Source organism: Apus apus, chromosome 2 (assembly GCF_020740795.1).
Source record: "Apus apus isolate bApuApu2 chromosome 2, bApuApu2.pri.cur, whole genome shotgun sequence".
In the NCBI taxonomy this organism is placed as follows: domain Eukaryota; kingdom Metazoa; phylum Chordata; class Aves; order Apodiformes; family Apodidae; genus Apus; species Apus apus.
This window is the reverse complement of record NC_067283.1, coordinates 138617182-138689270: the sequence shown is the minus strand read 5'-3', so window position 1 is coordinate 138689270 and position 72089 is coordinate 138617182. Positions and strand designations below refer to the sequence as shown.

Sequence of the window (72089 nt, the reverse complement as noted above, 5' to 3'; positions counted from 1 at the left end):
TTTCATTTAATTTAATTTTTTTCTTTGGGGAAAAACAAAGTATGCTTTACCATACAGTCAAAGAGACCACATGACAGACAGTCAAATAAATGTCATCCACACATTTATTTGCATGATTAAGCCATCAGACAGTCAAGTAAATGGAATGGAGTGCATTTATTTGAATAACCTCCAAGGTATTTTGGGGCACATAAATAACATGGGGACATCAGGCCATAGCCCTTAATTTTCTCATTGTTTAAAACAGTGAAACTCTAGAGTAACTCCTCTGAAACAAATGTAAAATCATTGTAAGAAAAAGTGATGCACATCTGAAAACTTCTTTGCTTTCCCTATCATCATCCAACACAAAAAAGCTGAGTTTAGTTCTTTATGAAGTACAAGAAACATTATGTGTCTAGACAAAGATCAGTGCCTCAGTGATTAATCAGATACCTAACACAAGATGGTGTTGTGCCCATTCATTCTTGCTCTGTAAGGAGATCAGGAAGCAAAAGCAACTTCCAAAGAGATAAAGAAGAAACACGGACAAGTGATTCTACTGTTCTCACAACACCAAAATATTATCTTCTTCAGAAGCATGTACCATCTGCATTGTGTGCTGTGGTTTCAGAAGACCAAGAAGACAGAATTGGTAGAGGAGAACACTCAGTGTGGAAGACCTGACATCCACAGTACACACATTTTAAGGATTTTTTCTTTTAATTTGATCTTCATTTTCTTTAGATAATTCTGGGCTAACTCCAAACTGGCCCCATAGACTAAACACCCTATTGTGCCTGGAGTGCAATTAGGTGTGCTCTGGGAGTCTATACTCCAATTTCCTTTCATCCAAAGGAATCTAGCCCTTATGCTCCAAAACTATCCCACAATGAGAAGCAAAGCACAGTCAATAAGAACAATTGGGAATTTTGTTTCAAAAGCGCACTCCTAATTTGTATGAAAATGTTGCCATAGGCATGCACTGTGAAGGAGAGGAAAGATGACTTCAGCTGATTAAACTATGGTTTCAACATTTTTCTCAAAGTAAAAGAATGAACCTTAGCTGAAGTACCCAGTTCTCCCTTGTCCCATGGTGTGGACAGATCTATGCACCCACATCTGGGAAATCTTCAAGACTTAAATCGTGGAAATGCTTCCGAAGAAGCACATATGAATTCAGACATTACTTCAAGTTCTTTCTGACTCAGGCCTTAGTATGATGCTGAGTCATGAGTCCTGTCTTGGGGGAGCGATGACAAAAAATGTTTAAATACCCAGAAGCATCCAAATACCAATATCTTATTTTTACCATCTGAAATAATAGTTTCATTCAACAATGGTGAGAAACAATGAACTGAGTTTTGTGTTTAATAAATAGTGAAGGCAATTCAGTACAATATTACAAATCACAAAAGTGGAAAAAGTGTGAAAGTTACTCAAAGTGTTAATTGTATGCAAAAATATGTTATTAAAAAAAAAAAGTTGCATCAAGTTAAGCAAAATGTTCTTTCACTTTCTTGTGCTGCCTTAAACCATGAAGTATGTTACTTTTGGATAGGCTCATTATGAAAGGCAATGAAATCAGCAAAGTTCGTAACTTCCAGACCTGGTGAAATCTGGTGATTTATAGTGGAAGCACCAACCACTCCAGAAAACTGCTCCAGGAGCTGGATATTCTGCTTCATATCATAGTTTATATCAGCAATAGAGTGCCCAGCAGGACTAGGGAAGTGATTGTCCTCCTCTACTCCTCACTGGTGAGGCTGCACCTTGAATATTGTGTTCAGTTTTGGGCCCCTCACAACATGAAGGACACTGAGGAGCTGAAGTGCATCCAAAGAAGAGCAATAAAGCCAGTGAAGGGTCTAGAGCACAGTTCTTATGAGGAGCAGCTGAGGGAACTGGGGTTGTATAGTCTGGAGAAAAGGATGAGGGGAGACCTTATTCCTCTGTACAGCTACCTGAAAGCAATCACAGAATCATAGAGGTTGGAAGGGACCTGTGAAGATCATCTAGTCCAACCCCCTGCTATAGCAGGATCACCGACAGTAGATCACACAGGAACATGTCTAGATCAGAAGGTTGTAGCAAGGTGGGTGTTAGTTTCTTCTCCCAAGTAACAAGTGATAGGACAAGACAAAATGGTCTCAGGTTGCACCAGGGAGGTTTAGATGGCATATTAGGAGAAATTTCTTCAATGAAAGGGTTGTCAAGCATTGGAAGAGGCTGTTCAGGGAAGTGGTTGAGTTGCAGTCCCTGGAGGCATTTAAAAGACATGTAGATGTGGTGCTTAGGGACATGGTTTAGTGGTGGACTTGGCATGGGAGGTTGCACATGATGATTTTAACAGTCTTTTCCAACCAAAATGATTCTATGATTCTATGATTCTATGATTCTAGTCTATAGACATTCTTCTCTGTCATGCCCCAGCACATATTCTAAGATTCTTATCATGAAATCACCACTTTAGACAACTGAAGTACAGCCCACACATTACAGTTTGATCAGAAAAACATGTATGAGGCTCAGAATAATAAAACACTATGGACATGACCAGTCTGTTTCAGAGTGCAATAGTCCTGAAAAACATGAGTGTGACGATCTGGTAAGAGATGGTCTAGGCACCAGGCATCACAGTCTGCAGCAGACACATTTAACAGCATAAATGTACTAAGAGCAATCTTAGTTTCTTTACAGGAAAGTCCTGGATACCTAAGCAGTTAGTTATCTGAGGAGAGCTAGACAGAATAAGGTCCTTCTTGGACCTGTAAACTCAGTGGAGGAAAGTGAAAGGTATTTGATGGTTATGTCACCAGGCACAGAAGTATGAAGGAGGGACACCTGAGTTACTTCCAGAAAAGCACAGCTTCCTAGAGAAGCAATAAATTACTGTCAATGGACCGCTTACGTAACCCCTTGAACCTGCAGTACTCAAGAGGTCTCCTATGGAGAGGTATCCTATGGAGAGGTATCCTATGGAGAGGAACATCAACCATACGGTGATGTGTCAAAGTCTAGCAAGCTAAGCTACATGGCAGGGCAGTGATTCTGGTACCAGGTAGTTGTCATCTCTGGCACCAGAGTACTAGCATGGAAGCCTGTGAATACAGAGTGAGGAATATCACTTTCCCATAGTGCTTGGATGTGCTGTTGGTGGATATGGTTTAAGGGGATGTTTGGACTCTACTTGTAGAGTAGGGATGATGGTTGGACTTGGTGATCCCAAAGGTCTTTTCCAACCTGAATGGTTCTGTGATCCTATGATTCTATAGTAGGTGGGACAGCATGCATCCATTGGGTTCACTGGTACCTTTGTGGTGACAATGTGTTGTATGTTTCAGCTCTGACAGAGCAAACGGTTTAATAAAGGGATTTATTCAAATATTTGTATTCCCACTGAGGAGTGAGATTCAAATCATTATAATAAACAATAAAAGTTTAATCCTGAAATGAGTGGAACTTTTGCCTGAGAAAGGATGGACTCCAAGCTACACTAACATGTACTTTTACAGATAAAAATGGCAGCTGCTGTGAAAATACAAGTGTTTTTTTGCAAGAAATGAAATTAAACCACATTGAAAATATTTAAACCAATCCATATTACCATAATAACAAACCTTAATTATTCTGTCACATTACCAGGAGCAATTTCATTTACTCCCTCTGAAACAAATTGTATCAGTCACTCAATAAAAGTTTTAATGATTGCTCTAAAATGAAAGTGAACCACGCTGTAACTTTTCCAGATTCCTCGTAACTACCTACAGAATATGATCTGTTACTCCTGAGCTTAACATGTAGGTTGCTACTTTGAAATTGTCTGAAATTCAGTGGACACCTATTCCAGTGCAGTTTTAAAACACCCTTTGCAGCTTCTTGCTGAAAAAGCAAAAATTCAGTTGCCAAGAAGATAAGCCAAGGGAGGGGCAAATGCAAAGGGAACAATAAAAACCTTCCTCGCAAAAACTTTTAAAAAAACAACTTTGTTGTTCAGTACAAAATTAAGGCTTTACCTAGCCAGTACTTATATTTGTTTGACTTCACTAGCGTGAATTTGCAATCAGTTAAGCTAATTCCCTGTGGCAAGCTGTGACTGAGCTTTAATCAGCGGGATGCTGACTTGAGTCTCTCTCTTTTAGTATCAATTTTCATTAAAAATGTAAGACCTTAATAGTTCTGAGACCTCTAATCCTCAGTCAAATTTGGTTAAAATTGGCTACCAGGTTCAGAAATTACTAGAGGAACATTAGGCAAGCAGCTGGATAGATGAAGGAACAGAAGAGCTGGATAATCGGGTAATTTGTCTGTCCTTATAAAAACAGTTTAAAAGAAAAGGGGCACATTGAAAGTAGCCTGTGAATCAAGAAAAAAGTTTCAACTGAAGTTCGTATTTGATTATCAAGAGTCTTCTTAAGAAGATGTTGAAATATCATCCCTCAAAACCTTCAGAACATCACTTGACAAAGAATCTGTGAATATATAATAAATTATTCTGTAGTCAAAGTGCTTTCATACTGAATAATTCAGTATTTTCAGTAGAATTGGTAGAATATATACAGAGATGGTTCCTTGTCATACCTCTCTTCATGTGAGCAAATACATATGCATGCATATATACAGAAATGTATAAAGGTATGAAGCAGTTTTTAAATGACAATCTCCTTCAGTAAGTCTTCTTAAAATATGAAAAAAATGTCACTGTATCAGAAATGAATCCCATCAGGCTTAACAAGGACACTGTAGGTGTTAGACTGAAAATCTGTCCTGTGTGGCTCTTTATTAAATCACCATTTCAAAGAAGTACAATGAAAATAATTTGGTTTACTCAATATTTTTATCTGAATGACTCACCCTCGAAGTTAACCCGAGTGTCTGGTTCTATGTCCTTTGCCATTAATCATGCTGAGGAAATACAATCTTAACCACCTCCTCAAAGCATATATGGAAAGCTTTATAGGAAAGAATGCACCCTGGCAGTTAAAAAAAATCTCTTTACTTGCACAGCTATCTGCCAGTGTTCACTGTGTGCACATGGATAATAGAAGACTACCCTTTACTTAGTCTCTCTGTCAGTATTGAGCAAACTTATGTCCTTATAAAGAACCCAGTTCTAATTAGTTTCTTCTCAGCATCTTTATTGTTTAATAGCATTTTTGCCAAAATTCTTCACCTAACATGTGAGTTGTGTTTCATCCTATACCACAGACATAACTACAGCAGCCTCAGCTGCTCTAAGCCCCACAGGGCACGTGGACATATGGTGAGGAGAACTGGTTATGTAAGTGCAACATTCATCACCGGGTCACTGGCTGGAAAGTGGTGTTAAGATTCTGGAGTGACAAAAGCTAAAAGTATGATCATGTAATTTAATGCAAGAAGACTCAGAAACTGTCACTGATGTGTACAGCCACAGAGCCATAATACATATGAGTTATATTAAATAAATATTACCACTCTTTAAAACAAACAAACAAAAAAACAACACAAAAAACCCAAGAACCTCTTGAATTCTTTAATGCTGTTTTCATAGACCAGTTCTGATTTTCATTGGTTTAATTTTATATTCAGCTTCTTATTAACAACAAGGGCAAAGAGAGAAAGCAGGGAATAACATGGCACATACAAAAGGAAATTGTACTCCCAAGTAAGCAAGGGAGAACATTTACGGTTTTAGGAAATGTTTAGATTGTGATACAATGTGGTGGGGTTTCCAGCTGCTCCCCTTAGTAGTTGCTACAGGTAGAACAGGTACTACTACTTTCCTTAATTTAACACCATACCTGAAATATCAAGTTTAAAAGCCTAAAACTGTTCTTAAATTCTTATTTAAGTTAGCAAATAAAAAAAAGTTTCTCTTTTAAAATGTGAACATCCAGTTAAGGTCCTACAGAAGTCAAAGGGCCCTGCACATTTTCAGTGTCTTTAAAAAGAACTGGAAGCTTTGAATTACAAGCCAAGTATAAGCCCACAAGGAAAATGTCTAATCCTGCTCAAGTCAATGGTAAACTCCTACCTTCTAACCTGCCTGTTGATTGCAAAATCATCAAGATTTCACTGGCAGATTAAAAAAGATGATTCATGAGTTCCTGAAGCCGTATCCTTCTGAGTTCAGTGAGGTCTCAACTCCAAGTTGATTTCAAAGCTTTACAGAAAGCTGCATGAAAACACAGAACTGAGCAGAAGCTGAAGGAGCTCTACCCAAGCAACTCCATCACCCTGTACAGAAGTACTTCTCCCACGTCTGCCTGTGTGGGCCAGGTGCCAGGGCCAATGTGCTTTTGTACAGACTTCAAGTAATTTCTTCTCTCCTGGCAGCACCTCATAAGAGCAAGCAAGTGATGAGTGGACGACAGAAGGAATCCTGCTTGTGAACCATGCCAGACTTCTTACAACAATGTTTAAATACTCATGTAAAGAAAAATGTACGGGGTACAGAGACTCAGTTATAGTGTATTGCAATTAACCTTCCCATCCATGTTGCCTACAGGACCATTAAAATAGTTTCTTTTTCCAGTGCAGCCAGTGAAAATTCACCAATGTTTCAAAGTTTTGCTATGTAAGTCTGGCTAACTGTTTTGTGGGACTTGCAGCCTAAAAACTGAGAGAACTGCTTGAGTTGGCCATCTTTTCCCTTAGGGAAAAGTCACAGCATCATTCAGGTTTTTCTCATTCTGTTCACAATCCTGCACATTTGTACTGACACCAGGAACTTTCAAAAGAATTAAGATCTGCATCCCCAGGCCACAGAGGACACAGGGATAACAACAGAATAACTGGAAAAAATAATGATGACTCCTCAGAATGACACAATGTAAAATGCAATGTAGATTAAAAGAAAGGGGAAAATGAGGCAATTTTACTTGCAAAGTGAATGGAAAGCTGTAATTTCAGCCAGCTATCCTGCATGCTGTCTTCGTTTCTAGTTACCCAATAATGGCTAGAATAATTTTTACCTGCATTCTCTGCACTTTATTGAATTAAGTTACTCAACGTACTATTTATTACAGAAGTTTTACCATTCTGAGCCATGAATAATTTTAAACATAAGCTGCTAAGAACTAGTTCTTTCAGTTTAAAGGCATAATTCTTATTGATGTCTAGAAAGATCTGAAGGACTAGCGAAAGTTGCTTTAACACAAATATGCCTGGAGCAAAATGTTTCTCATCCTGGCTGAATGGAAAGGTCAGAAAAACCATGTCTAAAACATCTCTCTCTCTCTCTCGAGAGAGAGAAATTAGATTTAAGATGGTGTGGCATATTAAATTGAGTTTCAGAGCCAGCCACTACTTTGCATGTTCAGGTTCTGAAGCCTTGTTGGAATTCAGTCATTTGGTGTTTTTCTCTGCTAAAAAATCCCATGGTGATAGTGTCAACAACCTTGATAATGGCTAAGGTGATTAGAGAACTTAAAACTCAGGAAGGATGGCCAAGATGAAACCTGACCCAGGATCACTCTCCTTTATTTCTGCACATTAATTGCATATAAATTGTACTTGAAGCATGTAGGAGTTATTTTGCAATTTGTTCTAAGTTCAAAGTCACATTCCCACAATCACTGAGGAGAGAACAGGTATTAATGCTGTTTTGGAAAAGGTTAACCTATTCTAGGATACAAACTGGACTGAAACTGAGAAATATGCCACCTCCAAACATGTGACAAGCAAAGACAAAGAGTTTCCAAAATTAGAGGTGAAATGAATCTGTAAGATGCTTCTTTCTACTTTTCCACTTTGGGCAGACTCAGTAGATGCTACAGAGCTGGTATCTTCTAGGAGATGAGATGCAGTGTTTTACAGGCTGTTAGATCTACTGCATTGCTCTGAGCACTGAAAGGCTTTGTCAAATACTGGCAAGTGCCTCCTATGCAAATATTTCTGCTTTTTTACATGAAGAGCTTTGGATTTCTAAATCAACAGTTGGGATTGCTGAAATAAATCTGTATTTGTCACACTGCAATTCTATTTAATGTTTGCTTTCAATGGAAAAATCCTATATAAGGAACCTAAAAGCAAAAGGTGACCAATCACATAAAATATCAAAAATTCTTGCAAAAGTTTAGTCATAGACTTATAGCTTCCAGCAGTACCAGAGCTGCTTACATATATATGCTGTTAGCTCAAAATATAAAATAATAGTCAAAAAGTACTTTTGGAGGGAGTTTTTTTGGTGTGTGCTCTCTTCTCTCAACTTACTAGACAATTCTTTTTTACATGACTTGAAACACATCAGGAACACTTTAATCCTAAATTAGCACCCTGAAGTTTGTTATTCCTCTTTTGCAACACTGTTATAAAGATCTGCAGAACGGGAAGTATTTTCCTTGGTTTAATATTTTGTCAATAAAAATTACCACACCTGAGCTTATGGATTTAAGTGAACAGGAATCAATCTTGTTCACACTTGTTTAGTGAGTAGCTCCATTAAAATGGATGAACCCCGTATTGTTTCAGCAGCATTTTGATCCAGAGCCTAAAAATGTCTCCATCTCATTATAGCATATAAATAGAAAAACATACCATGCTATGAGCAGTGAAAACTGAAATATAAATACATTGAACTGTATTCCAAGCTAATTTGAACTCTGTATGTTTAAAAACTGGAAAAGTGAATTTCATTTTAGTGAACTGAGGTGGCATGCTGCTATTTATAACCAGCATGTGGAATCATCCATTGCTTCCAAATCCTCAGTTTTAGTAGAGGCCCAAGCAGTACTTCATTACAGTTGTGTTAGCAAACCTTAAGAGTCCAATAAATTATGAACAGATGGAATATACTAGTAATATGCTTGCAAATATGAAGACACCTTGTAAGACAGCCCACTGGTGTTTTGCAGTTTGCAAACTAAGGTGTATTGTATACTCTGGAACCCTATTATCTGCAAAATTATCTGCTTTGGGCTGTTTCATATGAGCTTCGGTATAAAGACAGGCAGCCAGTCATCTTGTTGACTTATCCATGAATAATGAGATATTCTATCTATTTATATCAGCATTACGCATATCAGCTTAAACATTTTCATTAGGGGATATTATTAAATTTTGTACCTACATACATAGTTGAATGTTTCAAAATCTGCATCCTGTTATCCTCAGACAGGGTAGAGCAAAACACAGATTAAAAGAAATTTTAACTCCTACAACAGCAACAGCTAGAGCCAGTCAGTTTTTGAGCTCCAAGTATAGAGCTATTTAAGACATTTTCAGTATTTGTAGTAACAGCTGTGATTCCTACACATATTTTGCCAATGGGAGGACAAGCATTTTCCTCTGAGTAACTAATCATGCCTCTGAGAGGCTCCATTAGCATCATACGCATCCTTTTAAGGGAGCAGAGAAGACCATTTTTGCTATGATCTTGAACTGAGCCCATAAGAACAAGACCCTTAGGGTTTTGATTTCAAACAGCACTACGCACACCTTTCCCCTCAGTCATGCATTAGATCTTCACCACTATGGGAAAAGAAACATGAATGAGTTAATTTCTGCTTTTACATTTCTGATGGTTTCAGCCATCCTGAAGTCTGACACATAGAAAGTCTTGTTAGAGACTGAGTATAGGTTGGTTGCCAGAAAGATCAAAAAAGGTATGTCAAGCTTCATCAACCATATGGAAGTGCCTTGTCTTTTTAGAGGCTGTATCTTTCCCTGAGGATTTCCAGCATTTTAAAGTTCTACTGTATCAAGTAGAAATTATAATAATTTCAGATAAATTTAGGATGAATGTGAGACTCAGCACAGGCCAGAAAACTGGTAATTGTCCAAAGGTGCTACATTCTTTGATGATGAATTTATTTAACTTGTGTGATTATATTTTCAACTGTAGCTACATCAGATAGCAATATTAATAAAATAGACCTCAAGGTTTGTAGCGTACTTGATTAGCTGCAATCAAATATTTCTTGAAAAAGCTGGTATTATCTTCCTCTTCATGGCCGAACTGGAACACCAACAGCCCCTTCCCTCCCGTGTCTAAACACACACACACACATTGTGTAACCGTATCTTCAAGTTTTTCTTATCTACTTGTATTTATTTTCTAGTGAACAAGAGACATACAGCTCTACATCTTGCAGCTAGATACATATCTGACTGGCTGACTCACATGTAAATGTTGATTTATTTGGCTTCCAGGAAATCCAGCTGAAAATCAAGTCTCTCATCTTCTGGCAGATGAACAAATAGGTTCAGGGGCTGTCTTTGTTCCTGAACTGCTAGAGAAGATTTTCCCTTCTGGGGTCTCTATCCTGCTTTTAAACTGGCCTGAATAGGCCTGCAGATTAAACAAGTGTTACAAAGGGAACAACAGAGGTACCTGTGGCCTGATTGCAGAAGCCAGAGCTCCTGAGTGAACAGGGTTAAAAACTGACTTGCACCTGATCTCAGAAATGACTACATATGAAGTAATGGCTGTTGAATGAAAGGATAAACTATTCATCTGAGCAGTTAAACTAAGGTTTTACACTCACAGGAGGCAAAGGAGGGCTCTAAGTTTTAACAATCCACCTATCTAACCAAATCACAGTTTCCACTAGTTGAAATCCTCTAAAGCCAGTGAAGCCCACTGCAAAAGGCTCCACAAGAGGATGTCAATTCAAAGCTCCGTCAAGCTTGCATGTTTGAAAATCCTCCTTCAAGTCCTCCCAATCCATACCTGCAGAATGTGATGAACAGAACAAGATGTTTATCTCTTGTCCAGTGTAACTGCAATTTGTAAATTAAGAATTTACAGTTTAGAAATAATTTAGAAATTTATCCTGAAAATGTTCCAAATTGTAGATTGACAAATAGAAAGTTAAAAAACTATAATAATGCATACACATAACGAAAAACAGCCCTTAAAACAAAGTCCCCAAAGCCTCTAGAGAAAAAAATATATATTAAGTGCATTATGACATTCACCAAATTTTATTCTTCAAAATATATGTTTAGAAATGTCAAAAAGTGGGAGCAGGAGATACCAGTGCTATGGAATCTAAGATACTATCTCCCAGTATTCTGCAACACAAACAGCAGTTTCTTATAAAACCAATGCTATGCCTTTTTTCTGAGTGCCAGGTAAGATGCGTGCACAGTAACCATCAGTGCCACAAATAAACATTAGAAAAAAACTCTACAGTTTCTATTATTTCACAGCAACTTCAGAGCACACAACCAGCACAGGATCAGTCCCACTGTCTTGAAGTTCTTTAGCAATGTAATCATTAACAGTATCTTCAAAGAAGATGCTGGAATACCCAACTTCATTTCAGTCCCTGAGAACTCTCCCTATGACTTCCAAGAGAGCTGGACAGTTTTAATTATATTTTCCTTGTAGACTGATTTGCATTTCATACTCAAGTTAAATAATACCAAAATCCCTAAGAGACACAAAATTTCCTAAACTTTTTCTGTCTTCTTACCTCAAAAGCAATCTTGAGTAGAGGCATAAAAATGTAATGAACTAGTTTTTTTGGTTTATTTTGCCCGTAAGTTAAATGGTTTTGGTTTTTTGTTTGTTTGTTTTAGTAAAACAAGTATGTTCGATCAAAACTGAAGCTTGGAAACATTGTTGGGAAGCTAGCTGCTAGAAGGTCTACTACAGAAACATCACCAAAAAAACCCCCACAAAAAAACCCAAGTGGGAGAGAGTAAACGTTCCATTAATTTTCACAATTAATATGGACAGGTCACAGGTCAAAACTAATACTGTAACATGTCAGCAATAACTGCTGATTTACTGCACATCACAAGCTTTTCTTGGAGAGACACAGAAGACAAATCTTGCAAACCAGTTACATTTTTATTGAAGTGTTAGCAAGATACAAAGATAACTCATCAGGAGTGTAGTCTCACATGAGCAACATACGATCCAGAAGAGCCCTTCAGGAAGGGCAGTGTCCATGCACAGCCTCTGCCATCCTGCCTACTGAGACACTTGGCAGCAAGACAAAACAGAGGGTGCTGGCAAAGGCAGAAGTTGAAGAAACAAGTGCATAGGCACAAGCTGTCCACAGCAGTAAATACATGGTATAGAGCACACATGCATCCAGCAGATGCAAACCTCCTCTCATGCACGAATGTGAAAACCATCCACATCCTTCCCCTGCTTGTTCTGTTTTGTTCAGGGTGCTCATCCTTCTCTTAGCAGACAAAACTCCAACCTAAAAGCTCTACTTACATATCATCAAGCAAGTTACTGTTAAAAGTATTACTGAATGCATAAAACCCCTCCAGTTTAATTCCAGGAAGAAAACTGTGAGCATCATTTACTCTCTTATGTAACTGCACATGCATGAAGTATCCTTCATCTGCACGATGACAGGTATGACAATTACATTTTGTTTAAAGTTGGTAACATTGCTTTGATATTTAGATGTGCTCACTGTATTTGAAATGTAATGTAAATAAGTTATTGTGATAGTCATGCTGTGCTTCCTGGACAAATTTCCTTAAAATGAGATGCATACATGGAGAAGACTGCACCCCCCACCCCTCCAGGGATATATTAAATACCTTGGGAACAGACTGCCCTGGCAACAGTTCTTTTCAATATCCATATAGAAGAATATGTCCCAGAGTTTTCACTGTCCTCTGGATTTGTTCCCAGAATAATTCTGGGATGTTTCTAGGCCTTTCTGTATAAATAAGCTTTTCTAAAGCACTCTTTGGGAATAGACTCTAGAAGCAGATGGATCACAAACATGGGAAGCCAGCAGGGAACAGATTATTAGCAAAGTCAGCATTTACACACGTGTACTTCTTCAGGACATTTAAAATTAAAAAAAAAAAAAAAAAAAAGAGTTATTGGTGAAAAACTAACACAATCCATTCTGGCCTTCAGAAGAGTCTTGTAGTTACATCTGTGGCATCCAACTCTGTCTGACATCTTCATCCTGCTTACCTCCATGATGTTTCCTGAATTCTCTCTGCTTCTTTTGATTAAATAATTAAACTTCACATCACTTTCTTGTCAATGTGAGAACACCAAAATTATTCTTGAACAAAAATGAGTCTCCTGTCCTTTTTTGAAGGAACACCCCTTACAGATGTAATGAGTAGGCTATTCCAGAAAAGTAAAGTGGCAAAAGAGAGAAAAGTCAGTGATGAATCTCAAGGCCTAATAATTGCAGCTCCCACCAACTGTGTTTTGCTTGACATTACAAAAGATAGGTATGTGTGAATTATACTATACTGGCGGTGAGTATGGAAGCATATTAAAAAGCAGTACCATGTCAATTGTATTTTCCAGTTCCTGCTCTTTCAATCAGGTTTTATCTATCCAACAAAAAATGTTTATAAATACTTTTCAATACTGGAATGAATGAATGAAATATAATCACAGGAAAATAGCCTGGACAATATTTGGGGAATAGGTCTTTGATTCTTAAATATTTCTCAAGTGCTGTAACCAGAAGTGATTTTTAAAAGTACTTCATATCAATATACAGTAGTTATTTACTGTATTGGAATGAAACTTATTCTGTAACTACAGTAATTTCATATTTACATCTGACATAACTAGGGATCAAAAATTACACAGAAACATTTTCTTGAAAGTATTTGTACTTGCAAGCATTCTCTGCCATTAATATTTAAACTTTTATCTCAAAGTATTCTGAGGCAAACCATTGAGGTAAGACTAAACAACTTGGCAGTCAAGCAAAGTAATATTTCAACAATTATTCAACTTACTGCTGTCTCAGCACAAAAAACCCCATACTCACTTTATGAGAAATAGTACAACATCTCTAGGGTGTATAAAACAAATTGTTTTAAACAAATTGCAGAAGTTTTGGCTCATATTAAAAGCATGTGGAGATTAATATCTTTCTTTTTGAAGGTAAAATGAGTTAACTCTGCTAACACTTAAAGGAAAAGCTCTGATGCCCTAAGTACTCCATAAGAACACCCAGACCCCAAAGTTATCATTCAGTGACAAAGCAGGTATCATGTGAAACACTACTCACTTAATATTTAAAATGTATGTAACAGATTATTTTTTGCCAGCTTTCAGGTATAAGAACTTTAATTTCTAATTTCATTCTAAAAATGTCATTTTAATAATCTTAAATAATTTTTCACAATATAATCATCCAGCTTTATCTGATATTAGATGCAAAGCGTCAATAAATACATGCATTTTTATACTGTTTTGCAAATGAATATTGAATAGAATACTGCCACCTTTTGGCTATGATCCGGATTTAAAAAATAGAATTCTCTGTAAAATGTCTAAAAAATATTTGACAGATAAAGATTATTTTAAAAATTCATTATCTCAAAAGGCTAATGTTATGCTTATCATTAACAAGTTGATGTAAGAATCAAACTTCATACTTAACTGCATACTATTATCCTGCTATTTCTCGATAATGAGCAAGCACTTTGTTAAGGGCTTTTGTCTCTAGCAGAAAAGAAGCAGGCATAGCTTTGACATCAAGCTAATGGAATTACTACTTTACAATCCTGGCAATTCCTTTACTGCTTCGAGGAATGTGCTACTACTTTTGTGTAACTCGTACACTCAACTTCATAAATATTGATTCACTGACTGATTCTCAGAAAATTCTAACTGGACAACTTCTAAGACAAATATTAACATATCAGCATTTTAAAACACAGGTGAAAGGCACCTAAGTCTTTCAGCAACCTCCAAAAGAAGGGCTCTAAAGTCCCTTAGTGTGAACAAATGATGCCACTAGAAAAGGCAATACAGAAGGATAACAGGGTCTGGGATTTGGGGTTAATCCCTACCAAGTGTTCCAAGTAACTGCAGAGAGATTCTCCCAACTGTGAGCTAATCAGGTTTCAATTTAATTCATTTATGCTGAATAAATTAAAAAAGAGGATTTGATCCATCTTTGGGGAAGAGTTTTATGATTAAAAAGCTCAGGAAAACAAGCACTCCCTTTCTTGCTTCAGTGTTTGTTTTGTGGATTGGGGTGACTGGCTATCAAGCTACATGGAAGAATTATAACTTATGTAAGGGCTACTTTAAATCAGATCCTGTAAGTCTACAAGTTTACTGTGAATTCAGCTATCTAAACTCCACTTTTGCATTGCCAGAAAATTACAAGTAACTTAATGAAAAATACAGAGAAAACTCTAAATTCCCCTAATTTAAAAGAAGAAAGGTTCTTACCCTTCTCCCTTTAAAAGGCTGATGCCAAAGTTAAGTGGAATATGATTTTCAATTGTAAGCAGTTTCATACAGTCGTGCTTTAAAAAAATGTTAAAAAGCCAATAACCACAAATACTTTAGCTACTGTAAAGAGGCAGGGTTCTTTCATCAGCCTTTTTCTTAGTATTGCAAATACTTTATATGAAAACTTTATTAATCCATATCAGAGTTCAACCGGGAGAATTCATCAGACTAGAAGCCTATTTTCCATCTACAAGTATAACCATTTGAAATACATACTGACAAGAACATTTTGGAATTCCAAGACATCATTCACGTTTAGAGAACAAACAGCAGGATACACAGTTCATACACTTGTAGCCACCAAAGTACTAGATTCTCCTGCTTACACTATTTTAAATGTCTGCACTTTTTTGAATATTGGCTATTGGCACAGGGAGTTTTTACACACAGACCATACTAATATTCAGATTAAAACTGTGCAGGCTCAGCTTGAAACCGTTTTCACACAGAATTTATTCATAATTCAGCAAGTGCATGAACAATTTCACTTCATATACTTCTCCCTCCCCCCCAGCCCCATCTGTCCTATTCAAAGCTATTTTTACCAAAATAAATCTGAAAAGAACAATTAGTAATATTTACAAACTACTTGATATTTTGGAAATAAAACTTTAAGTAACATTTAACTTTGACAAATACCCTCCACTAACCTTTACAAATTTGCCTATAGGGATAAAATGACACATGAGTCTCACAATGGGGCTTATTAGACTCCTAGAATATTGCTTTAACATGGTCCTTCAGGAAATACTCTTTCAGATTATATCAGCACTTCCATTTTTCAGGGCCTAATAACTCAGCTTGAAAAAAATAACCAATGAAAAACCAAACCAAAAAACCCACACATACCTTCCCTGTGGGATGAAACTTAACACGTAACATCATGAATTAACATTGCTTCAACAATCTAAAATGTATCACAGTTTCGTAACAATCTGTGCTTGTGTATAGCTCATGATGCCTGTAATTCTGAAGTAACAGTATTGTAAAAGATTAGCATAGGCAACTGAAATGTTTCCAGTATTTTGAGAGGGGAAAGGAAAACTGGACCTCTTTAAACATTTTCAGGGGATTTGGTATAGAGGGGAAAATGCTGTGCTGCCGCAGGCAATAATATAATCTGTTAAATTAATGCTCTAGTCCAAATCCTGTATCTGTTTCTGACTTTCTAAAAGCCACTGAAATTAACTGACCCTCCCCACTGCCTTCATCAGGTTTGGATCAAACTCCTCCTATCATACCACAGGAGACTAGTCAACAGGACATGACACTAGAGATTCAGAAACACCAGTCTTGTTAGGCAAGGAGGGAGTAATTTTTGAGATCTAAGACCTCACTCTGTTGACTGAAAACACCAATACAAATAGTGTAGATCAATATTGTATTACACATACAACAGGCAGAAAGGGAAGTCACCTTCCCTTCACTTTCCTCACTGAGACTGCTGCATTTAGAACGTGGATTCTGAGCCAGAACCTTAAGTGGTAGACTTGGTAGATGGATGTTAATAACAAGATAATACCTTCACTTCAGATAATCCCTTAGTAATAACAATTTCTCCTCCCTGCAGGCTGCATCTTCCCTTTTTCAATCTTTTAACTTTCTTGTTACAAAAACTCCCAAGATGCTCTTAAAACTAAATTCACTGAGAGCTCAAATTGTCACACCATCCAGAACAACTGAATAATACTGAGAAGAGTTGGAAAATGTAAGATTATCTGGCTCTCAAAAACCTTAGCACACAGCTGGTAACACACTTATAGAGAAAATAAATAGATTTAAAAAAAAAAATCAAACCCAAAATAAACTTTGCCTGCTCACTACTATTTCCCACACCATTCAGGTGCATCCTATCTACCCACATGTGCTCTGCTTCAAATGCATTGACCTCATCTCACATTTTGTAATCTCTTTAGTGTGGCATCTTCCTGCCTCTTTGGATGTGTCTAGACTGCTCTGCGGTGTCTCTCAATCCCAGCCTCCCAAATATCCAGATTCTGCCTGTACACCTGGCTTTCCCAGCAGAGGAAAAAAGTGCACTTCGCTGTCCTGCTACTGAAAAGTGAAGGCAGAGTGTGCAGGGAGCAGAGACCTCTCCATGAGCATAGAAAATTTGTTTCCTTTTCTGTTCATGAGCTATATACTGTATTTTTTCCTGTCTTACCTAGCTGTAATAATTCAACTCATCTTCTGTTACGTTACTGTTTCAGTGAATGTTTTAGTTTGTTTCTCCTAGCATTTTTATCCCTATTTGGATCTGCTCTACCATCTCCCACACTGTACCCCACAAAAACTGTTCTTATTTGAGCTGCCTTTACGTAATTTATTATCTCCATATGATGTTCTAGTAATATTCTTACACAACTTTATCTCATGTATCAATCATCCATTCTACATATTGTCCCACAATTATCACAGTGAATGTAGGCTACTGCAGCTGTGCAAGAACAATGCCTTCAAAGACAGCTCTCAAACAAAAGAAGAGAAATGAACATCTTCACCACAACCCCCGCCCCCGTGAGAAATTCTGCTTTCCACTGTCTTAGACTCATTACTGACTGGAGGCCCCTACAACAATTAAGTACTGCAAGAGACCAGACTGAGGTCAGATCTTTTCCTCTTTCCTTGGTCCTGCCACCAATCTATTGTGCTAGCTCTGAGTAAGTCTTTATCATCTCCCTGCTTCAATTTTCCTCCTCAACAAATGCGCCTAAAATGTTATCCCTCCTGGAGAAGTTAATTTGAGATGAGTACAGGGAACACTGTAAGACTGGAATGTTTTTCTTGTAGTTAGCATGGTGACTCAGTCCACTTCCCATGGACAAAGCCTGAGAACAGCGATGGTTTCTTTTTGTATTTTCAGGCATCTTTGGTGCATTGCTGTTGTAGGGGGGGGAAAAAAAGTTAAAACACTAGCAGGCAGGTGGTAACTGAGTCTATACCTGTGTGTCTGAAACTGAACTTTTGAACGCAGGAAGACTGCTGCTTCCTACTGGCAACCAGTACAGTCTGACTATAAATTTTTATAAAACTGACTGAAGAGCAGCACATACCAACTGCTCCAATTAATACAGAGACAGAGCTCCCAATTAAGAGGCTGATCATGCATTGTGTTTCTACACATAGACTACTTGAGAAAATGGGAGGCTAGGGGCCTCAAGTACGGGTTCCCTGAAAAAGCATGTGGCTTTGGAGAGAAGAAAGGGGCCTGGAATGAAGGCAGTAAAAATCCCAGCTGGAGAAAAGATCCAGGAGTTCAGGGAGTATATATGGAAATGACTGTCAGGGGGTGCTCAGGGACCTTGGTCTGTAACATGCAAGGCCAGTAACTGCGAGCAGTGGCACATGACAATACAACATGACTTTGTCTCCAGCATTCCTGGACCAGCAGTGACCTCTCTGCTGGGAAAGGAAGCCAAGACCTACTGAACATAATGCTGAGAGGGGGGAGGAGGGGAGGGCAAGAAAAGTGTGTGAGATAATCTAGTAGGGTAAAAGCTCTGATCTTCCTGGTGGTTGGATAAACCCAAGTACTCGATCCACTGTGGGCTGTGGGTTATGCTTCCTTGCTCATGAAGACTACAAGCTGGTATCCTCCACCTCATAGCAGGGTTCCATCCTTCATGAACAAATGCAATCTGTTTGACACAAGGCCATGGATGTATTCATTTGAATACTGCTTTCTTGTAGGATTTGCTATAGTGACTGACCATTATCATGACCTCCCAAACATAGGCACAATAAAGGCATCCAAAGGTGAAATATCCTGCCTGTATTTATACAGCATGCTCATATGGTGTCTCAGACTGCCTTTAAATCCATGCTTCACACCCCAAAGAACTCCCACAGCACAAGCATCTAGCACTACTGCAAGTATTCACCACCACCCTTTCCCAAGCCACTCACTTCTGTGAAGCTGCAAGCAGGCAAGATTAGGCTTGCCAGCCCCAGTCCTGTCCCATTACAGAGTGGGGCAGCAGAATGGGTATGAGGCTGGGATCTCTGATACCGCATCCTCATGTTACTACAGCCAGCCAGCCTAGACCCCAATTAACAGGGCTGGCTGACAGCAGAGTGATTAATAAATAATTCTGAAAAATGACAAATAATTTCTTCAATAAAGGCAGGCAAACATGCAGCTGTCAGGGAACCATCTATTTAAAGCAGTTCCCTGTTTTCAGTAGTAAGCTCTTCCAAAGATACCTACAACCAATGTCCAGACCATTTTCTCATAGCAACATTTATGGTTTGGATAGAGGAACATTCTCAACTTATTTGCCACACCTGCCTTGTTCACTTCCCCAGACAATCCCAAGCCTCCCTTCTCTTTAAAATTTGTCTCCATGCAAGCAAATACCTCATCCTTCTGAGAGGTGAAATGAGGCATTTGGCAACCCGGGCCTGCATACACAGAGGGCTGGTTTATGAAAAAAAATTATAGGTGTGAAAATAATGAGAAGCGGAGAAGATACAGGTCCATTCTGCTTGATTTTGATTCTGAACTGTTCTCTAATGTATTTTTGTTTTTGGCCAGGCTCAACACCTGATTACAAAGCTATGGATTTTGAACCTAAAAGAGATAGAACATGTATATCATGTATCATATATCACTATGCATCTTTTTCCTGTTGTTTTTTTTTTCCCCTTAAAATTTTGGGGCAGCTTACTTGAACATTAATTTATTGTGGGATTGACCTATCGATTTGTGTGCCAATTAGCAGGGCTTTTAAGAAGGTTGTGCAATATTTAAGTTAAGAGCTGTATACCTCTGGACCAGAGCTGACTGGTTCCAAATGAACCTAGAGACCAAGCAGGGCATGCACAGTGTTTAAATTTGGGTACTACTTTTGCTCAGGTATTTTAAAATCCTTTATTTAGGCGTCAAATTTAGGGCTGTGGATGCTACACATCTGCAGCACTTAACAGAGCAATATGGTATCCATAATGTGCCACATTACTGAAAGGAAGATGACCAGTTTCATCAAAGTTGGATTTAAATAATGCAATAACTAAATAAACTAATAAAATACTAAATAAAAAAGCAACAATTTATATTGCAAGCATTTGCAATATAACAAAAGAAGAAAACACAACAAAAATGGATTTATTGCAAGCTAGTAAACTTCTGCAGACATTGCCTAACATTATGAATGTGACAAAAAATGATTTTGCCCTCCCTTACTTGGAAAATGCTCCAAAAATGATGTTTCAAGAAATGCACCCACTTGCTATATAATGCTTGTAGTTTGAAATTCTGACACTAAAGTTATTATGAAACAAACATTCTCTCAATTTTCTGTGTATTAAAAGTATTTTTAAAACATTTTAAAGGTAAACATCTTAGGCTAAACCAGTTTCAAGCTGTTTCCTGAACAATGAAGAGAGGAAAAAGTTTGTAAAGTCATAGTCAGAAAATATACCTGAGACAAAAAAACCTAACCCATAAAACAATAACAGACTTGTGGACAGAACCAGGTTTATATCATATTCCAATGGTTTTCAAATTATGTTAAAAAGCCTGATGATGTAAGTCTCTGCGTCCCCTTCAACTCACACTTTCATGTACTGTCATTCAACAAATGTTTAATTTTTCATAACTGAACCTAAACTGATCCAACAGTCTATAAATGAGAAAGAAGATACAAAAAGAGCTGTTTGCTCTTCATCAGCATGTAGAGTTCTTTCCATATATAATCTTATAATATTCACTACAAAGTGTTGCACACCAGTTATATTGAAACTTGTCTATAATAATCTGCTATGCTTATCCAAATGCCTCCTAGGTATTTAATATTTTAAAATACTTCCCAATAGGAAATTCTTTTTTTTTTTCTTTTCTTTTTTTTTTTTAAAGAAACCAAAGGAGCAAGTCTTCTTAATGAACTTCAAGCTACTTAACACATAATTTATTGTCTCCCTTAACGTATAGTGCTATTTTGAAAATGCTAATTGGAGCAACCTGATCTAGTGGAAGGTGTCCCTGCCCATAGCAGGGGGGTTGGAACCAGATGATCTTTAAGGTCCCTTCCAACTCAAACCATTCTATGATTCTACAAAAAATAACTTTAGAACATGGGTATATTGAAAAACCTTATTTGTTTCTCTGCTCTCCAGTTCAAGTATACTTGAACTCCAATGTTTGTTCTGCAAATTTCTCTCCTGCAAACAACTTGGGATTGGAAAGCAAAGTTGCTTGCTTCAATGCGCATCCATCACTGCCAATAATACAGATCTGAGATTCAATTATACCCTTACTCACTGATTCCAGTACTCTGGGATAAAAAGCTTTACTTACAATTTCCTTTGCCTTGTTTTGTATATTCAAAATACACTATCTCATACTCACAGAGCCAAAGTCATCTATTCCTAAGCAATCCAATTAAGCTCACTGAGGTCTTGTAATTCCCAGATCTGGTTCTGCCTTCTAACAGGCCTTTCAAATCTCTCTTGAAAGCACAGAATTGGACAAGCTGGTAACAGTGAAGATCCAATTGTTATTTTCAAATCAAACTGTACTTTCTCCTACCTTTTCTTGTTACACTGATGAACAAAATCCAAATTGTACCACAAAGGTGGGAAGAACTATTTCTTTACAAAAGGTTCCCCCCTCCATCCCTTTGATATATTGCATTCTCTAAAAAAAGCAAAGCAATAGAGTAAGGACAGGCTCAAACCACAGGTCATACGGGTTTCCTTGAAATTACAATTTTAACCCTGTCATGTACCAGTATATTATTATTCATCATTTATCCTTTAAGAGCATGTGAGTCAACAGACATGTGTAAGTGAGTCAACTCTTAAGCCTTTATTCTGACGGGTATTCTGTATTTGTAAGCTATGAAAAAGGGAATCCTTTTTCCCCACAAGTGGAATGTACACATAAATCCCTCTCTTTATTAAATTAATTATCTCCTTGCTTCCTTTGTTCATTACCTTCATGAAGGAAAAGAGTATTCAATTTACCTGTTTTACAAAAAGCTAGGTTTGAGAGAGAAAGTATTAGAACTGACTGACTTATACTCAAACATTCACTTGATTCAAATTATCAGTGAATGCTGCAACACAACAGAGTTCCATAAATTGCTTAGGTTTTGTATCAGAGAAATATCGCCAAAACCACAGAAAATGTCACATTAAAAGTTGAGCACAGAGCCTAACACCACCCACTGGTAAAGTACAATCAAGTAAGCATTGCTGCCCTCAACTTTTCAATGTGGCCATCCTTCCAAGTGAGGAAAACCTGCTTATACAACAACACCGTCATCTTCTATTTTATGATGATTCTCATGCATTATGAGATATACTTAGTTGGAACTGAATTGCTATCCAGAAATAGCTGACAGCTCTGACTGCTTCTAGATGTCACATTTTTTATTTTAGAAATATTTTTATTTTAAATTGTGTAAAAATATTTCTGGAATGCAGGAATTAAAATCTTTTTTTCAGGTACAAACAAAGCTAAGAGAAAAAAATTAAAATACCATTTCTGAATTACACATACCAACATGAAAAAAATAAACAAGCTACATAAGATTTGAATCATATAGTCTATCTTCTGTGTCAAAGGATGTGGAAGAAGTTAATAGGTTCCATTTGCTTTTGATAATGTGAACAGTATTATGATTTCCTAGTGATTATTTAATTCTAACAAATCAAAGAACACTGGATCCCACTGTTGTGTTAAGAATAAATGACAACCAATTATGCAAATGGCATCCTGTAGATAAAAGTTCCTCACTATTTAAGAACTATGAAATCAAAAGAGCCAGCTCAAGCAAGATACATTTCTGTTGATTTTCTTAAGATATTTTTCTACATAATTCTCGCCAAACAGCTTTTATTTCATAACCTGACCTAGCAATCTTAAGTACATTGGTACTTAAGAATCTTAAGGACAGTGGACTATTTCCAGAAGGGAAGTGCTCCGCTAGATTAAAGCCCTTCAGCTTCAAGTCTGGTCTATGTCAAAAATGAAATTTGGCCTAGTGGTTACTATGCCTCAGGTAATCCCTCAGTCAGATGTTTGTGCAAGTGTTCAAATTAAGCTAAGATTTCCAGTTATTTAGTTAAGACTGACTAAGACTGTTTTGCCATGAAAGTTGAAATGTACTTTAGAACAATTTTCACCAAGAGGGACATAGGTATTTCACCAAAAGATATGGCTAAAGCAGTTAAGACATGCTTTTCTTTTTCCAGAAAAGCAGTCCCCAGCAGAGTATATCCCACCTTGGGAATAAACCTCAGCAGTTGTCCTGACAGTTCCTCTTGGCATAGTTATTGTAATGGTCTTTCTGCCGAACGGCTCTGTCCAGCTATTTCGTGACACCTTTTCAGTCATTACTGTTTCTTGCAGACAGCGACTTACCAAACAGAATCAAGCACTGCACAGTGCCTTGGGTGCTTTAGCCTTTTGAACTGTTGAGGACCTTCCACTGGCAACTCCACAGCCTGCCTTCCACTGGCTGCTCTGTAATTAAACTGCTTTAAGCAGGCACAACCAACAGCAAGTTTGAACAGACCCTGGTGAAACCCACACAGTTACTATGGAAAAAGTATTCTAGGGGGGCAGGTTTCACCATTAGAGATGGTGTATGCCACCAGCAATATGTAGATATCATTTAAATACCATTTAAAACAAATAATACTTGCAATTACTATGAAAAATACAAAGTTGTCTTGCAGATAAAAAGAGACTCTTTTCCACAATGTTCTGGGAAGAGTATTACTATGTACAAAACTACATACACCCCATCTATATAAAAGTGTTAATAACTCAGGGTGCCACGAAGAACTGACTTCATTCATCCTATATAAGTTGTTTTTTTTTCCTTACAGAACACCTTCTACCACTGTAATCATTGAGTTGCTCTGAAGACTTGCCTCTAAAAAACAGCCTATCACATCCTGAATCCTGTAGCCTTTACATCTTTCTGCTAAGGTAGAAAGACCACTACTAGCAGCCTGGCTTAATAAAGATACTATCTCATTGTTTCTTCTTTTCCATTTGTATTTAAAACAAATCAACCATCTCTAAAACTGATCTATAATATATTAACTCACTATTCAGCACAAACAGCTGAAGTAGCTGCCATAGACATAGTCTGTAGTTATATGATTCACTAAGCAAATGATTTATGCCTCTGCTCAGGGAAGGAAAAGCTTCTTTGGGACAAAGGCTTGAGTCATGCTTTATGTGATGAGGATTGACTCACTAGAATCAACTGCACATCCAGACAGCAATCAGCAGAAAACTTACAAACTATAAAAGCAAAAAGTACTTTTTATATATTTCAGTGTTCTGGTGAGTTAACATTATGGCAAACTTGGTATTTTCCTCACTCTGGCTACAAGAACTGCCCAAGTTATCATCAGTATTAGTGAGTCCCCTATTTCTGTTGCTAAATTCAACATTTCCACGCTTGCTTGGATTTCACCGTGTCGTTGCCCACCAGCTTCCTGGCCTCCTTACTGCATCTCATCTGTCACGCCTGCACCACTCAGAGCTCAGAACCACGGCCAACACAGACCAACACTTAATAACTATTTCACTTGGTGCCAGACATTTCAGGTCCCCCTCCAGTTCCTCTTCACCAGATTGAAACAAATCAAGTTCCCATACTGGGCACAAAAACGTGAGACTCGGCTTTTAGGAGAAATTCACCACTTCAGAAATCAAGTTCTGTGAAGCTGAGCCCACCAGGCAAACAGCCTCTCAACGCTTTCTAACGTGCTACGCCAGCACCTTCACCCAGCCCGAGGGCCCTGCCTCACCCTCACCGGCCCCGGCCCCACCGCCCCCCGACCCACCCGGGTCCTGCAGCCGCCTCAAGGGAAGGAGGACTGGAGCTCAGCGCAGGATTCCGCCCAGCCATTCCCCCCACACCGACACTGCCGACGCAAACCCCGTTCGCGCCCCCCGGTCAGACGGACAGACGGACAGAGAGGCCGCCCCCCGGTCAGACGGACAGACAGGCCGCCCCGGCCGCGCCCCCAACCCCCGCGCACGCGCCCGCCTCCTCCCACCGCCCGGGGGCTGCGCATGCGCACAGCGCGTTAAGAGCCGCCCGCCGCCGCCGCGCCCCGCCGCTCGCTTTTCCTTTCCGTCGCCAAGATGGCGGAGTACGACCTGACCACCAAGATCGCGCACTTCTTGGACCGGCATTTGGTCTTCCCGCTGCTAGAGTTCCTCTCCGTCAAGGAGGTACGTGGCGATCCCAGAGGTAGGGGAGCCGGCCCTGCGGCTGGGGGTGCGGAGAAGTGGCAGATGGTGCCGCCAGCTGCGGGTGTCGCGTGGGCCTGAGCGCACCGGGGCCCTCTTCCTCGCCTTCCTCGGGTGCTGCACGGCCCGGGCCCGGCCCATGCGGACACTCGGAGCTCGCTTCCAGAGGGAGGGGCTCGGGGCTTCTGCGCCGCATGGGGAGAAAGTGATGAAGAGGCGTGTGGGCCTTCCCCGTAAGGGAGGGAGAGCAGGGCCGTGGCCGAGAGGAAGGCTGGGTCGGCCTCTCCTCCCGCAGCGCAGCTCCCCGGGCCGCTCGTTTGCGGAGCACAGAGGAGCTCCTCTTTTCCCTGCTCAGTTTTGACGTAGTTCCCTTTCGCCTTACTAGGGGGAGGGAGACGCAGAAGCTCTCTCAGAGCTGCTGTTCGTTTTCTGCTTGCTTCCCGGCAGCGCGAGGGCCCGCGCAGGCCCGGCGCCTGCTGTGTGCCGTGAGGCTGCGGGGTGCCCTAGTGTGGGCAGTGTTGCTAATCGACTTGTTACTTTAAGCCGTTGTCATCACGAATTTGTGTTAGAACCAAGTGCTGTCCCTTGTGGGTCTTTGTTTATATATATTAAATTACTACGAGTATCCCAGAGATACTGTAGACTCAATGCTCATAAACCTAAACTGTCTGAAGGACTTATCTGATTAATTTTAAAATGGAAATAAAGTGTTTAAAATTATAGAAGCTTTGCATTTAAAATAAATATTTTAGGCTTTAGAAATGAACCAAGTAAGCATGCATACATTGGGATGAAGACCTAACCACTTTTCATGTCTGGTGTATGGACTTTGCTTGATGTCTGTAATTTTGGGGGTGTTTTTATTATTTTGGCACTTGTACATCAGCTCAAGTTAATTAAACAGAGTTACTTCTTTAATGTTAATATTGAACAACATGATATTTAGAGCCAGTTTAACACTTTTGGAGGTTCTGTGTCTGAGATGTCCTTAAATATGGTGTGGTGAATTGTAACACAGCTTTCATGAAAATGTATTTTTGAGTTAGATTGCAGCCCCCCACCTACATCTTGAAGACCTAACAGCAGTTTACAGCTCATGGCTAAATTATGGGGTAGGAACTTTAAAAGGCAATTTGACAAATTTTGAAGGACAGCATCCAGTTACACAAGCTCAGCTAAATTTTCTTTCATACTATTCATCTAAGGACATAGTTTAATCTGTGCTAAAATTAAATTTAAAGTTTCATCCTGTGTATCTTTTCTGAGATGCACTTCAGGTTTTTTTTACTAGTCTGCACTGTTCAGCATGTTATTTTGTGGAAATTATTGACTAATTTGAAAGAAAAATCTGACCAAGTTTTTGGTGGGTTTTTTTGTTATATGTATGCCCAGAGAGGTTGTGGAGTCTCCTTCACTGGAGACATTCAAAACCCGCCTGGACGCCTTCCTGTGTGATGTGCTCTAGGTGACCCTGCTCTGGTGGGGGGGTTGGACTAGATGATCTTTCGAGGTCCCTTCCAACCCCTGTGATTCTATGATTCTATGATTCTATGATATGTGTTTATATATATAAAGAAATATAATTTTCTGAGATTTTTTCATGGGGTTTTTCCCATTCATTGTAATAGGAATTACTGTTCCTTTGACAGGAATAGTAGTATAAAATGTTACTTGTCCTCTAGAGAGTCTTTGAAGTTTTTGCATTCATAAGTACCAGAAAATTGCTGGTATCTTTGCCAGCAGTGGAAATGTAAAGAGGCTGTATCTTAAGTACACTAAATGTCAGAGCTTTGAGGTCTTGCAAAGCTATGAGATTTAATGTTTCAAACTGTCTAATTGGATAAAAATCCATAAATAAAACTGTGCCATGAAGATAATTACATAATATTAATTGGAAACTGTTTAACAGTATTAAAAAAAAAATCCTAATAATTCCTGTTTCAGATATACAATGAAAAAGAGCTACTCCAAGGAAAACTGGATCTCCTTAGTGATACTAACATGGTGGATTTTGCTATGGATGTGTACAAAAATCTTTATTCAGATGAAATTCCACATGGTAAGTTGGTCATTTAAAAGCAAAATTTGTTTTACACCTCTTCTGTCTAAAATAGTAAATACTTTGTGGTAGTTTGCTTGTTGTACACAGGAACTAGAACAGTGTTTAAATTTTGCTTTAATAAAACCATGAGCAACACTGAAATTTGGGAAGTTTGGAACATAGGCTTTGAATCATGTTGAAATATTTCAATGCTGATTTGGTCACTTCAAGCACTTTAAAGGTATAACCTGATGGAGTTGCAACTTATTTTTCAAATGTCAAGTTAAACACTGTTAATTATTTAGGATTGCTAAGCCTTTTCTTTAAATAATCCAGTATATTATTAAGGCTGGATTTCCATTGTGAATAATTGTATTAAGCTGTCGGCCTGGTTGATTTTTTTACTTTGAGGAGCTAAATGTTTTTGAAAATACATGTTTTCCTCATTTATGTCAACATAAAAGTTTCTCTAGAATAAAGTAAGTGTTAAGTAGTATTATCATAATGAATATGAAGCTTAATCTCATGCTGGAAACTTCCCTGTTTACTTCTTAATTTTCTGTCTTCCTGAGGAGCACATGGGGAGGGAGAGAAAATCAGAGTATCTTGCTTTCCCCAATTTCTATCCCTCATGGATTTTTGGTTAGTTTGTGTTTGGGGTTTTTTCCTGTTGTTTCTTTTTTTCTGGGTTGTTGTTTTGTTTTGCTTTCCTTCCTGACGCTAGTTGAGATACACACTTATTTCTCCATCTTTTTTTCATTTTGTGGAATTCTTCGCCATTTTCTAAACTAGTGGGACTTAAGTATGTCTTGCCTGCAGTTTAGGAGAAGAGACTCAGGTGCTTTTTCACAGTTGGGTACAAGATCCAGCTGTTGTTCTGCCACTGGATCTTATTCTTTCCAGGCTCTTTAAGCTGCAGGGTTGGCAGTTAATCTCTTTGGAAATACGTAAAGAAGGCTGATGGAGTTACAGAAGTTGGATTCAGCACTTTGACCAAATCTTTCATATGCTAGCATTTGATCTGCTATTTGTTGTTAACAGGTGTATATAATGATGCGTGGGAGTGATAACAAATAATGGAAATCGGAGTTTTTAGCTTTTGTCACCTAAGAAACAGTTGTAGTGGTAGCTTCACCTTTAGGCTACTTATCAGTTGTACTGATTTAAAAAGTCTGACTGTCCCAGGGCTATAAAAATCTTCAAGCTGAATAGATTTTCCTCTTTCTTCCTTGCTTCAGCCTTTCTAAACTGTTAAAGAGTAACATTACTGTTGCCAGTATTAAAATGCTAAAGCAGTAAACAGCACAAGAAAGAGCAATTGTAGCACGCTTTCACAAAGAAACAAGTTTAATGACTTCAATATTTTGAGTACAGCCACTTAGGCAGGTTACTAAGTATGATGTCATAAGGTCATAGCAGTAAGTTCAATGAATTTGGTCACTGGGAAAGCTCTGTTTTCATGTAGTCCAATGATTTCCACCCTTGTAATGTTTTTCTTCCTTTTTTTTTTTTTTTTTAAACATATGTGGGAAACAGTTCTTCTTCTTCCCCACATAACCTAGCCCCCGACAGCCACCCTAGCATTGGCTTGTGACAACATCTCTCTACAATACATCATCAGTTTGACAGGATTTGTTTATATGTATATCATGACTTGTTGTTGTTTGAGCTGTGGCTTTTATTTAAGTTATAAAATTAACATTAGCAGAGGTAATGCTTTCACATGGAGTCAGTTGTTCAGGGTGCTTGCTTGTACAGCTTTCTATGAAAAGTGCTGCAATCTTCCTGGTGTGTGTCATCTTTGTGCATCAGCACTAAGCAGAACATATATACTGACAGGTTCATTTTATTTGTGGAATTGATGGCTTCTTTAGAATTTTATGCTGATTTTTTTTTTTTTTAACATTTCGCTGTTTCACGTACTCAAAGCTAAGTTCCCCATCACTGTCATACTTAAAATGTCTGCACAATTTATAGCTGCTTTTGTCTTGTCTTCACTGACATCAACCTACAGTTAAACAGCCATGGGAAAACTTGTTTTTACTGTCAGTATGTCAAGTGAGTGGATTTTCTTTCATTTGTTTCTACTTGCTCTTTTATAATCTCAAGATTCATCTGAAGTTGGAGATAATTTCTCCTTATTGGAACACTTCTTATCAGGCAAGTTGTTCTTAGATTTAAACTGGGTCACCGTTATGGTGTTACTCACTTTGGACCTCCTCTACATATATATATATATATATATTCAAAAAAAGAAAGAAATGTCTAATAGGTTAATAGGTTCACTGTGGTATTGTGTGTCCTGGTGTGGCTCACTTTCATGGTTTCCTGCATACTTTTCTCCCTTGGGCTTTGGTTTTGTCTTCTGTGATCCCTTATGGTTTTTGGCTAATATAGCCAGTCTCAGGGTGCTACTGTTTTTTCTTTAGTTTGTTGGGTTTTTTCAGCATATAGACTTTTCTGATTTCAAGTGTTCATTTTATTGTACTGGTAGCACTTGGTGAGGAAGTTTGGGTCTGTGTAAAATAATAGCCCTAAAGCTGTTAGTTCTATTTCCAAATGATTTTTCATAAAAACTTAAATGTTCTAATTAAGTATACAGTGTTCCAAATAATAATTTCACAGCTGGAGCTGATTTAAATTCTTCCTGTTTTTTCAGTTAGTTTTCAGTTACATAGTCTGAAAATGGGCTTTCAGAACCTGGTGAATTAGAGGAAAACCAATCTTACTGGTGTGTTAGCACTGTTCACTCTTTTCCAAGTCTATTTTGAATAAGTGAACTTGCTTCAGATGTTGTTTCTCCCTTAGAGGAAGTCTGAAGATACCTTGTCTAACAGACTTTGGTCCAGCTCTACCAGCTGTTTAGTGGGAAGACATGTTCAAATGTGTTGTCAGCATCATGTAGTTACAGGTTGGTTCCTGTAAAAACGTAAGGCATTATACTAAAATCTGTTCTTTTTGTGTGTTTAGCTTTGCGTGAAAAGAGAACAACTGTTGTTGCACAGCTGAAGCAGCTTCAAGCTGAAACTGAACCTATTGTCAAGATGTTTGAGGATCCAGAGACTACAAGGCAAATGCAGTCCACTAGGTAAGTTCTGACATAACTTCGCAGGATGGCTTGTTAGTACCTCTTAGTTGTTGATGATAGAAGTACTCTGTGTAGTGACTGTAAAGAAGAACTAAAAACTCCAATTTTTGTTCCAGCCAGTATTTCAGTTGTGTATATGGTTGGTTAACAAATTGGTAGACACAGTTCACTCTTTTCAGTGCTTGTACTTGCTGTGTGTATGGTATATCTTGTTCTTTAGTGTTCATGAATCCACTTGGGACAAATGGCAGTTACCATTCAGTACTGTCAAGTCACAGCCAAGATGGGTCGGGGGGCTTTTTGCTTGGTTTGTTTTTGAGGGATGGTGTTTGGGGTTTTTTGAGGGGAAACATGGGTTGAAATAATTCAGATTCTCTTTTCTAGGAAACCATCTGTCCTCTCCCTTTTCTGCCTTCCACAGAGGATTATGGAATGCTATGTTTCTTAGTCTGGGGGGTCTGCTGAATAAGCATCCTTTTAGCCTTGTAGCACATTTTTCTTTCAGGAGTCCTGTGCTTTCCCCTTAGCCTTTCCCACCCCCCACTGACCAACTTGATAGTGTAAGATAGTTCTCAACATAATCTTTTAATACATATCCAATTATTTCTTAATTTGCTTGTGGGAGTAGTTAAAGTAGAATGAGTTTGTTTGCACATTTATCTAGGGACTGTGAAGGTTTTCTTACTGTTAAGCCTGAATTGAGCTCTGTAAAGGTTCAGCTGTAGTCCTTGAGGAAGTAACTGCAACTTCAATAGAAGTGTGGACAGGTATTTGTTTAATAGAAGTTACTGTTTGTTGTCTTTACATAGGAAGCATTGTTATCACTGTTGTAAATGTGTCTGACCAGCTCTGGATAATCAATTACATCCCTTCTTCAGCCTTACGTGTTCTGAGATTTCAAATAGAGCATTCCACATCAGATAAAATACTTAATGGCTCGACTTCAAATTGAAGGTGAAGCCTGTTCTTGGGTTTATTGTTGGCAAGCTTTATGCATCTACTGATTCTTTCTGGAATTTTCTTAGAAAAACATTAAATGCACAGACTGTTGGGTTTTTATTTTTGTAGTTTGCAGAAGTCTTATTGGTGAAGGTGTATGTACCTTTGTTTGGGAACAACCTTTCTGCAGAAAATAGGTCCTCGAACGGGGAGGAGCTTCATTAGAATTTACTCCTTGTTTCAAGTGCAGATGATCATCCTTTTTTCCTTTCCCCTCGTAGCTGAGGTTGCTGAGAAACCTAATCAGCCCTTTTTGCCTATGTTTTCCCCACTCTGCACATAGTTTTCAGAGTTTAGTCTAATTTAGAACTGGTCAGTGCAGAACTGGTGAGGTGCAACATACTTGGTCTCAATGTACATATGAAACAGGGTGTCAGTAGAAGTAATGAAATCTGTTAGTTTTCCAGCATTACCAAAGAAGCTTCTATTTCGGTTCTGATATCACCAGAATGTACTTAAGCTTCTGCTGTAAAAAGCATTGCTAGGATAAGTAAACCGCCTTGATATCTGATTTCAGCATGGATATTTATGTCACATAATCATATTAAGAAAAGGAGTTAAGCTTGCTTACAACTTTGGTGGTTGTGCAAAGCAGGAGCCAGTCAAAAGCTTTTGGAAGTGTAACTTCAAAAGTAAAAGGCCCAATTGGCATTAGTTAACTGCCTTGAAGTTATTTACTGTACAACTATAATTGAACTTCTGATCCATATATGAAGATCTTGTTCAATTCTTGCTTTGCCTTTATTCAGTTCTTATAATAGAAAATCAAAGAAAAATAAGTTGTAGCAATTTGAAGTACTAGCATTTTGTGGGATATGTGTTCCTGACCTTTGATCCACAGAATTTGATCAGTAGTATATATGCCAAATCAGTAACACTTTGTTTGGAAGCAGGAGTTAGGATCAAAAAATGCATGGACAATAACATGCATAATGCTATGAAATACTAGCCCTGATAATATGTAGCAAGTTTTATTTCGGAACTGGTACATCGTTTTTGCTTTTAAAATGGCTCAATGCTTTGCAGCTCAGAATTGCCGGATTTGGTTATTGGCTCAAGTTCTAACCCAGGTTGTTGGGTTTATACACTAATGAGGACAATCAGGCTGGAAGGTGTCAACTTGTCTAGACCTGAGTAGCGTCCTTTAGATAGGAAGCAGTTTTTGATTCTTTGACTTTCGTGAATTTCTGCTCGTGATATAGAATCTCTATCAGATTTAGAGCTGCATATTATTAGGGCTTTAGATCATTGCTTTTGATCTGTGACAGTGCTGTTTGGAGCATCTAAGTCAGAGGAGTGGTAGACAGTAGTATGTAAATAAGACACTGCAAGGGGATTTTCTTTCAAGAATAAGCCAGAACATTTCAATTTCTTTTTTTCTATACTGCTGTTTGAGAACACTGACTTTTAAGTTATAGAGGAATAGTCAGTGTTCCTCATTTTTTAAGTGTATTTCACTGGAAGAAACCCATTTCACTGCTTCCACAAGGATTACAGTGGATTGTCATGCTTGGCTACCTTGGTGATGTGCAATTTCACTGTAAGATCTTACACTGTAAGTTTTAATTGCACAAACTCACAGCTTTGCAGTCAATTGATTTTGGAGTAAATGGGGAAATTTTCCCCTACATAGACTTTGACTATGTCTTTGTCCCTAGAGGACTTTATAGCTTGGCATTCTACTCTTCAGTTAAATCTTGAATACATGTTGGATACATGTTGTATCAAGTATGATAGTTCCATGAATTGTCTGAGTCTTACTTGCTACATAACTGAATGCACAGAAGAGATGAAGAGGGGGGTAGTTACTGGTATAGAAACATCCCAGGTGGGGCTGAAGAATAGAAAAAATAAAATGAATTATTTCTGTATTGTAGAAGGGCAGTCCATACAATTGAAGTGCCAAATTGAAAGCACTTTTGATTTATGAATATAGATATTATGTAGGGTATATTAATTCAACTGGTTCTTGTTGCCACATAATTGCAGCATAATTTGGATGGAATTCCAATTGCATTGAAAAACTGGTGTAGTAAAATTTAACTCTTAAAATCTGATCAAGATCCATTGCGGATACTAGATAAAAAAATATTCACTGAGTTAACTATTGTTTAAAAATACCACAGGCATCTAAGGTGTTGTGGTCATTGATATGGGACTTACTGGTGGTAGATAATTTCATGGTTGCCTAATGCATGCTTAACTTTCCTTTGAATCTAGATAATATGGCCTGTACTTCTACTATCCATGTTAAACTAAAAAAAAATCCAGAATTGTGATTGTGTGAATCAGATGTTTAGAGTTTACTAATTATGAGTATTGTTTATAGTTGTGCAGTCTGCAGGCACTTGCTGTTGTAGAGGTATTATTGCTAACCACTGTGTCACAGTCATAAAATCATAGAACCATTCAGGTTGGAAAAGATCCTTGGGATCACCGAGTCCAACCATAATCCTTATTCTGCAAAGTTCTCCCCTAAACCATATCGACCAACAGCACATCCAAACAACCCTTAAACATATGGTGACTCAACCACCTCCCTGGGCAGCCTATTCCAATGTCTAACCACTCTTTCTGTGAAAAATTCTTTCCTAATGTACAGTCTAAACCTACCCTGTTAAAACTTGAAGCCATTCAGTCTTGTTCTATCACTAATTACCTGTGAAAAGACACCAGCACCAACCTCTCTACAGTGTCCTTTCAGGTAGTTGTAGAGACTGATGAGGTCTCCCTTCAGCCTCCTCTTCCTAAAACTAAACATTCCCAGCTCTTTCAAGCGTTCTTCATAAGATTTATTCTCTAGGCCCTTCACCAGCTTCGTTGCCCTCCTCTGTACTCGCTCCAGCACCTCGATATCTCCCTTGAATTGAGGTGCCCAAAACTGGACACAATACTCCAGGTGTGGCCTCACCAGGGCTGAGTACGGGGGGACAATCACCTCTCTACTTCTGCTGGTCACACTATTTCTAATACAAACCAGGATGCCATTGGCTCTCTTGGCCACCTGGACACACTGCTGCCTCATATTCAGCTGCTTGTCAATTAGAACCCCCAGGTCCTTTTCTGCCAGACAGTTTTCCAGCCACACTTCCCCAAGCCTGGAGCGTTGCCTGGGGTTGTGGCCCAAGTCCAGGACCCAGCACTTGGCCTTCTTGAAGCCCAGACCATTGACATTAGCCCAGTGATCTAATCTATCCAAGTCTCTCTGTAGACCCTTCCTATCCTCATGCAGATCAGCACTCCTGCCTAACTTGGTGTCATCTGCAAACTTACTGATGATACGCTCTGTGTCCTTAGCAAGATTGTCAATAAAGATGTTAAACAGAAACTGTCCCAACCATGTGACTGGCCCCAGCTGGATTTGACTCCATTGACCACCACTCTTTGGGCCCAACCATCCAGCCAGTGCTTGATCCAATCCTAACAGTGGAATGTTTCCTTTCTAATTCTATTTTACTTTAGTCTTAGTATTTAACAGGAGATAGCAAAGTGCTTAGCTAGAGTTACTGCTGTGGAATTAGAATGTGGGATTAGGAGGAGCTCTTAGTCAGAATTGGACTTTCATGCTGAAAGTTTAGGATGCCATTAAATTTAAAACAACCTCCAACCCTTATCTCTAGTTGTTGTTGCAGGTGGTGTTCTTTCTTTATATATTAACTTAAAGGTTTTGAAACTCCTTAATGATATTTTAGGAATAGTTAGCTCACTATTTCTGCAGTTGTTTTTGCACAACAAGTGGAGGGAGTGTAAGTTCTAATTTATACTCAGTTTGGTTATTTTGCGCTTAACAGCTGAAGGTTGTGTTACATGGTAACAGTTTCTTTTGTGAAAACTGCAATTTTAATCTTTTTTTACAGGGACGGTCGGATGCTGTTTGACTATTTAGCTGAGAAGCATGGAGTAAGTTTTAATTCTTGTATCTGTTTGAATTCTGTTCTAAATATCTCCATCCAACCTTCCCTGCAGCCAACAGCTATGAGCAGTTATGGAATAGCATTTTGGCCTGTTTCATGCCGATGTACTTAATAGGCGGAAGTCCTGATGCTAACATGATTAACTTGAATGCCTTTGAACTTTTATTTTTTACTAAAAAAAATAATGCTGGAGCTTAAAGTTAGCTGCGTCCTTCATGTGCTTTACTTTGTAATACAAAATTTCACCTTTTTTCTAATATTGGTATAATCTTTAATTCAGTGGCATGGTTTAAGAGTATATTAGTTGCCTGTATTTTTTCCTGCCTAGTGTCTTTTGAAGTACATGAAGTCTTTGAAGGTTACTTTACTATTAAACTATTCTAGCAGCATTTTTCCTAGTAAATAAATGCTATTTGTGTTCTTTTTCAGTTCAGGCAGGAGTACCTAGATACACTCTACAGGTATGCAAAATTCCAATATGAATGTGGTAATTACTCGGGAGCTGCGGAATATCTCTACTTCTTTAGAGTTCTGGTAAGTTTTTGGGGTTTTGTGGATTTGGGGGTCTTTTGTTGTTGGTTTCTTTTGTTTGTTTTGGGGTTTTTTTGTCTTTTGTTGTTGTTTTTCTAGTTCCACCTAAAAATTCTTAAACTTTCTGAAATGCTGCTAGTAAGTAGCAGTAATTTCTGTAATTGACCATGGTTAAAGAAAAAAAATTGGGAAATATATCTTAAATCAGAATATGGTTTAAAGTAGGAATGAATTGAACTGTTCATCTAATTGTTGATGGTAAGAATGAATTCTTCCCGTATGGTCTTCAATGTTATAGGTATGTTCCACAAGCTGAAAGAGTGAATAAGTTACTTGTGTAGGTTTGTGGGTATCTTTAATTCTTCATGCTTTAATTCTGGGCTTAGCAATATGTTATTATATGTCAAATAACTACTTTCAAAAAAATGAAGTACTATTCTTGTGCTGGTAGTAACTTGGTATGGGACTTTAGTTACTAATTCTGATAGGAGAAGATTTGTTAGAAGTTCTGTGTGATGAAACATAACCTATGAAAGAACTATTGTTACTGATCTGAGAACAGAATTTGACACTGTGAATGACCTAGTGTAATTCGTTCCTGCGTAAAACTAACACAGCCTGACCTCAGGACTACCCTTCCAGGAAACAGATGGACTACTGCAAAGTTGCAGTGTTTTACTGGGCATTTCTGAAAGAAGTATGCTTTTTGGCATAGTATTAACAGAAAAAACCTTGAGTGCTAGCTTTTTTAAGGTGGTTACCTACTATAATTGGTTCTTTAGGAACCTGCATTTGCACTAACTTTCTTAAAGTACTTCAAAAGCATTTTTATTACCTGGTTATCTCATTTGGTGCTCATGCATGTTTTTCTTTTTAACTTAAAACTGCAGCAGCATGGAGTTTTGTCTTTGACAAGATTTTCTGGTTTCTATGCTAGCAGCTTTAGTGCTGTTTTTTCTTCTGTACCTAGATTGCTTTTTTAAAAAAGTACTTCATTTGGAAAGCTAGGACTATTCAAATTTGTTATCTTGTAAATTCAAAAATACTGCAAAAATTTTTCTTATTTTTCATTAATAATAATTTAAGAAAACAAAACCAAAACACTAAGAAAATTAGTTTGTTGCTGTTGTTGAGAACAGGTTCCAGCAACAGACAGAAATGCTTTGAGTTCACTTTGGGGAAAACTGGCATCTGAAATTCTGATGCAGAATTGGGATGCAGCCATGGAAGATCTCACAAGACTGAAGGAGACAATAGATAATAATGTAAGTAAAATCTTGCTCATGTTTGTAAGGTGAGGGGTTAGAGGTGTTCATATTCAAGTTTTATGAATTGCAGTCTTGTTTAGGAGTAGTTTGCCATCTTTTCACTAGGTACTTTCTTAATAGGGGGAATGTTAAAAGGTGCTCATGAAGAAATAAAAGCTTCCTTTTCAAGTCACTTGCTTCTTACCACATGTAAAAATGTTGCTCAGAACTTTTAAGTATTTCCAACAAACAAAAAATTAAACTAGTCACAAGGATGAGTTAGAGAGTAAGGTATCATTATGTGAAACTGTTTACTGCTTAAATTTTTCTGCATGTAACTGGACTGTACTCTGCTTACATGAAAGTTATACTTTAGACAAAAAATGCAAGGCAGATTGTTTTCAGAAATTAGTTTCCAGCCAATTCTGCTTCCTCACCAGTTCCTGAGTTGAGATAAGCACCAAGAACATGAAGGGAAAGAGTGGGGTTGCAATACTAATTCAGAATAAGGACCTGTCAGTCTTCATGGACCTTCAGCGGCCCTATCTGAAATACTACCGTTTTACTCTCCTCAGCCAGTCTCAAAAAGATGTTTGGTGTGTTGTGGGGTTTTTTGGGAGTTTTTTTTGGGTTTTGTTTGTTGTTTTTTTTTTTTCTTTCACAGAGTAATTCTTTATCTGTGTGGCAGATGACTAATGTTAACAAATTTTCTTTAATTTTTGTGAACCCGAATGGTTATAATAGACTATTAAATTTGACTTACGCATTAGGCTCCAAATTTTTTTAGGATAGAATCTTAGTATTTAGTTGTCATGCTCTTTGGAGTGATGATTATTTGCTATGCCAGTTCATTCTCAATGTGTTGCTTTGCAACCTATTTTATGTGCTGCTGAAATTTGAAGCTAATAGAGATAGTTAGAATTTAATCCTTATTCAGTAGCAGCTGGTTTAAGTGAAGACAGTTATGTTCTTATTTCTTGTCTGAAACTGATTGTGGCATTTCATGATTATCTGAGAATATATGGCTCTTGTGAGGCTTTAGAAAGGAAGAAAAACTCAAAAGCTGGGGAAGCCAAGTAGTTCCTCGGGTCACATCTGAAGAGGGAATACAAGAAGCAAAATTCATAATTAAAAAAGGAAGTAATAACTTATTTTAGTATGGTGGTCTTTGGAGAACTAAAATCCACTCTTCTCGTAACAGAATACAAATTTCAGTAAAAAATGTGGAATGTGATATTGGAAAACTTTACATGGTTATAACTTTCAGCATACTTATCTTTAATGGATGACAGGTTGAAATGCTGGAGGTCAAACTTGGCCTGAGAGTGATAAAGGGCTAAAGGGAGCCAGTGGAAAAATCACAATTTTTTGAATGATTAGAGGTTTTCATGCACCAGTATTCATATGAACTTTCTCTGTTTTATCTGACTTAAACTGATGTTACTTTATCTGCTAGTCGGTCAGCTCTCCGCTGCAGTCTCTTCAGCAAAGAACGTGGCTCATCCACTGGTCTTTGTTCGTCTTTTTTAATCATCCTAAAGGGAGGGACAATATCATCGACCTGTTTCTCTATCAACCACAGTAAGTTTTGTTTTGTTATGTTGGGGCCTTTAAATAAAAATGAAGGCAGATTATGGATATGCAAGCTTGTAGAACATTTTTAGCCCAAAGCCAGAAATTATTTTGGAGATTGTACAGATACTAATACTTGGAATACATTTTTCCAAGCCTTTTTTGTATCATCTACTTTTCTTGATTGTTACAGTTTTTCAAAGAAAAGGGAGAGTGAAGTTGGAAGAGCTGACTCTTTTTTCCTTCTGGCTGGGAGGATGGTTTTGCTAGATTACTGAGTACTACCACATCTTTTAGGCCATAGGGGAAGGTGTTGTTTTATTTTGATTTTAGGAAACCTATTTAAGAAGGGTTCTTAAGGAAAATCTGAGAAGAATAAAAATTAAAATTAAAACACTGTAGCCATTTGTGAGAGGAAACTGACTTATTATATGTAGATCTGGGAGTCTAGAATGGCTTCTAATAAATAAATTAGTTACAAATTTTCTTCTCCTTCTAAGTACCTGGTTAGATCTAATGTATTAGAATAGGAGGATAATCCTCAAGGAAATTAGTTTAATTTTTTGCATGATGATTCCAGTATACTGGTAATTTGTGGTGGGCTCTTCTATGTTGGGTTTTTTTTTCATAGTGTATATCTTGGTTTGCTTTTTTAGTTCTAATTTATACTTTTCATTTGTAAGTACATGCTAATTTATTGGAGAGTTGAACAGGAAAGCTGCAGGCTGGGATGACTGAGAAAAATGGCTTCTTGTGTGCTGTGCCAGCTTCACTTGTAAAATCAGCATAGCTGCCAGCTTGGGCCAGCATTGACATGAACTTAGCCTGTGAACTCTCCTTTTGCAGTGATAGCCTCTTTTCTTCTTGTCCTAGTGCACTGCTGGCTTCTCTTCCTCTTGCTTCCCTCCCTCCTCTCCTGTTCTAAAAAAGATGGTCACAAAAGTAACAAAAATAAGTCAGCCTTCCATATTTAATAAGTGGCCAGTCTTAAGTCCTGGTTGTGTTGCTTAAACTGGTCCTGGTCCTAGTTGCATAAACTATTTCTTGTGAATGCTGTTGTGATGCAAAATGGCATTATCTGAGCTTTATCTGGATATTTTTTTTTCTAGGTATCTCAATGCAATTCAGACAATGTGCCCACATATCCTCAGATATCTGACTACTGCAGTTATAACAAATAAGGACGTTCGAAAACGTAGACAAGTGCTGAAAGATCTAGTCAAAGTTATTCAGCAGGTAAGGCCTGAAATAACTGATGTTTTCTGACCTTTTTAACTGAGATTTCATAATTTTCTTTGAATAATATGCCTGGTTTGGGATTACTTATATTTTGGTGCTCACTTTGTCTCGTTAAACTAATTTTTCATTGTGAAGTAAAATGCATGTCAGTCAGTAGAAGGACAAAGCAATTAAAATACTTCAGACTGATACATACATGACTGCACAGTTACTACAGGCAACAATCAGTTATATCCACTTCAAGCATTGATGTAAGTACCTGTGCAAAGCAGGATCAATACAAAGATCAAATTTTAAGTGTATCTTAATCTGTGCTTAAACTTTAGTGTTCACAAAAGAAGTAGCATACAAAGCCATAGACCAGCTGAAGTGTAAAAGACATCTTTTATCTTAAACTAAAACCTTACTTTAGCATTTAACTTCTAATGTAGTATGAATTCCTAACATTTGAGGTAAAGTAACATTTTACAGTTTCTTTTACTTTCTTTTTATCTTGTATAATTGGTATGATTAAAAACCGAACTTTTTGAAAATACCAGCTCTGACTGCTTTGGTTATGAAATACCTGATGAGAGATTTTTTTCTTAGTCCTGCTCTGTATGGTTCATTATATTAGATCATGAAGTGGTGGAAGTTTTATAGAATTGAAAGCAGCTCAGACAGAGTAACTAGTGACAGGTCTACATAAGAGAAAGAAAGCACTGAATGAATTGATTTGTCAAATGTCATATGATGGCTCTACTAGATTGCATATGCTTCCAAGACCTTTGCAAGTACTGAACTATTAAGTGAACAGTTTGTTGTTCATCTCGGTTAATTTTAAAAGGTGATTGATCCAAGACTGTTTTACATAGTGGATGTTAATCACATGGTTAACAAGTACAATTTTGACATAAAAAAACCTTTACCTGTAAAATTGAATTTTAAATCTAATGAGACTGTAAATACAATTCTTCATGGACGGAAAAACAACTTTAATGGAAATCTCTCTTAGTAATTCCATAAGTCTGCTGATATTTTATGCTACCGCAGACTCTGATACTGAGTTAAACTGTCTTAAAATGTGTGTTAGGTACTTATCAGAGGATGTTTTAATTATGTCTTAATTTACACGTATGTATATAGATCCAGCAATGTTCCTGCCTTGGAGTTAAATTTGAGTAATTATTGTAATGCTGACATCAATTAAAGCATTTTGTATAAAAGTGGCATTATTTTTTGTTAGTATGTTATCAATGTAAATCAAATGATCATTCAGTTTTAAGTATGAAGGATTTGATGTTGGACTAGTCTTTGAAATCAGTATTTATAGAATCATAGAATGATGAAGGTTGGAAGGTGCCTCAGATCTTCAGGTTCCAACCTCCCTGCTATGAGCAGGGGCACCTCACACTAGACCAGGTGGCACAAGGCCTCGTCCAACCTAGCCTTACACAACCTCCTTGGGCAAAACATTCCAGTGCCTTACTACCCTCATGGGGAAGAATTTCTTCCTGAAGTCTAACCTGAATCTACCTTCTTTCAGTTTAAAACCATCACACCTTGCCCTATCACTGCCCTCTCTGGTGAAAAACCCCTCCCTAGCTTTCCTGTAGACCCCCTTCAGGTACTGGAAGGATGCTATAAGGTCTCCCCAAAGCCTTTTTCTCCAAGCTGAAGAGCCCCAACTCCCTCAGCCTGAAGAATATATTTAGGAAAATATTTAGGATGAACATCTGTTCTACCTTATCTTAAGAAATTTGGAAGTTTGATAGAGAAACAGCTCTAGCCTCAAACAGTTTTCTAACCCAAAGATTGCAGCACCAAATGCTGAAGGTGCAACTGCACTTCTGTTTGCTTGACCATATGACTGGGGGGAGTGGGGAAAGAGCATATTTATTCAGCTTCTAGAAGGGTAATTGGGACTTTAATGCAATATTTTATTTAAGATTATGTATGGACTTGTTTCCAGTATTAAATTTTGTTTGAAGAATGTAAGGAATACTTGAGTAATCTTGTGGCCTTGATTTCTAATATTCTTCCTAATTTTTTTGACAGGAGTCCTACACATACAGGGACCCTATCACAGAATTTGTGGAATGCTTATATGTCAATTTTGATTTTGATGGTGCACAGAAGAAGTTGAGAGAGTGTGAAACAGTAAGATTTATAACATTTATAAGACTTTTCCTTTAAGTAAATATCTCTGAAGTTCACAATGACCAGATAATATTTTCTAATGAGCTTTTAGATTGGGTTGTTCTGGAGTTTTCTGACAAATCATTTTGTAACACAAGACTTACCAGTAAGGATATAGTTTTAAAATTATACTTAAGCTGTTCTAGAATGAGAAATTAATAGGTAATAATGCATTTGGCTGAGTTTCAGCTTTTCCATTAGTGTTTGAGAAGTGCTTGAAGGAAAGCTTGGATTTGCCTTTTGGTTGTCAAAGATACTGCATCTTGGGATTGTAATGGTGAAAAGTAGTGTGAAATAACATTAGGGTAGTTAGATACTCTTGGAGAACTTTTATTCATTTGCTGTGAATAGTTAAAGACATGTAACACTTGGGTTGATTGGTGTAGAAGTTAGTATTTCTAATAGCTGAAGATTAGGACCAATTCTTACAGCCTCTGGTTTGACTTTCATTAGTATTAGTCACCTAATCAGAAGGCTGATAATCATCTTGTCACCTGATTGGATAAATCAGATGGCTGATAATCATCTTCACTGCATAGGACTGGTGGTCCTGTAATCTTAGCTAAATTTTGTGTTGGAGGGATCTTCAGTAGAGTTATGATGGTAGTAGACAGTGCTCTCAAGTCAGACCTCAGTGATCATGGTAGCATGTGATTTTAATTTAGCAATCTGCAGAAAAATGAAAATTTCTGCTAAATCTGTAGCTTTTTCTGCACATCTTGGAATGTCCCAAGAACTGTCTTTAGATGGGCTGTTCACTGGTCATGCCTATTAACAGTCTACCAGTAAGTTATTCCTTCCACATTCTCAGTGCTCCCTTTGTCCTTGCACTTGCAGGTGCTTGTGAATGATTTCTTCTTGGTGGCATGCCTTGAGGACTTCATTGAGAATGCACGTCTCTTTATATTTGAGACTTTTTGTCGCATCCATCAGTGTATCAGCATTGGGTAAGATGACTTCTTAGTATGATGGTTCAGAAAAATCCGTCACGGGTGACAGTTTTTTGGCTATAATGTAATAAATTTCAACAATCATATTTGAAAGTTGAATTCTTGTAGTTACTTTAAAACAGTGTCTCTGCCATTCCCCAGACAAACAGTCCTTTCAGACTGAAACTTTCTCATGGTGTCAAGTTAGATCTCTACTGGATTTAATGGGAACTTTGATATCCAGTGTCACCTAAGTCCAGGTGTCTTAATTTGGAGCTCAATTCCACGCATGGCTATAGAATGCAACTACAGCAGTTGCTTAAATATATTTATATTTGGTAGATACAGATACCTATGTCTGTTTTAAAATTACGTTCTCTGAAAATTATTAGAACTGTATTGCTTTTTTAATTAAATAGAAGACAATAACCTTTACTCCCTGTGGCATAAAGGGAATGATTTGGCTACAAGAAGGATTAGCAAGGATGTCTGTTATTTACTCAAATTAATTTTGTAAAAGCAGACTTTTGGATCAGCTCTGCCTCTATTGTAGAAACTAAGCAGGAAGTTGTTATGCGTAAGAGATCCTTTTCTGCTTGATCTTTGCCCCGATTCTCCATATTTCCACATACCTTAAATTAAAAACGGAAAAAAACTGAAATTAAGAACTCTGAAGGTATAAAAATTGGAGTGGTAAGAAACAGTGCAGAGATCCTCAAGACAGCAGAAAGCAAAGCTGTTAAATCTGTCCAGTTCAATAGACTTGTCACCAGCTTTCATCCAGAGGAAATGTGTGAATCTGGTCCTCTGAGGGAGCAATTTATCACTGCTTGATGTCAAAAGAAAAGCACTTGAGATAAAATTGTTTTAGAGTTTTGCAAGCTTACTGAAAGGACTACTTTTTCCATGGATAGATATAACTGGAGAAAGGACAAAGATTCATCCTGCTTTTAATCTGTTGTCTTTATTTCACACTAGTCCTCAGTGCATTTGGAATACAAGGGGTTTTTATCCTTGATATCAGCTTAAAATAGTCGATGACTTCTATGTAAGAGACAAACAAGGAATTTGAGTGTTTTAATCAACTGTGGTATATTGTGTTTTAAGCATAATCATAATAGTAAACTGGACAAAACTGAACAAAACTTCCATACTTAAAATTCATTTTTATAATGAATTTTAATTTATATTTATAATTTATATTTATAATTTGAAATAAGGCTAATACTTTCTCTAAAATAACTTTAAGCAGAATACTGCACATTGAGGGATAAAGGGGTTTTGAATAAGTAGGAAGAAAAGAATGAAAATAAAGTTCTTAGGAATTCCTTGGGAATGTAAAAAACCCCATAGGGTCTTGCTATTTCCTAGAAATTATTTTTAGTGCTTTATTCAAGCACAAATTTTAAATGAAACTAGATGTTTAAGCTTTTTAAATTAAAGACTAGGTGTCTTTCTGAGAGATCTCTTATCTAACTGATCAATGAGCAGGGGAGTTTGGAGCATGCATCTTAAGTATGCTTCAAGTCTCTGTCAAAAGACAAGAAGATAAACATACTACTGATTCATTACTACAAAAGTAGCAAGTTTTCTTTAACAAATCAAGGTCTGTGGTAGGTGGTTGCCATTTATTTATTATTACAGTTCATAATTTTTTGTGCCATATATGGTATTTCAACTTCAAGTATGATACAAAATGTTGGCTCTCCTTGTTATTTGTAAAGGACTCAAATATAGGTAGCGGTGTCATTATTTTATGAGCATTGTGGTATGTTTTGAGGCAAGTGATAAAATTTGAGTTGAGACACATTTCAGATTGACATGGATATTCCTACCATGTATCAATTCAGGTAATTGCATGTGGAATCAATCATCACTAATAAGATTCTCTTCAGTAGGTCATTGTATTTTAAATTACGTGCATAAGCTTTAAGTTTCTGTGAGCTGTAACAATCATTAGATTTGGGCTTTAAGTGTGGTGCATAAGTATTTCTTAATGTGTTTCAGACTTGTTTTTGCAGAATTTAGCCAGTCAAAATGCTTTTGGACCAGAGCATAGTTCTTGCATTTCTTTGTCCATAGGTGATTTTCACTGCTATTCCTGGAGTTGAAAACTAGTTGGTTGTACCACAGTGTTTGATAAATTCTATTTAATTATTCAGAAAAAAAATTGAAAACTATTAGTAGGAAACCTGCTTTTCCTTGTATTAAGTTGAAAATAGATGGCTCATTTAATTTTAACTGCTTGCATCTATTAGACAGCTGACATTTTTCCAAAGGATGTAGTTGTTTTATCAGTTGTAATGTAGAATTTGTACATCCCAGATCATCCTGCAGTTAGTTTACTGTTTGAAATATGTTTAATAGGGAGGAGTAGATTAAACTAATTCAGAATGTATTTAGGTTATTTTGATATGCCTGTAGCTAATGGAAGAGCTGAATATACTTAATTCTTCTTTTCTATGTTCCTTTTTTGTGGACAGTACAAGATATGCTTGTTTATCCATGATGATGTGTGGAATTCAGTAAACTTGCCTTTTACGCAAAGGAAAACTTAAATAGCATTTGCTCTAGCAGGCCCCAATTAAGTGAAATCTCATTATAAAACAGGGACAGAAATAATCTAAAAAAACTATTTGACACTATCTGGGAAGCTACCATATCAGTGCAGCTTGAAATAGTAGACAGTATTCTCTAAAACATTAATAAAAATATTATAATGTATTTTTTGTTATGCTGAAAATCTTTATAAACAGTGGTAGTCTAGAATACAACTTTTCTAGCTTATTTTCCTTGGTGGTGTGTTAATATGTATTTGTAAATCTGAATTTGTAATTATTACTTGAACAGGTATATATGTATGGTGGCTAAGGTGGAGTTTGCATCTCTTGAGAGTATTAGTTATCTATTTTAACAGTACAGCAGAAAAATAGTGTTGGCTGTTACATCATTGTGATCAGGATAGGTCTTCAGTGCATTTGCTCTGGAGGAATGGAGAATGCTTTTTTAGCTGTATGTTTTGCTTTAGCAGGCAAGTACCTCCTCCATGTTACATACATTGAGGCACTTTGGATGGTGCTGGCTGCTTCAGTGGTCCTAAAATAGAATCCAGTTGCCTCAAGTGCTGAGATAAGGTCATCTTTTGGTTCAAAGGTGTTACGAAATTTTAGGGTTTTTAGTTCAGGTATCTTAACTAACACAGTTTTTAGTTGATAACTTTGGTTATTTCATATTTAATTTAAAATTTTAAATCAGTATAAGTCTCAAAGCTAAAAGTTCAGATGAAATAGGTTTTTATATTCCTATTTGCCTTGTCATTCTCATTCTGCTATTTATAAGTTTTTTTCAATTGCACACCTCTGTACCACCTGTACAGACGTGTGCTGTTTAAGTGCAAGACATAGTTCAGAATTAAATTATATACTATCGGGATGTGAATTCACAACATCCCGGTGTAAAGCAGTGAGGGTGGCAGATGTGCAGGAGTGCATTTATGTTAGTTTTCAAGTAATTTCAATCAAATGAAAGTATGCTTTCCAGATACATGGTATTTATTGAGTACAGGTCTTGGGCTGTGCCAAAATTTGTGTTGATTTAGCTTGTGTTCCATAGTCTCTAGTCGTGTTCACCAACATCAGAGGAATCCTGTTTCATCTTTGTGTTATCTTTTAGTATGTTGGCAGATAAACTAAATATGACTCCTGAAGAAGCAGAAAGATGGATTGTCAATCTAATTCGAAATGCACGACTAGACGCCAAATTGGATTCTAAGCTGGTAAGATGATGTAGATGAGTGTAAGGTGATTGTGAAAGATCTGAATGCAGAGCATTAAATTACAGGGATATGCGTTCTGAGAGACTTCTAAATTTGCTGAATCTCTTGTGTGTTTTAGGGCCATGTAGTCATGGGCAACAATGCAGTCTCACCTTATCAACAAGTGATTGAAAAGACCAAAAGCCTGTCTTTTCGTAGTCAAATGTTGGCTATGAACATTGAGAAGAAATTGAATCAGAGTGGTAGGTCTGAGGTGGGTATAAGTTAAATTTTTTTGAATTCCTGTTATCATTTTTTTGTTAAATATATTTAAGTATAATTCTTAACCTCTATTAATTAATCAGATGTGCCTACTTACAGTTCTGGCACTGGGTGTTAATTTGAAAAGGTTTATTTTTTTATAGGGAGCATTAGAAAGTGATTGTTTTCTCTCACCTCTGTTATCACGAGGTATTCCTTTTTTGTGTTGCATAACTTGTTTGTGTTTCTGTCATAATCTGATTTTCTGCTTCTTTTAAATGGTCTGCTTCACCATCTAAAAAGAGCTTGATTTGAAGGATGACATTTATAAAAGTAGTTGTATTAATTTTTTTAAGTGGGTTGTACTTAAAAAAAAATCTGTGTGTATATATATTATTGAGAGTGATGGTTAAGACTGGAACGTACTGCAAAACCCTAACTGTGAAACCCTATTCATTAAACACTGGAGAATGTAGCCAGAGGTTTAAGTAGAGCCTGTGAAAGTAAGGACGTTGGCAAGATCATCAGGTTTTGCCTCTGTCCACTTTACAATGTGGGAAGCTTTGTGAGGGAGAAGAACAAATATTAGAAGTTCTAATGAGTTTCCTGAATTCTTGGCCAGAATACTGATGGAAGTTGCACAAGCAGTGGTGGATTAGCTTGTTCCATAAAAGGGCAGTCGTGTGGAATTTATGATACTATTTACTTTAAAAAATATAATTTGTGAATTGTCTTTATATTTATTTTGAAATATTTTAGAGCTTTTAATTTTTGAAACTATTAACTTGGGAGAATCAGGCTGTACAACTTAACTATAGCATGTATTTCTGCTTTAAACTTACACGGTATCCTTCACTATTCGACAATATTCCCACTTCTTGGCAATACCAACATTGGACATTTTTCAATAATTTCTTGTAAGTTGCAGTAACTGTCAGATACTATAGTAACTTATTTTCTACTGATCCTTACCTGTTTCTTTATTCTCTAGGCACCTAACTGGGCTACTCAAGATTCTGGCTTCTATTGAAATATTTCTGCAGAGGGGGGAAAAAAAATCAGCTTTCATTTGAATAAATAGCACAAAAATATAACTTTTTTGAGAAAAGGTAATTGTGTTCCATCTAATGTTGTTTGAATAAAATTGGCTAATTTTAACAGTGTGCATCTCTGTAACTTTAATAGGTACTTAAGTATGTTTTGTAGAGGCTTTTTCGCATAATGGTGTGCTGGAGCATTTTGGATCACAGTTTGCAAAATTTAAAATGTCATTTCTGTTACATTTGTTTGTACTGAAGGATGCTATTGCTCTCAGAGCTGTCTGACTTGGGAAGCAGGGAATTAAATATATTTATTATCTGTTGCAAACATCACACAAAAAAAATGTAAAAGCTGATGTACAAGCAAATGGTTCCCCACTGAACATTAGCCAAACCAAAATCTTTTTCTGCTCTTCCATGTTGTTTCTTACAGAAGCAGCTTTGTAGAGCAGAGGCATGTGTAGCTTACACCTTTATGAAATCTAACACAACCTACATGCAGGATAATTTGGATAGACCTACGTGTTCATGCTTGAAAACAAATACCTATTCTAATTCTTGTTTTTAATCTTGACACTTTCTGGAGTACAGCTTTTTGCTTCCAAGGAAAATAGGATCTTTTAAAAGGTCTGGTGAGTGAGTTGGGCATTTAAAGCTTTTATTTCAAAATCTGAAGTTCTTCAGATTCACAATGCAAACATGAAACAGCAAAACCATATATTGTTCAATTATTGTAATTTGAAGGATTTTTTTGTGTTTTGGGGGCTTTTCAGCCTGTTTCACATTCCTGTGGAATTCTGTAGCACCTTTGCACTGCAGACTATAGCACGAATCTCTAACCCACAAAATCCAAGATCTGTTTAGGGTTCTGTTAGTGACTGATCAGTTAAGGTGAAAGTGAATAGTGGAAAGGAAGACACACTATCCCTGTGTACAGTTTTTCATATAAAGTCAAGGGGAAGATTTAATTAGCTTCCCCTTATTCCAAATTTATACCTCTTTCCCTCTTTGCTCTGAAAGTTCTGGAACTCATCAACATGTGGAAAGTTGTTTTAACTCACCAACCCTCTCACTTACTGTCTGAAGTTTGATGTTGGCTGGGAAACAGTCACAGGACCTGATTTGTCCATGAAGATGGCAGATGGCTGTCTTCAGAAGTGATTTTCAAGGCAGGCTTCTAATGTCTAATCCTGTACTGTGTACTATACCAAACTAGGGGGGAAGCAGTCCATGTGCTGGAGGGCAGACTTGCAACTCAGGCAAACTACAGCAGGCTAGAGGAATTGGCTGATGGGAACATCTTGAAGATCATCAGAGTCAAGTGTCAAGTCCTGCATCTGGGATGGAATATCCTCATGTAGCAGTGCAGGCAAAGGTCATGGACTAAGCAGAAGGCAGCTTCTCAGATCAGGACTTGGGAATATGGTGGAGAGCAAAGCAAGATGAACACAAGTTGGCAGATGCCTTTGTGGAAAGATATGCACATATCAGAACCATAGTGTCCTGTCTGGACTTTATTAGCATAGAACAGAACCAGTGGGTTTATGGAAATGATTATTCTTGTTGTGAGAACACTGCTGGAATACTGTGACCTACTGTGGTCTTCCTAATTCAAGGCAGATAGTGCACTTCCTCTAGTGCAAGCCCTGTGGAAGGATACCAAAATGGTGAGAAGACAAAAGGAGACACTGATTAATGTTCAGCTTTAAAAGAAGGCTAAGACCAGAGTTTATTGCTGTTGTAGTCCCTTCAATGGGAGGATTCACAGCAGAATTTAGTCCCTTAGATTTAAGGGAGAATAAGAAAGATTGTTGGTTAGTTGGTTGTTTTTAATATGAAGATGATCAAGCACTGGAACCAGTCACCTAGGGAGGTTATGGAATCCACCTTTGGACTTTTTCAACTTCTTAAGTACCTGACCATGCTAACAGACCTGCCTTGCGCAGGGAGTTGGACTTCATGACCTCCAGAGGTCCTTTCCAGTCTAAATGATTTTATTATTTAATGTTATATGTATTAATATGCATACTAATGGCTTACTTTAAAATATACTTCAATACAGCAGAGTGATGGAAATTATTTTCAGCTGGTGATTTGATCTAACTTCTCATTGTGTTGCAGTCTAATCCTATAATGCTCACAGCTGTAAAAACAAAGAGGGGGGAGAAGAGGGGGCAGAAATCATGCTTTCATAATTTAGAAGGCAATAGATGTGCAGGGTATTTGCAAGGAGAAATGTTCTACACATAAAGGACTGTGGAAGAATGAAATTAGAACTGGGTTATGTGTAGAGTGGGTATCTAATTAATGATTGGGTTTATAAACCTTTTTTCTAGAAAACATTATTTTTTGCTTATTAGCATATTCAGTAGGCACTCTCATTCTGCAAGCAGCTTCTACAGTTTCTCAACCAGTTGTTGTTTCCGTCATGGAACACTCCTTTCATCCAAACCTCCTTGTTCTGAGTAACTGTGCCTTCAAAGATCTGATCTAAGCTATAATAAGTGTTGTTGCTAATTGTCTTTCTTCTTATGACTGACAAATCTGTTGTGCTAGCCTAGGAGATGGAATTCAAAGTGGTGGAAATAAGCAATTAGAGGTAGGTTGCTGCTTGACTCTAAACTCCAATGCAAAAAGCTGGTCTACAGCAGTGGGATTCACTTTATGTATAGGATTGGTTCCTATGATGGGGATAAAGAGTCTTAATCAGATGAAATTAGCAATTTACCTTTGGAGAGCAGTTTCCTGAGGCTGAATATGCTCTTCATGTTAAATTTCTTATTGTTCCTCAAGTTTTCTCAAGAGAAAGTGCAAACTGTAGATTGATTCTATATCATTACAGCTCCAAAACACTCACTTTAGAACAATCCAGATTGCATAATAGCCATGTTTGATAATGCAATCACAAAAGTGCTGTTGTGTAATAATTAAAGAATTTTTAAATGAGATAAAATTGGAATGTTTTTTGTAAACAGCAGGGAATGACCCACTCATAGTTTTTCCTTCGACAGGAAGAATTTACTTAGAGTTTTAAAATTGTCTCATCTCAGGAGCACAATACTGTGTCATCATAGCTTTCCTTTTTTTTTTTTTTTTTTCTTCTGTCCTTTATCAAGCATGTAGGCGTAGAAAAGGTATGTGCAGATTGATTCAGATACTGAATGAAACATCAGTTAAAGGAACAGTTCTGAGGTTTGGGAGATTTTTCCATGTGTAAACCTTACAGGAAACCTTCAGCTCAAAATTATAACAGTACCTTCTGTAAATGCATAAAAGCATTTTTTGTCATTCTTGCACTAACAAGGTACTATATATATATCTTAATGGGTTTAGTCCAGCTCACAAAGGCCAAAAGCTTCTGTTAATGTTCACAAGCAGGACATGATTGTGACTGTTCTGTTGAGGGTTTTTTTTTGTCCTTTCCAGGGACGCTTTCACTGGACCTACTGCCTTAAGTACGCAGTTGGGTAGGTTTCAGAACAGGAATTGAAAATGAGGATTCATAACACTTTCCAGAGAGACATTTGCTAGTCAATTCACTAAAACAGAAATCAGAAAAATTGTGTAAAATTCAGAGCAAACTATAGACTGGTGATATTGCAGTTCCTGCAAGTATGTTGTAAGTAATGTTTCCAGTTTTTTAAATTCTAATTTCAGAGGAAAGGGTTGAGTTGTTTGGTTTTGTTTTAAACAAATAATTTACTTTGTATTACTTCTGTTGGTCACCTGACATTGTTTCTGCCTAGGAGAAGTTGTGAAAGAATTAATTTTGCTCTTTTTAAATTAAAACCCAAAGCAAAGTTGGTTATATGGTTGGAGATGAGTACGTGTGTTCTGAAGCCCACCTACTGTTACACAGGGTAATGTTGCTAAAAGCATTCTCAGAAATTGTGTAGATTTCACTTGGTTCAATGTCTCATTCAAAGTGTTGGTAGGCCATGAAGGGCTTTGGTTTCAGGTCACCATTTACTTTAGTGAAGTAAGTCTACTGTGTGCTTTCAGTGGCACAGTAAGAATATAGTTCCCTATTTTTTTGTTCTATGCATCCGTTCTATTTAACCTACCTCTCCAAGTATGCGCCGTCTCCTGGGATGCACGTGGCTGTGCCGGAGCAGCGCCCTGCCCTGCCCCAGCCAGTGGGTGCCAAGCAGCTTTTCTGCGTGGTGAGATGTGCTGAGCAGAGCTCGTCTCCATGGATATGGGTAACACACCGTTTTCCTCACACAGTGAAACTAGGGAGTCTTCACAAAATGACCAGGTTATGATTGAGGGGAGAGCAAAAGCAGGAAGGTAAAGCATGTTCTCAGCTGGAGGGTGAAGCTGGCCAGAGTATGAGGTGAGGTAGGTTGGCAGTAGATGAAACTTCAAGGATAACAATTGCAAATTCCATCATAACTTTCCATTGACCAAGCTTTAGAAATCTCATTAGTAGCAGTATTTTATGAACATCCAAGAACAGTTCTCATTAATTACATGAAGATAAGATCCACTTTGTGCCTCTTGGCTTTACTTTCATAAAAACATTTGTAGCAACTGCTAAAAGAAGCCTTTGGAAAGGAGAGAGGAAGAACCTTTTAAGACTTCCCTCTTTTTTTTCTTTTTTTTTTTAAAGGGAAGAAAGGTAGAAGATGGAGAAATACTGTACTTCCTCTGCTGCAAGACTCTTTGAACTACGTTGTTTTATTTTTTCAGTAAATTTGTTGAACAGTTACAATGTTATATTGTCAAGTTTTCTGTCTTTTGTAGAAAATAAAGATTGTAGTTTCATCTTCAAACAAGCATAATGTATAAAGTTAAGATTCTCAGACAAGCTGTGTGTCAAATTTGTAATTTTTTAAATAAAATTTTTAATAGTTTCAGTAAATGTCATCTTACTGCAGAAATGTCATCAGGAATTAAGCGTGCAAATGCCATTTAAGGACTTTTAATTAAAAGAAGAAGGTAGTAGGGGAACAGTGCTGCCTCTGGTAATGGTCGTCTTTTATAGAATGTACAAGTAGAAGAAAGGCTTGAGGAACTCCTAATTTTCCCTGCATTTGGCTGATAACTGTGTAACCTTTAATATCTAAGAGGAAAGCAAAATCAGATGCCTGTGACCTATACATTAAAATATTTAAACAAAATCCCACTAGTAGCTTGGAAAGACAGACACCTTCTCTGCTCCATGTCATCAGTAGGTTTTATGGCCTTAGACTGCTCTGCCAGCTAAAACCATTGACTGATGGAATTAAGTCAGAACCAGGAATAAGTGAGTGAAGGAGGTCGGTGGAAAGCACTGACAGCACAACATTGATGGAAAGTGGACTTGGCTTGATCCTTTTGTAGCTGTCAGCAGAGGATTTGGTGTATGTACTGTCTTTGTAAATAAAGACTATGGCAACAGAAGGATCCCTACCTCTTCAGAGCAAAATAATGCAGCAAAGACCTCTGAGGCCAGTGTGTAACAGCTTTGCAGAGTGTTCAGTACTGGGACGAGGCTGCCAGCAAACTGTACAGGAGAGACCTGTGAGCTCCCTGTAGATGGATTCATGAGTTCAGTATCCTTGAGGAGGATGGTAACTGGCAACAGGAGCAGCTGTGAATCACATTCATTTCCATTACTGAGCAGCAAGCTAACAGGCAGTAAAATAACATTATTCTCTACTTGTGTAATGCACTTTTGATTAAATAAACTAAAATTCAAATATATGAAAATGCAAAACTATAGGCCTCAATATTTTCATTGTGTATGAGAATGAACAATGCTTTAGAAAAAGCAAAACCATCACTGAGTTATAACTTTTAATTAGTTTTATAACTCTACAAAGATACATTAAGTTGTTCAAATAGTGGATAGCTATGGTTTCACAGCAGCATGGGCTAGGGAGTAAGCTACACCTCAGCATCTTCCCTGACTACACTCCACACAAATCTTAAGTAGGGTACTTGTTTCTTGCTCAATGCATCCTCAGTGACAGGAGGGCATTTTTAACTGCTATGTGCAGTCCCTGTTTCCCTTTTAGAAGAGTAGGCTGGGTGGTAGCAGAGTAGACCAGACACAGCACTCCTCATCCATCCACACTGCACTAATGGTATGGACTAAACTTGTCCATCTGTGTCCCAAAATAGCTTTTCTGTGAGGGTTTCTCTTATATGTGTTAGGGCCACTGGATAAGTTTGAACCTTAGTATCAGGTAATATCATAATGCAGTATAAACATATAACATGGTTTAAGAAGTTGAAGAGCGTGTATGAATTAGATGATCGTGATGTTGGAGTGTGTCTTCCTGGAGCCAATAACCAACCCTAGATACACTCTTTTGGCCACGAAGGGAAATGTCAATGCAAACAACATAAAAGTTTAAGTAAATTGATGTTCTTGTTGCAGTGAACATCCAATAAGTTGTCATTTAAAAAAACCAAAATATGCTTCTGAAAGCTTGCACATGCTGCAGTAGAAGTGTGGAAAGGTGCTGACTGCTGCCTGCCTGTGACTGGCGTGGCTGAAGTGCCCACGGGCTGAAAGCAACACTACATGAGTTTTTAAGAGCTGGGAATGTGCAGATTATATTCCTCTAATAATGATCCTTGGTGGGATTTGTGGAAGTATTTTGAACAGCTGTCTTTTTGTACCTAGGTCAGGAACACTTAATTGTTGTCCCTTAGTGATCAAAGGTTATGGTATTTAAGGAAAAATGTGTGCTGAGCTAAAGAGCCATTTATTGAATGTGTAGAGGTATCAGCCCTGTCATTGAACAATGAGGCTGGCTGTGGAAGGATTAAGATTCTACACATGGCTTGGACACAGATTTCTTGTTTAATCTCACAAAAAGACATTTTTTGTGTCTGTACTTAGGAATTAGGAGGTAAAGTACCTTTTTGGAGTATTGGGTTAATTATTTTAGTGTGTTTTCATATCCTCTTACACTAGGGGCCACAGAAATGCAAAGTGTTATTTGATAATAATTGTTCAGACTATACTGAATTTGTTGGCTTCCTCCCCCTGTTTCTACTGCTTTAAGGGGCATTTTTCCTCCTATGATGCCAGATTGACGTATTTTTAAGGAGGCAAAAAGGTGATGACATTTAGAGTTTATCCTACATAAAACTGTAGTTCCATCCTCTCTTGCATGAAACTTGTGTTGTAGGATTTCCTTGATGTAAAAACCTTTTTCTTAATGATTTTTTGAAAAGAACAAAGAATTTTTGTTTATAATACAGGAAATTTTGAGGCAAGAGCAGTATATGGAATAGAGAGCAACCTGTTTATTTATTTCCTGTAGATTTATTTTTTTACCTAACTAGGACTATTTTTTTGTGTGTGATGTGCCTTTCTAACTGTGTATGTAGGAAAAGACTTATTTCAACTTCTTTTCTTCTCCATTCCTTACTTCTTAGTGCCTTATAAATCTTCCTGAAGGATCTGAACCTCACTCCAGGCAGACAGCTTCCAAAGCTTTGAAAACATTTTTTTTGAAATTATTTGTATGAAAAATATAGTCCAATATGTTGTATGATTTGAATATAAAACAAGTGTTACCAAGAAAGGGAAATGTCAGAGAATTTCTGTGGGGCTCCAGGAGGTTCAAATTAAGTTAGAAGAAATGAGGACACTCATCTATTTTGGCTTTTAACATGCTTAGATACTAGTTTCTTGTACAAATTCAATCAGTGTTTTCAAAGAATATACAGTTTCAGCTAAAATTACTTGAACAGCTCAAAGGTACTAATAATTTGCAGTGTCCTGCCCTGCCAAATAAACAGAATTTGTGAGACGTCAAACACTTGTGATTATTGAGTTATTACTGGTATGTCCCACTATAGATTGAGGAACCTATTTTAGACAGCCATGTCATTTAAAATCTTGATGACATTTTGTGAAGTGCCATTGGAGCCTTTTGGATCAATGGTGCTTTATTTTAACAGTACAGTGAAGGAAAACCCCCAATGTGAAATGAGCTTTCCGTTTTTACTTCACTCAATCCTCATCCCCCCAAAAAACTATCTGACTGCATCTTGTTATATAATTTATCTGTCAATTCTGTCAAAAAGGAAAGCTTGTGTTACTTGGAGGGCCTTCATGCCAATTCCAAAATGAAAAGCAATGCTCACTGCCAGTACAGCAATTGCCTGCAGGCTTACTGAATTTCTTTCTTCACTCCTACTCACCACCCAAACCAGCTCAGGGAAAAAAAAAAATAAAAAAAAAATCCTCAAAAAGGCTTGTTAGAAGTCAGCCAAACTGAAAGTTGATAAAATATTTGTAATTTTTCCTGGGGAAAAAGAAGGTAAAATTATATATTAAGCATTATTAATGGGCTATCATACACGTTTTAGTTGTGCATAGAGCCAGATTCAGTGGGGCTTCTGAGCTTGTAGGCAGAGGGAGCCACAAAGGGGTATTTTTTTTTTTTTGCTTAAGTTTGCTTGAGCCCATGTATTCCAGTACCCCATCATGTTCTCTTTCTTCACTTGTTCTACAGGTTGTGAATTGATTCTGCTGATTGATTGAGGCTGCCCAGAGAGGTTGTGGAGTCTCCTTCGCTGGAGACATTCAAAACCCGCCTGGACGCCTTCCTGTGTGATGTACTCTAGGTGACCCTGCTCTGGCAGGGGGGTTGGACTAGATGATCTTTCGAGGTCCCTTCCAACCCCTAGGATTCTATGATTCTATGATTCTATGATTGGTGAAAGCCAACACAGCCCTCCTTTCTTTCACTCCCTCTATGTGTTAACTCTACACTTGTGAAAAAAGTAAATAGGATATAAAGGATATCTGTCAGATGGCAGGATCCATCTATTAAACTAATGGTACCCATTGATTTGGGCAGGTACATCAACTCAAAATCATCAGGTCCAAAGCAGTGGGGTATCTGAGATGCAGTATTTACCCCCCGTGGGCTTTTCCAGCTGTATCATTCTCAAACTGAGGAATTATTATGGACTTATATGAGGGAGTAAAGATAAAGGATGTGAAGGGAAGACATGGGAGAAGCCCCCACTCTGGAACTGTTTGAAAGAGACGTCCAAAGAAACAGGACATAGCAATTGGAAGAGAGTCCTAAGGAGAGTACAGTGTGGAGCAGCATAAAGCTTGTTATGGAGAAGAGAGAAAAGAATCTGTCAGAGAAGAAGGATCAAAAAGTACTAGGCAAAGTTAGGAGAAATAAGAGCAGAGATACTGACAAGTTAAAAACCATTGATAGCTATGAATATGGGGGAGGAGTGTTAAATTTGCATCAGTGTATGGGGCTCGTCAGCCATTGACATTGGTTGAAATACAATTTCTAAATATCTGTCAGCTTTAGTTAGTGGTAATAATGGGGAGGTAAGAGCTGGACATGACATGATGGGAAAAGAAACAGGACTAAGTAGGCTTTGGTGTTGTCTCTTAATTTTATCTGTTTTCTGTGTGTTGGCTCATTAGGAAACCTGCCTGCCTGCCAAGAGAGAAACCATTTTGGGTTTGCATAGTTGCAGCCATATGGAGGAAAAGAGATACAGTGTCCTCCCTGAAAAAATTTGTTTTCATTCTAATGTAAGATAAGATATTTTGGGCATACCGTGCTGTTTGCATGGAAATATTACAGTTGAGGAGTTAAATGGCAGAAACAGAAATGGAATAATAAGTTTGAGGAAAGTAGTCTGGTTGGCAGCTTCTTGGAGGGTTTGGTTAGGAGTTATAACAATCCAAAGGCTTCTAGTACCACAAGCATCTTTCTTTTCTTTTTGGTTTATTTGTGATGAGAGAAGTATGACAGAAAAGATCCAATTTAAAATTTCCAACCTACTTATATTTTTTCGCTTGTGTTTGGAAGGGTGATTTATTGAGTGACACCAAAGCAGGATTGCCACTGGGGGAAATGGCACAGTGCAGCTCTTGCTGTCCATTGGACAAAGGCTCAAAGCTAGGATTTGCATAAGAGCTGTTATACAAAATGCCACAAATAAATAATTCAATGGCAGGATGGCCAAGAGAAGAATTTGCCACAGTCCAAACTTCCCAGAGTTAGAGGAAAAGTCTGGCTGAATGATCCTTAGTTTAAGCAAGGGAGAGAATAATTCTCACTCTGGGGCAGCCTGCCAGGAAACATAGGAATCAGCTTATTATTGCTAGGTTGATCTAAAATGAGGACAAAAACTTAGAGAGCATACTTATTCCAAATGCTATAGGTGAGTCGTGTGTCTTGATGCTATCAAATGGCCTGGAATATCAAACTAGAAATGTAGTTGTTGTCTCAGTCAGGAACTTCCAAAACCAGACCTGCTTTCAGGATTCTTCCACCAAGTTCCCTTCCAGATGCATCTGTCAAACTGGTGAATGGAGAAGGTACAATATTCACTGAAGAATTACGGGCTTAAGCCTATTCTTTAGATCCACTTGATCTGCCCATAAAAAGTTTAGTAAATAGCTGTGTGTGAACAGGACTTGGACAATCTAAAGCATTTGCAGAGCTAAGGTTGTACTCCACAAAACAGAAGTGTGACCAGTGTATATGAGGATGTACCCATGCCAGCCTGAAGTTACCTGATCTATACCAGCAGCAATAAGGATGCAAGGTTGCAGGTTTCAGTGCATATTAAGAATCTAAGAAAGGTCTGGTGTCCTCGGCAGGCTTTCTATAAGGGAGTGACTACATTAGTAAACAAAGAGCAGTGGATGTCATCTATCTGAACTTCTGCAAGGCCTTTAACACAGTCCCCCACAACATCCTTCTCTGTACATTGGAGAGATATGGAACTGATGGAAGGACTGTTCAGTGGATAAGTATGGGAGGGACTGTTTACAACGGTGTGTAGAAATAGGTTGAGGGGCAATGGTCTTAAACTAGAGCAGGGTAGATTTAGATTGGACATTAGGAAGAAGTTATTTACTATGAGAGTGGTGAAACACTGGAACAGGTTGCCCAGAGAGGTGGTGGAGGCCCCATCCCTGGAGACATTCAAGGTCAGGCTTGACAAGTTCTGAGCAACCTGATCTGGTTAAAGATGTCCCTGCTCACTGCAGCAGGGTTGAAATAGGTGACCTTCAAAGGTCCCTTTCAACCTAATGCGTTCTATGATGCTTTTGATAAAGAAATGGAAGAAAGGTGTTAGTTAACACCTGAATAAATGTGTAAGAACAGCCAGCATTCATCCATCTTTCTTCAGCCAGGCAGTGCAATCATAGTAATTGGGAAATCTTTTTGATAACTCTTACACCACTTGTCACCAGAAGTGTACCCATGTGACCCCACAGGATGCATTAGTGGTAGAAAATTTTCCCTTCACTTTCATGTGTCTACATCCAAAATTTAAACCTGTAATGCCTTCCCCAGCTGCAATCTAAACCTTAAGACTTTGGAATCCTCCACCTGGCTAAATCCTGATTTCATGTCTCAGGCTGAGCTTTCCAAGAGCTGACAGTGTGTTCCTTCACCTGGTGTGCACACAGCATCCAGCCTGAATGATGGGCACTCTCTGAACATACCTGTGAGACATGGACCTAGCAGGAAAGCAAACAAGAAAGATGAAGAGGGATATATCTGCTGTACAGTCTGAGCACATACCCAAGACACTCAGCAGCAGGCTTAAGTCCCTCTTTTTCCTGATTTAGAGCAAGGATTTTAACTTCCATATCCTGTTGGAGCAAGTTCAGAAGAGGGCCATGAAGGTTATCAGAGAATCACAGAATCGTCATCATTAGAGGGCTGAAGCACCTCTCCTATGAAGACAGGCTCAGAGACTTAAGGTTGTTCAGCCTGGAGAAGGCTCCAAGGAGAACTTCCAGTATCGGCAGGGGCCTACAGGAAAGCTGGAGCGCAGCTTTTTACAAGGGCATTACAAGCCATAGAATGAGGAGGAATGGTTTCAAACTGAAAGAGGGTAGATTTAGATTAGATATTAGAAAGAAATTATTCACTATGAGGGTGGTGAGACACTGGAACAGGTTGCCCAGAGAAACTGTGGATGCCTCCTCCCTGAAAGTGTTCAACCTTGCTTGGCCTTTTTGTGCCAGCTCAGAAGAACCACTACTCGTTTCCCCAGTTCAAGAGAGACATGGACTTATGGGAATGAGTCCAGCAAAGGGCCACAAAATTGATTCAGAGACTGGTGCATCTCACATATGAGGAGAGTTGGGGCTGTTTGGCCTGGAAAAGAGAGAGCTCAGGGGGCTCTTATCCATGTATGTAAAGAAACACCTGATGGGAGGGAATGAAGAAGGAGCCAGACTTCTCGGTCGTGCTCAGTGTCAGGGTGAGAGGCAGTGGTCTCAACTTAAAAAATATTACATTCAATCTGAGCACTAAACTTTTTTTTTTATTACTGTGCCGATGATCAAACACTGGCACAAGTTTGTGGAGTCTCCTTCCTTGGAGATATTTAAAAGCCACCTGAGCATAGTCCTGAGCAAGCAGTTCTAGGTGGCTGTGCTTGAGCAGTGGGGTTGGAACAGATCACCTCCAGAGGTCCCTTCCACCCCCAAGCATTGCATGGTTCCATCATAATCACCTTTGAACACGAGAGAGATGAATGGAAAAGTGTCAGTACCAAACAGTGCAACTTGCCCATATTTTATAAAACATGACACAGCCATGCAGCTACGGCAGAGTTGAAGTCAGGCCCCAGAGCTTGCTAGCAGTGTACTCTTTCCTTGGACAGAGGTCCAAAGTGTCCACCAGTACAAATCATCTGCACAAGCACAGTGGTTGGGAATGTCCAAAAAAAATAGGTCCCAGCAACTACTGAGTGTGGCTAAGATCTGACACAGGGCTGGCCAAGGCTGAGTTCAGATGAAGAAAAGTTTACAGACACTGGGGGGGTCCTCAAGAGACAGAGGAATTATCCTGCTCCTGTTCTGAACATCTGAGTCATACCCCGGGCACGAACATGAATGAGAGGGATTTTGGAGCAATTGTCTTCTTTCAAAGGTAGTTTGCATTTCTCAGGAGGGAAGTGTTAACATAAAAATGACATATGACCTGAGTGAGTGAGTGAGTGAGTGAGTGAGTGAGTGAGTGAGTGAGTGAGTGAGAAAACCATCAGTGGTATGGAGAAGTTTGCTCTACGTCTTGCCAGCAGTTTCATGCTGCAACTCTATTGCTACTATTGCCACTGGTAAGAGATTATCTGCTGCTTTCCCACTTTATAAGTTTAGGATTATCTCTTCAGAAGTTTTTCCCTCTTTCTTTATTCCTCTTTCATAACAGTTGATTTTACAGTTGTGAGTTGTGTTTTTCCTTTCTTTCAGCAGCTGCCGACTGGGCAATAGCTTCTGCCCTGTGTCCCCTCTATAGACAACACTGTTTGTGTTTCTCCAGGCCTCTTCCAAACAGGCACTGGGCAGTTTTCGTAAAAAGCAGGCTTTCTTGCCAAAACGGTATGTTATGATGCTATCAGTCTAGTCTTACACCTTCTCTGTGTCCACTGCTTTTTGCTCTAGGTAGATCACATCCAAGCTTAAGAATTCACATGCAGGCACACACATGGCAAACATTTCTTGTTAGAAAAAGAAGGGCATGGAAAAACTTATCCAGCTAGACTAGTTTTATGTGCTGTTCCCTGCCTTTCTTTTCCACCCCTTTCCTGCAGACAGTCTTAATTTAAGCATCAAACAACTGACAAAACTTCTGTAGTGATACATATGAATTTTAACCAGAGGTAGCAAAGCAATGTTCAGCTAACACTTCCCAGAATAGCAGTCTCCTTGGCTGACCCAGCAAGCAGTTGCTTTGCTGTATCAGTGTATCAAATTGTATTAGAAAAGCAGATACCAATACCAAGCATCTTGGTCTGGGCTTCCTTTAGCTTGGATGATGAGGTGCTCTCCTTGCCCTGGGTGTTACACCAGGGTCTGAGGGCTGCCTGAGGTGGGTCAGAGGGAGTGAGTGAGACTCAACAGCTTGGGAAATTAGTGAATGAGTCCCAGTGCAGGTTTCAGTTGCCTGCAGATGACCTCCTGATCAAAGGTATTAGGGAGGCAGCACAGTGTCCCTGCTCCTCTCAAAGGAACCACCATAAGGGAGATACTGCCCCTAGCAATAAAAAGTTCTGAAAAATATAGTCACCACCTGCCCTTACCTACAGCCATTATGTCAAAGCACAGATCAAAGTTAGCCCTTTTATGTTGAAACAATCCTAGGAAGTTCAAGTGTTTCTTCTGTGTAGTAATATACAGGCTAGGCCACTCAGCCAGGGAGTGACAGATGACTACTCAAACCCATCCTCATCCTCAGTGCTCACATCCACATCTCCTGCCCCTGAAACACTAGTAGCTGGGTGTTTTCCTAACTGAAACCAGCAATTGCTTCCTTCACTCACAGCAACTTTATCATTATTGATGGTAGACAGAGTGTGTTGTGGGCTGATTGCTCCAAAGGAGATATATAGCTGTGGGCTCTCAACCTCCCATTCCAAGAGTTTTTTGTAGCTTGACACATGGAATATTTTATGCAGTAGCTGTTGAATGTATACATCTATCTATAGATATAGATATATAGATACAGATATAGATATAGATATATTTATCTTTTTTGGGGTAGAAACCAGAAACTCAACCTTGGCTCCTTCCTAGGCTGATGGTTCCATTCTCCTGCTTCTCTCTAGTCCAATAAATCCTGACTTCTTCCTGCACAAGGGCCCAGCTAGCAGGGTAGCTCCTCCCAACCTGGCCTTCTCTTCTAATTACTTACGATACATTAAAAGAGGTAGGTTTTGGTATCATCAGGTGTCACTGTTTGGCTCAGGATCAGCAATTAAATTACTACTAGTTAAAATACAGCCTACTGAAGGAAAAAAAATCATTAAAAGGGAAATTTGCTTCATCCTGGCTCAAAGCAGGACACCAGGCGAACAAGGGAAACTAGTCAGTTGCTGTGTTGTATGAGCTTACTGTTGCTGGCTGGGTCTTTAACACAGAAGTCCCCACGGCCGTGTTTTGCAAGCAGACATTTTCTCCGTTCCCAGAGATTTTCTCAGAATGTGACTGTTAAATTGCACTGACAGTGCTATGGGGATAGACTGAAAACGCTGATACACATTTTGTGCTTGTTTTGCACTTAAGGTTTGAGATCACTACTGTCAGAAAAGGTCTCAGCCTTCCACATTTGCTGGTTCAAGGTAGAAGCAAAACTCTGTTCTCCAGGATCCTTGAAATCAAGCTACATGGTGCCACTGACTTCAAAGCCTCCAGGTGAGAGCAAGTCAAGAGAGGGGGGTTTTATTATTACTATTTCCATTTTGGATTTAGGTGCACCAGTTCAGGTCAAATTTAGTTGTAGACATTCAAATACACTTGATTGATCCTTCAAGTTTTTCAGGGATTTAGCCCCTAGTTTCTATCTTATATATATACACACACACATGTATATGACAGAAGAGATAAGGTATCATATATTTTCCTAATATTTAAAAAACATCTTAGGTTTTGAAGGTGAAACTTTGCTAAGGAGACAGCAGTAACACAATATTAATTCACTTTTAAAAATGAATTGCCTGAAATTGTCCCAGCCACAATCCTCTTGGTCTCTCATGCTGGGCAGATAAAATGTGGATTTTGATACCACAACAACTGCTTTCTGTGCTGTTCCCCAGAAGTTCTCAACAGTGGGGAGTGGACTTGGGCCCAGTGTTATTATTAGCTGGATTCACCAAGCCAGCTATCACAGAAAATACTCAGCTGCCAGCTGTAGGCCAAACCAGGACTGGGGTGAAGGAAGGTTTGGGAGTGTCAGGAAGGCATTGCAGATGATCAGTAGCCATGTGGTTTGTAATATTCCCTTTATTAATTGTCTTGCTGGCTAATAACCCAAACTTTGTGTTTTCCCCAGAATGAGAAGCTGACAGTAAACGATGAAAATCATCACAGGTCCAACCGATCCCAAAATATCCATTAAAGTGATGATAAAAATTTCAATGTTGAGTTCAGGGAAAGCAAAATGAAGTATCTGCGTTTGGCATGGCCTCACTCTCCTGCTTTACAGGGCTCAGTGGAGGAAAACAAAATAAAAAAGAGAGAAACCAAAAGAAAGTAAAAATTAAAGGTGGAGAACATCTTCAAGATTACCACAGGTATTATTTTCCCAGTGCAGGACTGAGTCCTTTAATACCTAGTTAAGCCTTTCAGTCCCTAGGGATCATGATTTATGGGCTTTCTGCTGATCAACACAAGACAAGCACAGTTAAAGTCTGAAGATACTTACGTCCTGTGGTTCACGCTTTTGGCTCCACCAATCCTGTTCTTAGCCCTTGGGGTATTGTTGAAATGGCAGACATCACAGTTTCTTTGCCCTGTTTTCTAACTTCATTATACTCTGAAGAATGATGACCTTAAATTTCCTTATTTTTCCCCCTTATGTTTTAGCTGGGTCTTACTTTAAGGAAAGAAATGAGTAATTTTTTTTTTCCCCAGAAGAAAGGTATGATACACCTTTCCAAAACTTGCAATGAAGCAAAAGCTGGCATTCAGCTCCCATCATGATTAGCAGGGTCTAGAGCCCAAAAAAAACAGGATTCTACTGTGGTTTATGCACTTTTTGAAATGAAAAGCTGTTTTTTGTGGCTCTCAAGTTCTGAAAATATGTCCTTGGGTACCTCTTTGCAATTCCTCTGACAAAACTGAATGTAAGCTCTTTCCTTGCCCTTTCACTGAAAACCTTCATTTCTCTGTTTAGATATTTTTCACAACAACAAATCAAGGGCTGGCATCCTGAGTGCAATGACATCATACACCCGTTTCCTATTAGTGTCACTATCTACTGCTTCTTCGGCATAGGATTATCTACTGATCCAGGATTTCTTCTGAGCTGGGCTAAAAGAGGTGACTGTTTCAGAGAGAATGCTAATGAGTTCTCTTTTAATTTGTTTTCCTGAGTTTTGTTTGTTAGATATATAAGACAAGGGGTAATCAACGATGTGACAGTGGAGAAGTATAATATTCTGCAGATTATGGAAGTGTCTTGAACATATGCTTTTATATTAATGGAGGCAATTTTACTTCTGAAACTCACTGTAGATTAACTACACAAATTATTAGGATTTTATCTAGGGATTCTTAACTGTCCAAAATTCTTTTTAAACTCCCTTCTTTATTATCATTTGGCAGAGGTACTTCTTGTATATTCCAACAAATATTGCAATCACTTTATTGCTAAATAGATAATGCTGGAGAAAGCATGTGCTTAACATCACAACATTTAACACTTAACCTTTATTAACATTAAGTAGTGAAGGTCTCTAAATCGTATTTGGAAGACATCTTCAAAACCAGTTACTAAATTAGAAGGTCATTCAGACAAGATGTTGACTATAAAAATATGTCTATGCTGAACAATGCTTCTTTTGCAAAAAAATAATCAGCAAATTCTGACATTTCAGTTTCCATCATATCACTTTCCTCTTAATAAGGGATAATTTTGAGTGCCACTTTTGATTATTGGTATTTGTGGTGGTAACAGTTCTGTGTTTACAGGTATCTAATCATCTTTCCTCCTTTTTCCTCTGTGATCAACAGAAACAGTGGGAAAACAAGGTGTCTTGGAGAGATGGGGCTAATCTCAAGGATGTGATTTTTAAAAAATATCTTGAATATCTATCTGATGTATAGGTGATAAAGAAACAGAAGAAGTCAAAAGTGGAAGTAAGAACTAAGCATACATTTAAACAGAATATACCAGCCATATATAAAAATAAATCAGTATATAAAAACATATATGTAAAAAACCCCATATAAATATAGGTATTCACATATAAAATGGAAGACAGGGTGCACAGAGAAAAGCCAGGAGGCAATGGTCACAGATTGAAATGAGAAGAGTTCTCTCTAGATATATGGAAACAGTTTTCACCATGAGGGTAGACAAGCACTGGAAGAGGTCACCCACATAGGTTGTGGAATCTTCCATTTTGAACATTTTCAAAACTCAGCTGGACAAGATCTTCAGCAACCTGAACTAACTCTTAAGTTAAGGCTGCTTTGAGCAAGAGATTAGAGAGACGATCTTCCAAGGTCCTTTCCAAACTCAGATACTCTATGATCTTGTGTGGGTGGGTTTGTATGTGTATGAGAGATAAAGCAGTGATTGCGTAAAGTTTAGGGCAGAAGAGGTAACATTTATGTAAAAGTATGTAAAAAGCAGTTTGCGTTTCATCTTTGCATTCCACGGGTCCTTTTCAGCCATTTTTTTGAGGCCATATTAGAGCAAATTTAAACTCATATACATGTTGCAAATCTTCACTCTAGTTAGAGTGCAATGAAAAGCAGTGCAAAACAAAAAGCCTGAATTGGCTTGGTGTACATTGATTTTTTTAGTGATTTTCTGATCTATATGGTGGCAAACTGGAAGAACCATTCTCCAAAATAAGTGCATTATCTGCTGCTGCCAAGCTGGAATTTGAACTCTCACCTTCAGAATGTGATATCCACACATGAGCACACTGGCTCTTGCACACTCCAAGAGAAATACGGTGTCCCCAGCTGGCAGGCAAGAACTGGTTGCCGTGTGCCAGTCCAAACTGGGAGAGAAGGATACACATAATTTAGAACATATTTTTCTTATTACATTTTCCGTGGGGTTTTTTTTTGTAGGTTTTTTTCTTTGTTTGTTTGGGGTTTTTTGTTTGTTTGTTTTTGTTGTTTGTTTGTTGTTTTTTTTGGTCACAGAAAGAACTGGAAATTAATCTCAAGAGAGCTACAAAAGTTATTTTAGCAATGTCACCCCTTCTTTCCATTTGCTTCTCTGAGATCTTGGTGAAAACACACAGTTTTAATGAAGTTGTTCTTCAGGCAAAATACTCATGCATACTGCTGGAAGTGTTGAATGAGCAAAGCCTGCATAAGCAGGTGAAAAATGGAGAAGTTTGATCATGTTTCATAGAGGGAGGACAGCCACAATCTTTGATCCCCTACTAAATATGTAAGAGAATTTAGTTGGATTTGCTTTTAATCACAGTCTCTTAATATCTACAGCCTTCTTCCATAAGGCATTGAGTACTTTTGCTGAGACAAGACTTGTTTTTTTAATTAGCCTAGTTTGAAATCTCTGTAGTCTGACAGAACTCGGGATAGTCTTGTTTCACTAGCTTTACATAGATAACAATTTTCAAATAATTATTGCTTGAATCATTTTATTGCTTCAAAACAGAGACAACTCTATGAGAATTTGCCTTTTTTTTTACACTTTGGATGTTATGGACATACCAGGTGGCCAGGTAAAGTTTGAAGGGAAACTATGTGGGTATCTAAAAGGTGCACAGGGCAGTCTTCTCCCCCTGTTTTGGGAGTTCGTGGTTTTTATAGGATTGCCAAATCATCCAGGTTGTCAGGGATCTTAGGAGGTCCCTAGTGAAAGCTCTTCCTAAAAGCAGGGCCAGCAGAGTCCAGATCAGGTTGCTTAAGGCCTTGTCTAAGGAAGGCAAGACAACAACTTCTGTGGGCAAAGCTCTTCAAGTGCTTATTCATCATCACAGGGAAAATATTTTTTCTTTTATCCCCAGCACAAATGTATCCTTTTTCAGTACATGATCAGAGAGCTGGAGCACCTCTCCTGTGAAGACAGGCTGAGAACGTTAGGGTTGTTCAGCCTGGAGAAGAGAAGGCTCCAGGGAGACCTCATAGTGGCTTTCCAGTACCAGAAGGGGCTACAGGAAAGCTGGGGAGGCACTTCTTACAAAGGCTTGTAGTGATAGGACAAGGAGTAATGACTTTAAACTGGAAGAGGGGAGATTTGGATTAGACATTAGGAAGAAATTATTCAGTGTGAGGGTGGTGAGACACTGGAACAGGTTGCCCAGAGGACTTGTGGATGCCCCCTCCCTGGAAGTGCTCAAGGCAAGGTTGGATGGGGCTTTGAGCAACCTGGCCGAGTGGGAGGTGTCCCTGCCCATGCAGAGGGATTTGAAATAGATGATCTTTAAGGTCGCTTCCAACCCAAACCACTCCATGGTTCTATGACCACTGTCTCCCATTCTGCCATGCTCCTCCATAAGGATCCCAAATTTACTTGCTCAGTAACCTCACAGGTATAGGAAGGAGCTGTTAGGTCTCCTTAAAATCTCCTCTTTTTCTGGGTGAGCAAGCCCAGCTCCCTCAGCCATCCCTCACAAGGCTAGTGCTCCAGCCCTCAAACACGGTAACTCTCTATTAGTCTTACTATATTCCTTTATTGTTATTTACTATTTTAGATCATATTTTGAAGGATTAATGAGTTAGTTGTATTTTAAGAGTTTAAAGGAGGTAAAGATTGACTCAGAAATAAAGATTTGGAAGCTGGGTTGTGCATAAAGTTATTTATTTTTGAAGTTTAGACGTAAAACTCATCAGGATCACATTTTTTTTCACTGAAAATAAAGATAAATCTCTTCTACTGCAGTGTAAAGCTATAAATACTTACATATTGCTGAGACTCTGGTTTTAGAAAAAACTATAACTTCAGTGTAGAGGAGGTGAGATATTCAGATAAAGGAATATGGAGAAATTAATTTTAAAATAAACTTTGGTATTGTTAATTTTAAGATCTTTCTCTGCTATGTGATGAAGTTAGGATACTTACAGATCACATCCTTGTCATGGTTTTAGACAACAACTGGGTGACAGATGCTCTCTGTTGTACCCCCACTACCCTTGCAGGGGAAGATAAAAAGGGCAATAAGGGCAATAATGATGATGGTGAATTAAATACAAATATATACAAATACATAAATATGGAACCCACACTCCGCAGTTGGTAATTACTTCCCAACCAGAAAAGTCTGAAGTGACTCAGCAGCAGATGGTGGTGTCTGAGTCCAGGGTCCCAGTGAGAATCCACAACAGCCTTGGAGTGGCTGGCCAAGCCTGTCTCTTACTCAAGGAGGCAGGAAAAGATGACCTGTCTCAATGAACGGCTCCTTGTATCAGGAACAGTGTGGCCAGCAGGAGTATGGAAGTGATCATATCCTTGTACTTGACACTGGTGATGTTGTACCTCGAGTACTGTGTTCAGTTCTGGGCCTCTCACTACAACAAAGACATTATGTTGCTGGAGTGAGTTAAGAGAAGGGCAACCAAGCTGGTGAGGGGGCTGGAGAACGAGTCCTGCGAGAAGAGGCTGAGGGAAGTGGGATTGTTTAGTTTGGAGAAGAGGAGGCTAAGGGGAGACCTTCTCGCTCTCTACAACTATCTGAAAGGAGGTAAGCCCCTTCTCTGAAGTAAATAATTATAAAACTAGAGGAAATGGCCTGAAATTGCACAAGGGAAGGTTTAGATTGGATATTAGAAAGAATTTCTTTACTGAAAGAGTAGTCAGGCGCTGGAACAGGCTGCCCAGGAAAGTGGTGGAGTCACCATCCCTGGAGGTGTTTAAAAATCATGTAGATGAGGCACTTCAGGACATGCTTTAGTAGGATTATTTTTTTTAGGGGGATGGGTTCACAGTTGGATGTGGTCATCTGAGTGGTCTCTTCCAGCTATGACAATTCTGTGAGCGTTCTTCAGCAAGAAAAGAGGATGCAGGAATCCCAAAAGCAGCACAGGAGGAGCAGACAAGCCCCCAGTACACCCAACACACCACCCACAGAGCCCAAAAGGGCTCTTTGAGGAGCCATTTTATACCAAGCACCATCTTGGTATCCTTGGGCAGGATCTCTGTGATTGGTCCATGTGGGTCACCTGTCCCCCTCTCCTCCCCACAGCCACAGCTGCTCCCCCCACAGCCACAGCCACAGCCTGGCAGCTGCTGGGGGCCCGGGCAGCCTCAGGGCAGCGTGGGCACAGGCAATTTTTATCCTGGTACTCTCAAACCAGGACATCCTATAGAGCCCAATAAAGAATGGAAAGCTTAAATTACTTTATATTGCAAAAGCAGCAGCACTTTGGCTTGAATACAGCTGAAGTGTAGAAAGTAAGATATTTCACAGTCAGTGAAACCTCTGTGGAGCACAACACATAAAACTGAATTTTCAATGAACAGAACTATAAAATAACATGATTTCTGAACAGTGTGTAATGAATCATCTCAGCACTGTTCAAGTGCATTAATTTGGCTGCTGAGACTGCTGAATAACATATGTAAAATACACCCCTGCCTGGCTATCCTCACAGCTAAAGCTCTTGCCCAGACTCTCATCATCTGGTATTTCAATCGTTTTCCCATAATCTTCTTGGGCCTTGACTACTGCAGAGTTCTATGACCATGTTAATAAAAAATACTGATTGCTCAGATGATTTTCCCAGTCCATCACTTTGGCCAAGCCCCTCTGGTATGCGTGCAGTGTTCATTAGTGCCCTAGTGCTGCATGATGGTACACACAGAGTGCCATGCCTACAGTTAATTCCTCTCAGTTGATTTCAGTAGGACTACAGAAAAAGAGGTCTACCATATCCTACAGAACCCATCCCAGAACTTTTCCTTCCTCTGCTCCTCAAGCCCCCTGGCTCTTTTGACTCTGACTGTAAACACGTTTTGGGCTCTGCGGACTCTGATTTGGCCTCTGAGCCACTGACACTATTATTCCCAGAATTTCTAATGACTTTTTATTAATCATATCCACCAACGTGCAATTGCAGCCGAGAAGGTCAACTGCATTCTGGGCTGCATCAAGAGAAGTGTGGCCAGCAGATCGAGAGGGGTGATTCTGCCCTTTTACTCTGCCCTGGTGAGACCTCACCTGGAGTACTGCATCCATCTCTGGAGACCCCAACAGAAGAAGGATGTGGACCTGTTGGAGTGTATTCAGACGAGAGCAACAAAAATGGTAAGAGTCTTCATAAGCCTTCTTATGAAGACAGGCTGAGAGAGCTGGGCTTGTTCATCCTGAAGAGAAGAGTTTGGAGGGACCTTTTAGCGACCTTTCAATACCTGAAAGGAGCCTGTAAGAAGGCTGAGGAAGACCTGTTCACAGCTGCTCACAAGGGCATGTAACAATAGGGCAAGGGCTAAATGATAGGACAAGGAGTAATGGTTTCAAGCTAGAGAAGGGTAGATTTAGGTTGGACATGAGGAAAAAGTTCTTAATATGAAGATGGTGGATCACTGGAACAGGTTGCCTAGAGAGGTGGCGGAGACCCTATCCCTGGAGACATAGAAGATCAGGCTTGATGGGGCTGTGAGCAATCTGTTCTAGTGTGAGATGTCTCTGCTTATTGTAGGGGGGTTGGACTAAATTACCTTTACAGGTTCCTTCCAACCCAATATATTATATGGTTCTATGGTTCTGTCTCAAAGTTATTTTCATTCTTCTTGATTTTTTGATCATCATAAACAACTACCTATGTGCATGAATTCTTGTCCTCCATTAGCTCCATGGTTCTTTTTCTCCTCAGCCTTTTTCTCCTGTCATCATTCCTTCAGAAGCTCACCCAAAGGGGGATACTCTGTTGATCCTCATCTACCTTGCAGCTGCCTGGCAGGGTCTGACTAGTCTCTTCAACATATCTCTTCTTTCCTCCTCTACCCTATATGTCTTGGTAGAACTATTTCTGAAAACACAAATTCACATATTATTTCTGTAATAGCAACTAGACATAATCTGAGATTTACCTGCAGATTTGACAACAAAATTATATCTATTCTGTATCTAGAAAGAATATTATTTCCATTCAGCTTATTTTGAAACATCAATTTTCCATCCATTGTAGTGTCAAAACTTTGATCCAGATTCTTATTGACATATATCTTGCTTTTTGTACCATTGTATTCTGTGAATTTAAATCAAATCTATCCTGCTGTCTATCTAGCATTGTGTTCTTGGCCATTAATTTGATTATAATGCTCCTTTTCTTGCATACTTCCACTGGTTATTCCTCTTAATAGGAAGAATGAGGCGTTTGACTTCTCTTTGAAAGCACTTCTTGACTATCATACCTCACGCAGTAGTGAGAGTTAAGCTCCATTTGCTAATTGATCAAGGATGCAGGTCTCCATTACTCAAATTCTGGAGCCTTCATACAAGTGCTTTCATACCATCTCCTTAGCAG

The 72089-nt window shown here is 38.4% G+C and overlaps 1 protein-coding gene across 2 annotated transcripts; it reads left to right on the top strand.

The window, feature by feature from the left end:
- The first annotated feature begins 25230 nt into the window (after nucleotides 1-25230).
- EIF3E (eukaryotic translation initiation factor 3 subunit E) lies at nucleotides 25231-53042 on the top strand. Of its 2 annotated transcripts, XR_007888524.1 has the most exons (14): nucleotides 25231-25367; nucleotides 27330-27444; nucleotides 30397-30514; nucleotides 35371-35413; nucleotides 35857-35961; nucleotides 37098-37223; nucleotides 38662-38786; nucleotides 39887-40013; nucleotides 42054-42155; nucleotides 43032-43141; nucleotides 46796-46898; nucleotides 47017-47151; nucleotides 48130-48247; nucleotides 52791-53042. XR_007888524.1 is itself a non-coding variant. In XM_051609712.1 (13 exons), exons 1-13 carry the CDS (start codon nucleotides 25278-25280, stop codon nucleotides 48166-48168), a joined length of 1338 nt encoding a protein of 445 aa, XP_051465672.1. In that variant the 5' UTR covers nucleotides 25231-25277; the 3' UTR covers nucleotides 48169-48296. The 2 variants fall into 2 exon arrangements, 1 of the variants encoding a protein (XP_051465672.1); XM_051609712.1 differs by lacking the exon at nucleotides 52791-53042 and having other exon boundaries at nucleotides 48130-48296.
- The last annotated feature ends 19047 nt before the right edge of the window (nucleotides 53043-72089 follow it).

Bases quoted from the DNA above. Each gene is read 5' to 3' on its own strand.
- EIF3E (XM_051609712.1), top strand. From the start codon at position 25,278: ATGGCGGAGTACGACCTGACCACCAAGATCGCGCACTTCTTGGACCGG. The intron at 37,224-38,661 runs GTAAGTAAAATC...TTTATCTGCTAG, and splicing joins AGGAGACAATAGATAATAAT to TCGGTCAGCTCTCCGCTGCA. The intron at 43,142-46,795 runs GTAAGATGACTT...GTTATCTTTTAG, and splicing joins CATCAGTGTATCAGCATTGG to TATGTTGGCAGATAAACTAA.